This window comes from Mobula birostris, chromosome 4, assembly GCF_030028105.1.
Source record: "Mobula birostris isolate sMobBir1 chromosome 4, sMobBir1.hap1, whole genome shotgun sequence".
Lineage (NCBI taxonomy): Eukaryota > Metazoa > Chordata > Chondrichthyes > Myliobatiformes > Myliobatidae > Mobula > Mobula birostris.
In genome coordinates, this window is record NC_092373.1 from 139,658,142 (window position 1) to 139,730,230 (window position 72,089).

The following is a 72,089-nucleotide window of genomic DNA, read 5'->3' on the forward strand; positions in this document are numbered from 1 at the left end:
GTACAAGTGCTCATTTTGGTTAAATTTTCCATCAACATACAAAGTACTTTGCTTATGAAGAAGAAAGCATTGTGAAAACCCTTTTAAAAGTTACTATTTGATTTTTGGAGGTTCTCCACCCTTATTTACTGGGGCTATTTTGGTTTTCATATCTAACGACAACATTCCAACCCCCTATACTCTTAACTGTCCGTCTGAGAGCCCAGTTCCTAGATAAATATGTTGTTTATTGCTGAGGTGTTTGAAACAGGAAATAGTTCCTTGTAGATTCTTTTAAACTGTTGCATTTATTCTCTCTAATAATCTTTCATCTTCAATACATGAAAAAAATCACCTCATCCTAAAATGCTATTTCAAGTTTAAAACGTTGAAGCGAACCATTATTGCAAAATATAGACAAGAAAATAAATAGAACTTATGTATTCTGTTCTTGTATTTGAAAACTTGCATCAAAAGTAATTGAAGGGTCACAAGGTAGAAACTCACTGGTGTTGGACTCGTTAGATTCATTAGTGCGACTCATACATAAATTGTGCTTATGATTTCAGAAGTTGCAAATTATTTGTGTTGATTAAAGGCATGAGTAAATATCTTAAAGGAGAGGTTGCATTGCAAATCAGAAATCAGAATCAGAATCTGGTTTAATATCTGGCATAGGTCATGAAATACGTCCTTCCATGGTAGTAGTACATTGTAATACATAATAAAAACTATAAATTACAATAAAACAGATATTAAAAATAATTAAATAAGTAGAGCAAAAACAGAGCAAAAACATAAAAAAAAACGTGAGGGAACGTACGTGGGTTCATTGTCCATTCCGAAATCTGATGGTGGTGGGAGAAAGCTGTTTCTGAAATGTTGGGTGTCTGGCTTCAGGCTCCTGTTCCTCCTCCTTGAGGGTAGCAATGAGAAGAAGACATATCCGAGGTGATGGATCTCCTTATGACAGATGCCACTCTTTTGGGGTATTGCCTTTTGAAGATGTCCACGATGGAGCTGCTGAATCTGCAAATTTCTGCAACTTTTTACAGTCCTGTGCAGAGTTCCCCTTGTACCAATGAGTGATGTAACCAGTTGCAAAGAGACTTTGGTGACATAGCCAAGCATCCTCAAATTCCTAATGAAATATAGCCACTGTCATATCTTCTTTGTAATTGCATTAATATGTTGGATCCAGAAGAATTTTCAGAACTTGAAAATGCTGATCCCTCGATGAGGACTGGTAGATGTTCCCGCAACTTCCCCTTCCAGAAATCTGCTATCAATTCCTTGCTCTTATTGACACTGAGTGCAAGGCTGTTGTTTCAACACCACTCAACCAGCTGATGTATTTCACTCCTCTACACCTCCTCATCATGATCTGAATTTTTGCCAACAATAGTTGTGTTATCATCAAATTTTTAGATGGCGTTTGAGCTGTGCTTAGCCACACAGCCATAGGTATCAAGAGAGTAGAGCAGTGGGCTAAGCACGCATCCTTGAGGTGAACCAGTGTTGATTGTCAGCAAGGAGAAGGTGCTATTTCCGAACTACACTGACTGTGGTTTCCCAATGAGAAAATCAAGGATCCAGTTGCAGCTGGAGATAGAGAGGCCCAAGTTTTGGAGATTGTTGATTGATACTGAGGGTATAATGGTGTTGAATGCTGATCTGTATTCAATAAACAACAGCCTGATGTAGATATTGTTATTGTCCAGATGATCCAAGGCCAAGTGGAGAGCCAATGAGATTGCATCCGCTATAGACTTATTGTGGTGATAGGCAATTTGCAGTGGGTCCAGGTCATTGCTTAGGCAAGAATTGATTCTGGCCATGACCAACCTCTCAAAGCAATTCATCGCAGTAGATGTGAATGCAACTAGGCGATAGTCATTGAGTCATCTCATCTAATTCTTTCTTGGGTACTGGTATTATTATCACCCTTTTGAAACAGATGGAAACTTCAGAATGCAGCAGTGAGAGATTGAAGAGCACTCCTGTTAGTTGGTTGGCACAGGTTTTCAGTGCCCTGTAGGTATACTATCAGGGCTTGATGCCTTGCATGGGTTCAATGTTTGAAATACGTTCTGAAGTTGGCCTCCAGGACAGAGATTAAAGGGTGACCAGATGCTGCAGGGATTTGCAAGGTGCAGTTTTGTTCTCCCAGGTGTCCACCTGAGCTATAAAGTACATGGAATGTCTCAGGAGCTCAGAAGTTTATAGGGGTCGCTCTGACCTTCATCTTCACAGAACGCAGTACCAGGCTGGAGCTTTGCTCATAGTGAATATCAGAGCAGAGTGACAGCATTGTTTTAGAATGTCAGTAACTGGATCCTGGATGATAGTGCTGGATTGGTTCCTTAGTCAATTTCTGCAGGATTAACACTCCTGCCTAACACACTTCTCTTCCATTTCCATTGGTCTTTTGTGGCAAGGCAATAGTTGGTTTGAGCGAAGTCTTCCTACTCCTGGCTGTTCTGCCGAACCCGACTGGAACTAAAGTAACCTTAGTTGAGCAAAATTAGAACATTTACACAAAAAATTGTTATTTGGCCATCTTTCATGTGGGTACCTGTGCATTTTGACTTGATTTCTTGTTATATGTATTTAATTCTGACTGCTGAGCAAGAGGTGATGCCAGAAGTCTCAGTGTGGTCAGCTATCTCCAAACAGTGGCATTGCAATCACAGTGGTCTGTAAGTCTGCCATATGCCATCAAGGCAGTCATATGATGGAGGGAGAGGGCTAAAATGATGATTTCTACAGGGGTTTCCTGAGATTGCTCTTCCTACCTTAGCTTTTCAATGCAGCCATGTCTGAGTGCCTGTGCTTCATGAAGTGAGCCTTTTGTAAATATCTCATTATCACAGTCCATATCTTTGATAACAAAGGCTTTTTACTGTCTGCAGCAGATCACACCACTGGCATACAATATATTTCGTAGAATAGAGACGTATCATGAAGGTCCACTGAAGATTTTTAAACCAGAGTGAACACCATTACTATCCATACAGAGAGAATAGAAGGCTAAGCAAATACTTGTTTGCAGTGCAGACAACCACAGAGCTGTGACTGTTCCAGCACTGTCCTGGCATCTCTATCAAATTCAATGGATCATCATAGGCAGCATGCCAGTTGACAGGTCTATGCTTGGTTTCCTGACAGGTGGAATGAACCTTTCATTCTTTGCTAATCCTTTTTATTGCCTTTATTTTTAACCAGGCTCTCGCATTACGTGCAACAAAGGCTGCCCCTTTCAGACATTGGCTCATGGCTTCAGTTCTGAAGCTGAGCCCAGCTGCAGCAGTAGCCCATAACAAGGGAAATATCACAGCCCATAAACACCCACCTCTGCTGACTGAAAGACTGCAATGAGTGAAATCACTTTTGAACAGGTATTTACATCTGTGGCTATCTGATAGTTGCTCCAAGAATGTTGCAGTTGTGAGAGACCAATACAATAGCATATATTGCAGCACGAAAAGGAGGAGGAAAGTGAAAAGGAGGGACAGGTAGAATGGTATTAATCGCTGGTGCTTTTGGGTGACGGAGATCTATGAAAGCAAAGCCATGCCTGAACCATTTCCTGATCCTGAATTGACCAACAATTTCACAGTCCCTTACGATCAATGACAATCCTTCAAATCATATTGCAGATCCTGATCTCCATCACTACTAAAGTAACACTAATGCAAAATTCTGAACAAGAATCAATTTTCTCTGGACATGCATGTATCTAATACCTACTAGTAATAATGGGCCATCGTTGTACGAGCCCTTTGTTTGTGGGCTTTATTAACAAACTAAATATGGCAAGAGGGCTTTTCCCTAACATTACAGAGAGGGCAAAGTTGAGTAAACTACTGAGGGGAACACTGAAGGCCATGATGGATGGATTTGAACAGCAGTAACTCCACAGAAACAGCTGCAGACTGTAGCATTTCAGTGTGAATCTGCAATCTGATTTAGCCAACTGTGTGCCTCTGGTTTGCTATTATCCTGAGAGAGGACAAGCTGTGACTTCTCAGTGATAGCAAAGCCTTTATCTTGGACGTAGAGAATAAGTGACTGTGAAACTCTGGGTCTCCAGTTTTGCATTTCTCTGGCACAAGATTGAGAATAAAATAAATGGCTTTTCAGCAAAGCAAACCCTCTTCTTGAAGATACAGCAATATGTCCATGTCTTTAACATGTTAAGTGAAAGGGAGAGAGCAGCTTTACCTTTTCACAATGATGAGAACGCAAAGAAAGGAGTAGCAATTGAAAATGCTTAGATTTTTAACACAACTCATGTGGAATTATAAAGAGGAAAGGTTACATTGACCATGGAGTACATTGATATAGGTAGGCACAACATTGTGGGCTGAAGGTCACACAAGGAGATGAGTTATGATGAAAGCCTGCAAGACATCTTTTCCATTGTTGCTTCTTGCAGTGATCTTTTCTCTGTGCAAGGGATGTCTTGGAAGTTTTCTTTAATTCCACAGAAGATGTGTAGGCAGGCTGTAATTGACTTGAGAGTGTTTGCTGTCAAGTCAATTACATATTTGGTGGAAACAATAACAGGAATGGATTCTGAATACTCCTGGATAAAAAGTTTTCATGAAAGGTAAGAAAGGAATGAAAGGAGAGGCATAGTAATAATGATAAATTGCAGCACGGGGGAGAGAAGATATCCTGGAATAATCTGGAATAAGATCAGTCAAGTTAGAATTTGGAAGAGGTGTAACCAAACTGGTGTCTGCTGCCAAATAGTGAGAGGAATATTAAGGAGTATATTTATAAAGGAACTGCAGAAATGTGCAGAAGATAAGTCATAATAATGAGGGACTTCAATTGCACAAACATAGATTAAAATAATAATATCAGAGGGAAGATAATTCTGGTGAGTTGAGCAAATCTTTATTGATTAGCACTTCTGGTCTAGCTAGGAAGGTAACGTTGTTGGAAATGGTTCCGCAAAAGAACTATGCTAACCAGTGCAAGTATCAATGATGGGGAGGAACATCAAGGAAATGCTAATCAGAATGTCATAATATAAAGAGTTTGTATGTCCTCCCTGTGGAACATGGGGACTTGTTTTCTGGATGCTCCAGTTTCTTCCCACAGTCCAAAGATGAACAAGTGAGTAGGTTATTTGGTCATTGTAAATTGTCCCGTGATTGGGCTAGGGTTAAATCATGGGCTGCTGGAGGGTGCAATGTACCGGAAGGGCCTATTCCATGCTATATCTCTAAATAAATTAATTAATATGTGAGGGCCATCGTCTGATTACATTTCAGATGGGAAGTTAAACATGCAGTAAGAGAAAGAAAGTGCATGAAATAAGACCAGAAACAAACAAAAATAGGGCACTCAGAAATAATTCCATAAACATGTGAATAATAGAACATAGAACATAGAATAGTACAGCACAGTACAGGCCCTTCGGCCCACAATGTTGTGCCGACCCTCAAACCCTGCCTCCCATATAAGCCCCCACCTTAAATTCCTCCATATCCCTGTCTAGTAGTCTCTTAAACTTCACTAGTGTATCTGCCTCCACCACTGACTCAGGCAGTGCATTCCACACACCAACCACTCTCTGAGTAAAAAACCTTCCTCTAATACCCCCTTGAACTTCCCACCCCTTACCTTAAAGCCATGTCCTCTTGTATTGAGCAGTGGTGCCCTGGGGAAGAGGCGCTGGCTATCCACTCTATCTATTCCTCTTATTATCTTGTACACACCTCTATCATGTCTCCTCTCATCCTCCTTCTCTCTGAAGAGTAAAGCCCTAGCTCCCTTAATCCCTGATCATAATGCATACTTTCTAAACCAGGCAGCATCCTGGTAAATCTCCTCTGTACCCTTTCCAACGCTTCCACATCCTTCCTATAGTGAGGCGACCAGAACCAGACACAGTACTCCAAGCGTGGCCTAACCAAAGTTTTATGGAGCTACATCATTACATCGCGACTCTTAAACTCTATCCCTCGACTTATGAAAGCTAACACCCCATAAGCTTTCTTAACTACCCTATCCACCTGTGAGGCAACTTTCAGGGATCTGTGGACAGGTACCCCGAGATCCCTCTGCTCCTCCACACTACCAAGTATCCTGCCATTTACTTTGTACTCTGCCTTGGAGTTTGTCCTTCCAAAGTGTACCACCTCACACTTCTCCGGGTTGAACTCCATTTGCCACTTCTCAGCCCACTCCTGCATCCTGTCAATGTCTCTCTGCAACCTTTGACAATCCTCTACACTATCTACAACACCACCAACTTGCCAACCCACCCTTCTACCCCCACATGCTGGTCGTTAATAAAAATCATGAAAACTAGAGGTCCCAGAACAGATCATTGTGGGACACCACTAGTCACAATGCTCCAATCTGAATGTACTCCCTCCACTACCGCCTTCTGCCTTCTGCAGGCAAGACAATTCTGAATCCACCTGGCCAAACTTCCCTGGATCCCATGCCTTCTGACTTTCTGAATAAACCTACCCTGTGGAACTTTGTCAAATGCCTTACTAAAATCCATAAGAATCACATCCACTGCACTACCCTCATCTATATGCCTGGTCACCTCCTCAAAGAACTCTATCAGGCTTGTTAGACACGATCTGCCCTTCACAAAGCCATGCAGACTGTCCCTTATCAGACCATGATTCTCTAAATGCCTATAGATCCTATCTCTAAGAATCCTTTCCAGCAGCTTTCCCACCACAGACATAAGGCTCATTGGTCTATAATTATTCGGACTATCCCTACTACCTTTTTTGAACAAGGGGACAACATTCGCCTCCCTCCAGTCCTCTGGTACCATTCCTGTGGACAACAAGGACATAAAGATCCTAGCCAGAGGCTCAACAATCTCTTCTCTCGCCTCGTAGAGCAGCCTGGGGAATATTCCGTCAGGCCCCGGGGACTTATCTGTCCTAATGTATTTTAACAACTCCAACACCTCCTCTCCCTTAATATCAACATGCTCCAGAACATCAACCTCACTCATATTGTCCTCACCATCATCAAGTTCCCTCTCATTGGTGAATACCGAAGAGAAGTATTCATTGAGGACCTCGCTCACTTCCACAGCCTCCAGGCACATCTTCCCACCTTTATCTCTAATCGGTCCTACCTTCACTCCTGTCATCCTTTTTTTCTTCACATAATTGAAGAATGCCTTGGGGTTTTCCTTTACCCTACTCGCCAAGGTCTTCTCATGCCCCGTACTTGCTCTTCTCAGCCCCTTCTTAAGCTCCTTTCTTGCTTTCCTATATTCTTCAATAGACCCATCTGATCCTTGCTTCCTAAACCTCATGTATGCTGCCTTCTTCCACCTGACTAGATTTTCCACCTCACTTGTCACCCATGGTTCCTTCACCCTACCATTCTTTATCCTCCTCACCGGGACAAATTTATCCCTAACATCCCGCAAGAGATCTCTAAACATTGACCACATGTCCGTAGTACATTTCCCTGCAAAAACATCATCCTAATTCGCACCCACAAGTTCTAGCCTTATAGCTTCATAATTTGCCTTTCCCCAATTAAAAATTTTCCTGTCCTCTCTGATTCTATCCTTTTCCATGATAATGCTAAAGGCTAGGGAGCGGTGGTCACTGTCCCCCAGATGCTCACCCACTGAGAGATCTGTGACCTGACCCGGTTCATTATCTAGTACTAGATCTCGTATGGCATTTCCCCTGGTCGGCCTGTCCATATACTGTGACAGGAATCCGTCCTGGACACACTTAACAAATTCTGCCCCATCTAAACCCTTGGAACTAATCAGGTGCCCATATTGACTCAAAAGAGGATCCTGCTACATTACCCACCCTTTCTGTAGTTGTAATAGTATCCCTGACCAGTAATGCCACCCCTCCTCCCCTTTTCCCGTCTTCTCTATCCCTTGTAAAGCACTGAAATCCAGGATTATTGAGAATCCATTCCTGCCCTGGTGCCAGCCAAGTGTCTGTAATGGCCACTACATCATAATTCCAAGCTCTCAGTTCATCATCTTTGTTCCTGATGGTTCTTGCATTGAGGTACACACATTTCAGCCCTTCTACCTTACTGTCCGTAAGCCGTTTATTCTGCTTCTCTTTCCTCAAAGCCTCTCTGTATGTTAGACCTGGCTTTAGTCCATACACTTCTTTCATTGCTCTATTGCTCTGGGTCCCACCCCCCTCGCAAATTAGTTTAAACCCTCCCGAACCATGCTAGCAAACCTACCTGCAAGGATATTGCTCCCCCTTGAGTTCAGGTGCAACCCATCCAATCTGTACAGGTCCCACCTTCCCCGGAAGAGATCCCAATGATCTAAAAATCTAAAACCCTGCTCCCTGCACCAACTCCTCAGCCACGCATTCAACTGCCATCTCCTCCAATTCTTACCATCACTGTCACGTAGCACTGGCAGCAATCCTGAGAACGTCACCCTTGAGGTCCTGCTCTTCAGCCTTCTGCCTAGCTCCCGAAACTCACACTTCAGGACCTCATCCCTCTTCCTGCCTATGTCGTTAGTCCCAACATGTATCACGACTTCTGGTTGCTTTCCCTCTCGTACCAGGATGTCGTGCACCCGGTCAGAGACATCCCGGACCCTGGCACCCAGGAGGCAACAAACCATGCGGGTGTCCTTTTCACATCCACAAAATCTCCTGTCTGCTCCCCTGACTATAGAGTCTCCAATGACGACAGCTCTCCTCTTCTTCGTCCCACCCTTCTGCACCACAGGGTCAGACTCAGTGCCGGAGGCCCTGCCACCGTGGCTCACACCTGGTCGGTCGTCCCTGCCAACAGTATCCAGGACGCTAAACTTATTATTCAGGGAATGGCTACAGGGGTGCTCTGCACTACCCGTCTGCTCACCTTCGCTTTCCCCCGTCTGACTGTCACCCAACAACCTGCTTCCGACAGCCTAGGTGTGACTACCTCCCCATAGCTCTCATCTATGACTGCCTCATTCTCCCTTATGAGTCGAAGGTCATCCAGCTGCTGCTCCAGATTCCTTACACAGTCTTTCAGATCGCCCAGCTGTATGCACTTCTGACAGATGTGACTCTGCGAGAGAGGAGAGTTCCCCCAAGACTGCCACATCTCACGAGAGGCACATCACCGTCTCAGGAGACATTGTAAAAACTAACTGCGAGCTAACTTGTCCTCCGCCTCTTCTTGTCGAAGCCTCTCGAGTCAAAGCCTCAAAGCTCCTCTCCTTCACTGGCCCACTCACTCAAAGGAAATTTAAAAAATACTAATGCTGGAAATCTGAAATTTAAAAAAAGGAAATGCTGGAAGCACTCAGCAAGCCAGGCAGCATCTGGGGTAAGGAAAACCAACATTAACATTTCAGACTTGATAAAGGATCCTGGACCTGAAACCTTAACTTCATTTATTTTTCCACAGATGCTGCCTGTCCTGCTGAGTGCTGTCAGCACTTTCTGCTTTATGGAAGAGTTTGTAAGAAGAGAGGTGGAGGTGGTCAGAGAGAAAGCAGCTGATTTATTTACAGAGGGAGAGGACAAGGCTGACATAGTAGATGAGAACTACATTGGTCTGCACAAGAGCGAAGACATTGCTGAAATCACAGCTCATGAAGCTGACAAAAGATGAACCACAGATTAAAAACAAATAAAAAGGAAAAATAGAGAAGGCCAGCTTCACTGAATAATCTCCTGGTCCAGAGGGAATGATGAGAGAAATAGGGGTAAATATTGTAAAGATCCTGCCCTCATCTTCCAAGCACCTAAAGATTCTGAGTGTAAATGGAAAAATGAAAATATTACACACTTGTTCAAAATCTATGGTGTCAGGATTATCTCAAGAGTACAGAACAGCCACTTTAAAGTTCTAGAAATAATGAAGAGGTGCCTACTTTGAAAACATCCAGATAACTGCGGGTTTATTAGAAAAAGCCAACAAACATTGGTTAAACACAAGGGATTCTGTAGATGCTGGAAATCCAGTGCAACACACAAAATACTGGAGGAACTCAGCAGGTCAGGCAGGATCTATGAAGCAGAATAGGCAACGGCCATTTCAGGGTGAGACGTTTTCAAGACTGGAAAGGAAGAGAGAAGAAGCCAGATAAGAAGGTAGGGGAGGGAAAAGGAGTACCAGCTAGTAGGTGAGAGGTGAAACCAGGTGAAGGGGAAGGGGGTGGGGGATGAAATGAGAAGCTGGGTGGTGATAGCTGGAAGAGATTATGGACTGTAGAAAAGAGAATTTGATAGGACTGGAGAGTTGATAATGGGAAAAGGGGAAGGAGGAAGGGCACCAGCTGGAACTGATGGGCAGGTGAGGAAAAGGGAAGGGATGAGAGGGGAACCAGAATGGGGAATTGAAACACAGTGAAGAGGAGAGGGTTGAAATTACTGGAAGTTGGAGAAATCAATGTTCACGTTGTCAGGTTGGAGGCTATGCAGATAGAATATGAGATGTTGACCTGACAGGAGCCTCATTGAGGTAGTAGAAGAAGCCATGGACAGACATGCTGGCATGGGAATGCAAAGTAGAACTATAATGAGTGGCCATTGGGAAATTCCACCTGTGGTGGTAGATGGAGTGAAGGTGCTGATTGAAGTGGTCCCACAATCTATGTCATGTCTTACCAATGTAGAGTAGGCCACACCAGAGTAGAGCAGATAACACTAACAGACTCACAGGTGAAGTGCTGCCTCATCTGTTTGAGGCCCAAAATTGTGGTGAGGGAAGAGGTAAAGGGGCAGGTGTGGCGTTTGTCTTGCATGCAGGGAAAAGGGCTAGGAGGGAGGTAACTGGGGAGGGGCAAGTGGACAGGGAGGTCACAGAGACAGAGATCCCTCTGGAATATGGAGACTGGCAGGGAAGGACAGTAAAGATGTGCTTAGTGGTAATATCCCATTGAAGATGGCAGAAGTTGCAGAGAATAATGTGCTGGATGCAGAGGCTCATGGGGTGGTAGATAAGGAGAAGGTGAACTGTATCTCTGTTATGGCGGCAGGAAGATGAGGTGAGGGCAGATATCCAGAAAATGGAGGATATGTGGGTGAGGGCAGTATCAATGGTAGAGGAAAGGAAACCTCCATTTTTTTAGGAAGGAGGACATCTCAAATTTTCTGGAATGAAAAGCCTCATTCTAAAAACAGACACAGCAGACATGGAGGAACTGAGAAAAGGGAATAGTATTCTTACAAGTGACAGGGTGGAAAGAGGTGTGAGAATCAGTAGGTTTATAAAAAGATATCTGTAGATCAAGACAGGGAAGAGAGTTGTCACAGATGAACTAAGTAAATTTAAGGGCAGGGTGGAAGTTGGAGGCAAAGCTGATGACATTTATGAACTGAGCAAGGATGCAGAAAGCAGCTCCATCACAGTCATTAATGTAGCACAGAAAAAAGTTGGGGGGCATTACTAGTGTAGGCTTGAAACATGGACTGTTTCATGTAGCTGACGAAAAGGCAAGCATAGCTGGAGCCCATGAGAACGTAGCCCATGGCTACACCTTGGATTTGGAGAAAGTGGCAGGAGCTGAATGAGAAGTTGTTGAGTGTAAGGACCAGTTCCACCAGAACGAGGAAGATGGTGGTGGAGGGGAACTGGTTAAGTCTGTTGTCTTGAAAGAGCTTCAAGGAAATTAAAGAGAGAATTTTACGGCCTTCTTAATGGGGGTAGAAGTGTATAGGGGTTGGGTATCTATAGACAACATATGTTGAAAGGCAAATCTTTGAACTGAATTGACTTTATTTCTTACATCCTTCACATACGTGAGGAGTAAAAAACTTTACATTACGTCTCAGTCTAAATGTGCAATGTGCAATCATGATAATAATAATTTATAATAAATAGAACAGTCAATGTAACATAGAAATGCACTCAAATCAGCGTCAGTTCATCAGTCTGATGGCCTGGTGGAAGAAGCTGTCCCAGAGCCCGTTGGTCCTGGGTTTTATGCTGTGGTACTGTTTCCCGGATGGTAGCAGCTGGAATAGATTGTGGTTGGGGTGACTCAGGTCCCCAGTGATCCTTCGGGCCCCTTTCTCATACCTGTTTTTGTGAATGTCATGAATCATGGGAAGTTCACAACTACTGATGCGTAGGGCTGTCCACACCACTCTCTGCAGGGTCCTACGATTGAGGGAGGTACAGTTCCCATACCAAGTAGTGATGCAGCTAGTCAGGATGCTCCCAGTTGTGCCCCTATAGAAAGTTCATGGAATTTGGGGCCCGACACCAAACTTCCTCAACCTCCTGAGGTGAAAGTGGCGCTGTTGTGTCCTTTTCACCACACAGCTGGTGTGTTCAAACCACATGAGGTCCTCGGTGATGTGGATGCCGAGGAACTTAAAGCTGTTTACCCTCTCAACCCCAGATCCACTGATGTCAATAGGGGTTAGTCAGTCTCCATTCCTTGCCTTGCCTTACATGGTAAGTTCTTTTCCCCTTTCTTCAAATAACAGAATTCATCGATAAAGGAAATTCAGTAATGAAGCTATATATGAACTTCCCAAAGCCCTCTGATATGGTATCATTTAAAAAGGCTCATCATCATGGTTCACAGACACTTTAGAAAAGGTTCTGTGGCAGCATGGATAGAAAATTGGATAAATAACTGTAAGCAGATATTAGAAGTGAAAGATGTTTCTATTGACTGGAGGAAAACGTACAACAGAATTTCCCCGGAGTTAGTAACAGAACCACTTGTTTTTCTAATGTACATTAATGATTTATACTTGGATGCGCAGGAAATTTGCTCAGATTTGTAGATAGACAGTGAACTGTGAGGATGATATTACTAGACATCGAGCATATACAGATTTATTAGTCAAATGGATGGAAATATTGCAGATGCAATTCATTTCTAAGAAACGTGAAATATAAATTTTAGCTAAAAGTATGAGAAAAAAGACAACGTAAATAAGAGGAGACAATTCTAAAAGGAGTACAAGGATGGAGAAATCTGGTAATAAAGGCTCATATTTCTTTGAAGATGGCAGCTCAGATTGACAAATTACAAATTACTTGAAGAATGTATGATATCCATGAGACCGTAAGGCACTGGAGCAGAATTAGGCCATTTGGCCTATGGAGTCTGATCCATCATTCGATCATGACTAATTCAGAGATTCTAAGTACATTTATTATCAAAGAATGTGTAAATTATAGACCTTAAGATTTATTTGCCTGCAGGCAGCCACAAAGCAAGAAACCTGATTAATCTAATTTAAAAAAACAATGACCATAACCACAGTACTGAGAAAGAGAAACACACACACACACATATACACACACACACACACACACACACCATGCAAACAACAGGAGCAACTGATAGCATTCTGAATCAAATTGAGTCCTTAGATCTGCTCCCCAGAGCAGCCAGAGTAGGCCCGAGCCTCGATCTCAGTTCATCATATTAGCTGGGCAAAAACACCACGAAACTCACAGAGACCACAGCAGCCAAAGCAGTTCACTGCCTCTGCGGCATGGAGAAAGGAATGAACATCATGAGAGAGTGCACGAAATCAGCCTGACCCTCACCTCCAGTCCTGACACTCGGGCTTTCCAGTCTCTCTGGATCGACATTTAAATTGTCCAAGTACTGGGTAGTGTCTCACTCTAGAACCTGAATCCTGGCGCAGTGACTCACCTGGACCCCACAGTTCAAGACCTGGCTCAGTGCTTGGATTGATCCATCCTCACACCCGGGTTAGGTGGACAGGCATCGAAAAACTTCCACATCGACTCCTCTCCAAATCATTCACTCCTGCAGTGACTGCAATAGCAACTCTGTCTGCAACCCTGTTTGAACACGTTGTAGTTCAATTTTGCAGTACACCAACATGGCTTGTCCTTTGAATCAGCTTCACCTCTGCTTGCTTCTTCATTGTTTGTGGTGATAGATGACCACGATTTACTTCAGAAAAAGTGTTATTAGTAATGTTTTAGTTGTATTTTTTGCATTCTGAACAACCAGTAAGCTGACATACATCTTCAGTAGCATTAACTTAAATGAGAAGATTTTTTATTATCCCTCATTTTATAAATTCATAATTCATTATCCCTCCCAACCCCATTCTCCTGCCTTCTCCCCATAACCTTTGACACCCTTACAAATCAGAAACCAATTAAACTCTGCTTTAAATATACCCAATAATTTGGCCTCCACAGCCATCATTGACAATGAATTCCACAGATTCACCACCCTGTGGCTAAAGAAATTTCTCCTCATCTCTGTTCTAAAGGGACATCCTTCTATTCTGAGGCTGTCTTTGACAATGCACCTTCCAAAATACTCCCATAAACTGCAGCCATTGCTGTTCTGCCATCATCCCTGCCAGCATCTCCTTCCAAGGAGCTTTGGCCATCTCCTCTCTCATGCCTCTGTAATTCCCTTTACTCAACAGTAATACTGATATGTCTGATTTTAGCTTCTCCTTCTCAAATTGTTGAGTGAATTCTGTCTCATTATGATCACTGCCTCCTAAGGTTTTCATTATCTTAAGCTTTCTAATTAAATTTGGTTCATTACACAATGCTCAATCTGGAATTGCCTTTTTTCCCTAGTTGGTTTAAACCACAAGCTACTCTAAATGCTATATCATAATTATTCTATAAATACTTTCTCTTGGTATCCAGCATCTACCTGATTTTCCTAATCTACCTGCATATTGAAATCACCCCATGACTATCATAACACTACCCTTTTTACATGCCTTTTATATCTTCAGTTTTAATATTTACCCATATCCTCACAACTGTTTGGATGTTTGTATATAATGGCAATCAATATCTTTTTACCCCTGCAGTTTTTTAACTCTACCCTGGAAAGGATTCTGCAACTTCTGAAGCTATGTGACTTCTTTTTTAAGGATTTGATTTCATTTCTAAGATGTTGTACCTCCCTACCCTGGTACTTAGTTTAAAGCTCTATCCTTGAGGCCCTCCATTGGTCAGGAGTCAGCCATGGATAATGTGTCCCAGCTATCTAAGTGATACACAAGCTCGGGCAGCATGATGTGGAGACCAGGCTGTGCCTCATGTAGCAGGCTCCCCTTCTCCACACAGCTGATGAATTCCAATGAATGGCAGACACTAATACAGTTTGGTGTCAAATCAGAACAGTTCTCTCCTTCCCCAGTACTGGTGCCAATTCCCACAAATTCTTACCCATGTCTCCTATATATTTTAGAAAATATAGATCATCAGGGAAAAGGACGAAATGTGATAAGAATTGATTTTCTTGTCACCTCATCAGTTGGGATTTGAAACAGTATGCCAGGGGTAGCCATGTCAATTGTATCACTCAAAAGAGAGTTCAATGAATACCTGAAAGAACTAGTTGAGCGAAAGAGCGGGTGGACTACATTGCTCTCACATGGGACTGATATAGCCTGGACAGGTCAAGTGATTAGCATTCTGTGATTTTATGAAGCTGCCTGCAAGCCTGCTCTATGAAAAAATTGAGATTATTAATGACATCCTTTTTTATGCGTTTGAGGAGTTGGACCCTTTGAGCCATGCTGTCCGAACAACCCCACAACCCCAATTAACTCTAAATTAGTCATAGGACTACTTACAATGACAATTTAACCTACCCAGTATGTCTTTGGAGTGTGGGAGGAAAGCCTAGCACCTGGAAAAAATCCATACGTTCCACAGGGAGGACATACAAAACTCCTTATAGAACGATGATGAAACTGAACTTCAAATTGCAGAATGCCCCGCTACATTACTGTAGCGCTTCTATGGTGAGCATCATTTAGAAGGCAAAATTGATGACCTGTGCAATAACACATCATGCCTTCTTCTGGAATACATAATTGCTGATCACTATTTTTCATACAGTAAGGGACTGACAGTCTTTGCTGCTCATAAATAGCTCAGCATTCAGCTGTGGAGTTTGGAATGCCTCGTGATTGGGGTATAATCCTGTACTTTCAATAAGACTGCAGTTTATTAGATCCATTCTGCTGTTTTCTTTTCCTAGAAAAGGGAACTGAATTCTTGTCCCCTTAATGGGAAGCATCCATGACATCTTGCACACAGCAGTCTGTGAAATCAGGCATTTACACTGACAGAGATGTTCACACTGCTACAAGCTTGGAGCTTTCTCTTTCAATTCCTGTCTTTAGAATAACTTTTCCTCCTTCAATGGCTGTTTGGTTGGTTAGGTTTAGAAAGAGGGCACCATTTCAGAAGCAGTGGTTCTCCTAGCCAGAATCCTCTAATGTGGATCATTTTGCCTCGTTATTAGCTATTCTTTCTTTCTAACCTTCTCCTGCTCTGGTCATGCTGTGGATTGATGGGGTTCCCTCTTCAAGCATTGCTGAAATCCAGCAGCTCATGGATCACAGAACACATCCAGGTTTGTCACATAGGCTCCATCAGCATTTTGCTGGCCCATGAAGTGAAATCTGCTCGCATGCAAAAAGCTTCCCAACCAAACCTGCATGTGACTGATTATCCCTTTAAATATCTTACGGCATATTCATTCCACTTCTTAAGATCTGCTGTAAATCTATATTGAAGGCTAATTATGGTTCTGTGATTCAGATCCCCGGAGAAGCAGCCATTTGAGTAATAGATCTGCTCTGATATAACTTATGTGCACGTTACTTGTTCGAAGCACAGTTGAGCCATATCCAAGGAGGCAATTAATCTAAGGTTGAGAAACTTGCTATGAAGACTATAAAGTTTTGAAACTTGCTATGAAGACTATAAAAATTGCATGCAATTTTATGCTCCCATTTATTTGAGACATTGATAACACATGGCAAGTGATTTAAATTCTACGCTGCAGCCTTTTAAATATTGGAATAACTCGGGAGCTTGAACTCACCCCCCTGCCTGTAGGAAACACAACATTTCAGTGCAGAAATAGAAGAAGCTGCAGAGCACAGTAGACCCTGCCTAGTATATCATGGGCATATTCCTCATCACCATTTATAGTATCCATAGGTGGTGCTGCTGCAAGAAGGCAACATCTATCATCAAGGTTCATCAGCATCCAGGCAAAGCCATCTTTTCACAACTACCTAATGGTGTGCCTGAAATTCCACACCACTAGGTTCGAGAAAAGTTACTTTCGGATTTTAAACCTGCCGGCACAATGCTAATCACAAACAAGACAAGATGCTGGAAATCCAAGCAACATACACAATATGCTGGAGGAAGTTAGCAGGCCAGGCAGCATCTGTAGAAAAAAGTGCAGTCAAGGATTGGGGCCGAAAATCTTCATCAAGACTGGAAAACAAGATGAGGAGTCAGAGTTAGAAGGTGGGGGGAGAGGAGGAAGAAACATAAGGTGAAAGGTGAAACTGGGAGGAGGAGGGGTGAAGCAAAGAGCTGGGAAGCTGATTGGCGAAAGAGATACAGGGCTGGAGAAGGGGGAATCTGATAGAATATAAGGTGTTGCTCTTCCAACTGAGTGTGGCCTCATTGCGACAGTAGAGGAGGCCATGGACTGACATGTTGGAATGGGAATGGGAAGTGGAATTAAAATGGGTGGACATTGGGAGATGCCACATTTTCTGGGTGGACAGAGCATAGGTAGGTGCTCAGTGAAGAGATCTCCCAATCTGTGTTGGGTCTCATCGACATACAGGAGGCCATACCAGGAGCACCAGATACAGTATATGACCCCAAAAGACTTACAGGTGAAGTGTCGCCTTCCCTGAAAGGACTGTTTGGGACTCTGAATGGTAGTGAGGGAGGAGGTGTAGAGGCAGCTGTAGCACTTGTTTCACTTGCAAGGATAAGTACCAGAAGGGAGATCAGTGGGGAGGGACCAATGGACAAGGGAGCTGGGTAGGGAGTGATCACTACAGAAAGCAGAAAGTGGGGGAGAGGGAAAGGTATGCTTGGTGGTGGGATCCCGCGGGAGATGGGTGAAGTTAAGGAGAATTATGTGCTAGTCGCGGAGGCTGGGGGTGGGTGGTAGGTGAGGACAAGAGGAACCCTATCCCTTGTGGGGAGGTGGGAGAAAGAGTGGATGTTAATCACTACAGCTCACCAACAATCTGATCACTTTGAACACCTTGTGCCAAAATAATTTTGTTTATCCTAATAATAGTTGTGTTGGTAGCTCTTTTGTGAAAGCTGTTTATATGATGCTATGTGCCTGTAATGCTGCTGTAGGTAAGCTTTTCATTGCACCTGTGTACTTGTGCTATGACAATAAACTTGACTTTGACTTCGAAGTTGTAGATTATTTCTGGTTAGATGGAATGCACCTGTCACTATATGGACATTGCAGCCTATGAAAGCAAGGCAATTATATGCAACATAATGTCAGGCCTGCACAGGCAGGAACCTCCCATTTTCCACCCAACTAACAGGAGTCACTTGCCTCTCATTTCCAACTCATCACCTGCAGCCTATTTAAACCCAGCTCTCATCCACAATCCTTGTTCACTCATATGAACCAGACAGCTCAACCTGTTGCCTGTGATGCTTGGTACTTGTTCTCTCTTGTTTCATGGCCCCTTATGGCTTATTATTTTGCAGTTTATTACTAAACTTATCCTCACCACAGAATCATAGAAACATAGAAACATAGAAAATAGGTGCAGGAGTAGGCCATTCAGCCCTTCGAGCCTGCACCGCCATTTATTATGATCATGGCTGATCATCCAACTCAGAACACTGCCCCAGCCTTCCCTCTATACCCCCTGACCCCCGTAGCCACAAGGGCCATATCTAACTCCCTCTTAAACATAGCCAATGAACTGGCCTCAACTGTTTCCTGTGGCAGAGAATTCCACAGATTCACCACTCTCTGTGTGAAGAAGTTTTTCCTAATCTCGGTCCTAAAAGGCTTCCCCTCTATCCTCAAACTATGACCCCTCGTTCTGGACTTCCCCAACATCGGGAACAATCTTCCTGCATCTAGCCTGTCCAATCCCTTTAGGATCTTATACGTTTCAATCAGATCCCCCCTCAATCTTCTAAATTCCAACGAGTACAAGCCCAGTTCATCCAGTCTTTCTTCATATGAAAGTCCTGCCATCCCAGGAATCAATCTGGTGAACCTTCTCTGTACTCCCTCTATGGCAAGGATGTCTTTCCTCAGATTAGGGGACCAAGACTGCACACAATACTCCAGGTGTGGTCTCACCAAGGCCTTGTACAACTGCAGTAGTATCTCCCTGCTCCTATACTCAAATCCTCTCGCTATAAATGCCAGCATACCATTCGCCTTTTTCACCGCCTGCTGTACCTGCATGCCCACTTTCAATGTCTGGTGTATAATGACACCCAGGTCACGTTGCACCTCCCCTTTTCCTAATCGGCCACCATTCAGATAATAATCTGTTTTCCTATTTTTGCCACCAAAGTGGATAACTTCACATTTATCCACATTAAATTGCATCTGCCATGAATTTGCCCACTCACCCAACCTATCCAAGTCACCCTGCATCCTCTTAGCATCCTCCTCACAGCTAACACTGCCACCCAGCTTCGTGTCATCCGCAAACTTGGAGATGCTGCATTTAATTCCCTCATCCAAGTCATTAATATATATTGTAAACAACTGGGGTCCCAGCACTGAGCCTTGCGGTACCCCACTAGTCACCGCCTGCCATTCTGAAAGGGTCCCGTTTATTCCCACTCTTTGCTTCCTGTCTGCCAACCAACTCTCCACCCACATCAATACCTTACCCCCAATACCGTGTGCTTTAAGTTTGCACACTAATCTCCTGTGTGGGACCTTGTCAAAAGCCTTCTGAAAATTCAAATATACCACATCCACTGGTTCTCCCCTATCCACTCTACTAGTTACATCCTCAAAAAATTCTATGAGATTCGTCAGACATGATTTTCCTTTCACAAATCCATGCTGACTTTGTCCGATCATTTCACCGCTTTCCAAATGTGCTGTTATCACATCCTTGATAACTGACTCCAGCAGGTTCCCCACCACCGACGTTAGGCTAACAGGTCTATAATTCCCTGGTTTCTCTCTCCCTCCTTTTTTAAAAAGTGGAGTTACATTAGCCACCCTCCAATCCTCAGGAACTAGTCCAGAATCTAACGAGTTTTGAAAAATTATCACTAATGCATCCACTATTTCTTGGGCTACTTCCTTAAGCACCCTGGGATGCAGACCATCTGGCCCTGGGGATTTATCTGCCTTCAATCCCTTCAATTTACCTAACACCACTTCCCTACTAACATGTATTTCGCTCAGTTCCTCCATCTCACTGGACCCTCTGTCCCCTACTATTTCTGGAAGATTATTTATGTCCTCCTTAGTGAAGACAGAACCAAAGTAATTATTCAATTGGTCTGCCATGTCCTTGCTCCCCATAATCAATTCACCTGTTTCTGCCTGCAGGGGACCTACATTTGTCTTTACCAGTCTTTTCCTTTTTACATATCTATAAAAGCTTTTACAGTCCGTTTTTATGTTGCCTGCCAGTTTTCTCTCATAATCTTTTTTCCCCTTCCTAATTAAGCCCTTTGTCCTCCTCTGCTGAACTCTGAATTTCTCCCAGTCCTCAGGTGAGCCACTTTCTCTGGCTAATTTGTATGCTACTTCTTTGGAATTGATACTATCCCTAATTTCTCTTGTCAGCCACGGGTGCACTACCTTCTTTGATTTATTCTTTTGCCAAACTGGGATGAACAATTGTTGCAGTTCATCCATGCAACCTTTAAATGCTTGCCATTGCATATCCACCGTCAATCCTTTAAGTGTCATTTGCCAGTATATCTTAGCTAATTCACGTCTCATACCTTCAAAGTTACCCCCTTTAAGTTCAGAACCTTTGTTTCTGAATTAACTATGTCACTCTCCATCTTAATGAAGAATTCCACCATATTATGGTCACTATTACCCAAGGGGCCTCTCACGACAAGATCGCTAATTAACCCTTCCTCATTGCTCAAAACCCAGTCCAGAATAGCCTGCTCTCTAGTCGGTTCCTCGACATGTTAGTTCAAAAAACCATCCCGCATACATTCCAAGAAATCCTCTTCCTCAGCACCTTTAGCAATTTGGTTCACCCAATCTACATGTAGATTGAAGTCACCCATTATAACTGCTGTTCCTTTATTGCACACATTTCTAATTTCCTGTTTAATACCATCTCCGACCTCACTACTACTGTTAGGTGGCCTGTACACAACTCCCACCAGTGTCTTCTGCCCCTTAGTGTTACGCAGCTCTACCCATATCGATTCCACATCTTCCCGGCTTATGTCCTTCCTTTCTATTGCGTTAATCTCTTCTTTAACCAGCAACGCCACCCCACCTCCCCTTCCTTCATGTCTATCCCTCCTGAATATTGAATATCCCTGAACGTTGAGCTCCCATCCCTGGTCACCCTGGAGCCATGTTTCTGTGATCCCAACTATATCATAATCATTAATAACAATCTGCACTTTCAATTCATCCACCTTATTACGAATGCTCCTTGCATTGACACACAAAGCCTTCAGGCGCTCTTTTACAACTCTCCACTGCTCTGCTTTTGGGTCAATTTGTTGATAGGATGAGTGAATCGATGATTGACCTAGCAGAGTATGCTTCTGTAATGCTTTGTCACCTCTAATCCTTCGACATGGAAGAAGTACCTGCTCTGGGCCAAGCTCTCCCACAATGTACACATCTCCCCTGCTACAGATATTTCACCCTCAAAGTGCTTCATCAATACCAAACCCTATTATTCCCCATGATAAAACCAATGGCAGAAGCCTGGTCTGCCATGGCCCTATTTCACCACTTCCAAAAGTCTTGGAAGTGGACATGGAGGGCCATCCTAGCTGCCAATAGCGTGGAGAGCATTCTGACAGGCCGCATCACTGTCTGGTATGGGGACGGGGCAGGAGGGGGCTACTGCACAGGACCAAAAGAAGCTGAAGAGGGCTGTAAATTTAGGTAGATAGATAGATATACTTTATTAACCCAGAGGGAAATTTGGTTTCGTTACAGCTGCACCAACCAAGAATAGAGCGTAAATATAGCAATACAAAAACCCTCAACAATCAAACACCAAAATGCAGACTATGCCAGATGGAAAATAAGTCCAGGACCAGTCTATTGTCTCAGGGTGTCTGACCCTCCACAGGAGGAGCTGCACGTTCGATGGCCCCAGGCAGGAACGACCTCCCGTGCCGCCAAGTGTTGTATCACAGTGGAATACGGCCGAAGTCCAACAGTAAAACATTCAATATCCAGTCTGCAAACACGTTCCTCGATCGTAATATACCCTGGATTGCACCATCCGTTGTTAGCCAGATCAGTAAGCACCCCAATCCTTCACGCTTACCGCTCTCAGTGCATTTCCGGTCAGGCGGAACGGTATTACCCACCGAACTACTCTTCTCCAAGAGTCTCTGTTGTCTCGACCCGGTCCTCTTTTCTCAGCTTTGTGATCCCCCTCTGCACCCTCTGTGTGTTTTCCTCCGGATTTCAGCGGGGGTGTCTGCCGCTCTGTTCGCTAAGCCGGCCAGAATTTGCTGGTCCGTGGAATACACAATGCGACCTTGCTTCTGTCCCGCGTGTTGGGATGTAACCATTTCCAGTGCTAAAGAAAACCCAAATAAAACTCTCTCTACCAGCGTATTAGAAAGGGTGCAGCTTCGACGTATTACCGTGAGAAAAAAATACAAAAAATAACGTAAATTAAAAGTAAGAAGAAAGTAAAAGAATAGATCGGAACGGCTGTACCAGGCTGCATGCACGACCGGCGCATGCGCACATGCGCACTAGTCGGGTCCATCTTGGGTACGAGCCTACAAAGTACCCAGGACATCTTCAAGGAGTGGTGTCTCAGAAAGGCAGCATCCATTATTAAGGACCTCCAGCACCCAGGGCATGCCCTTTTCTCAGCGTTATCATCAGTCAGGAGATACAGAAGCCTGAAGGCACACACTCAGTGATTCAGGAACAACTTCTTCCCCTCTGCCATCCGATTCCTAAATGAACACTGAACCCTTGGACACTACTCACTTTTTAAATATATATTATTTCAGTTTTTTTGCACTATTTTTAATCTATTCAATATATGTGTACTGTAATTGATTTACTTATTTATTTGTTATTATTATTTTATTTTGTTTTTTTCTTTTATATTATGTATTGCATTGAACTGCTGCTGCTAAGTTAACAAATTTCATGACACATGCCGGTGATAATAAACCTGATTCTGATTCTGCCACCAGACCAACTGGCATCTGCGCCCAGCCAGACTACTCTGGCCTGGTGAATTGGATCTGGCTGCACACCCGAGATCTGCCCCTGTACACAGACTCCTTCAAGCTCTCATCTCGGTTCATTGGTACCTTTAAGATCATGTATTTCAACCACCCAGTCACTTACAGTCTCCAGCTGTCAGCATCCTCAGGATCACAGCTACCTTCCATGCATCCTGTCTCAAGACCACTGTCCATGGACCTCTTAACCCACCAGGCCTGCACCTCCATAACCAATGATAGTGGAAGGTGGTCCGAGGTACAATGTTTACAGGTTGATGGATTCATGTCATTGTGGATAGTGTATGCAGTACCTGGACAAATGGCCTGGTGGAGATATCTTTAGTGCTGTCCGGTTATATCTTGGATTGATCGCTCATCAAGGAGTTCCACCGGACATATCCTGATCATCCTGGGCTGTCAGGGTTAGCCATAGGGGGTCAGGCCTGCATTGGCAGGCACCTCCCAGTTTACACCCATCTAACACGAGTACTTGCTATTCATTTCCAACTCAGCCTATTTAAACCCTGCTCTCATTCATAATTACTTTTCACTCCTATAAACCACCTAGCCTCAATCAGTTGCTCCTAGCCTTAAATTACCATGTTGCCTGTGGTGTTAGTACCTGTTCTCTCTTGCTTTGTGGCCCTCATGGCTTGTTATTTTGCTGTTTATTATTAAACTTATCATTCACCTCTAAATCGACTCCATCTTGACTATTGGGTCAAGATCTCTCTACATTTCCTGACACATAACCAAGAACTAACAATGCAATTTCAGAGCTATAATCAAATACTCTCACATATAATCAAAGTGTATTCTGTCTCAAGTTCCTATTTATGAACTTGATTTTACTCTGCGCCAAGTTTCCTTCTCTGGAGTTGATCTCCCAGTTCTAAAATTTGCTCACACAAAAGCTGCACAGTAAAAATACTAAATGTATTCAGTTATGGGGGTTGGGGGACCTAAATCTATCAGCTAAGTGCTTAATGTTTCCAGATGTGATGTGATCGAACTGTCATCTAGAGTTGCTAACCCTGGAAGACTGGCAAAATGATGCAGACACAACATGCAGTTTGAACTCTATGCATCCTGAAATTTAAGAAGGAGAAAGTCTTGCTGGAATTGCAAGACCACACACAGAGATGTGAGAGTTGAGCTATGATCTATCGAATGGGCTGAAAGAGATCTTCAGGTCAAATCTGATGACTATTTCTGATGTTCTCATGTCACAGAATAAAATTTCAATTTTTGACTTTACACTTAATATGAACAAAGTAGATTATAATTGGATACCTTTTCTATTGGTGAAAAATGGAGAACCTGAAATGCAAGTCTTGAGAATCGATGGGACAAGTTTTTCCAAACTTAAATGGACAACTCCTTGGAAAATAACAATTAAATTATTCATCTGTATATTTCACAGCCATGCCTTAAGCCAGCGTAGGATATTTTATTTTTGCCTCATGTAGACATGATGGAATCGTAAGTTACCAAGACAATTGACAAAGTTCTCAAATGGTACATTCATCATAGAAGTAAAAACCCATGGGTTCCAAGTGTAACCCTCTCACCATGCTCATATACAAGCTTGGCTCACTAGCTATCTCTGCAACGTGACGCAGAAGGCCACCTTTCATAATCAATATACATCTAGAGTCAGTCTGATTTGGAGTTCAACCAAAGAGGAAAGTTGGAATGTTCTGCTTAAGGAACATTGATTAGAGTGAATGCTGTGTAAATACTGCCAATACACAATTAATGGCCATCAAGAAATGACAGATCATACACCAACATAAAATTATAAAGAAAGTATATTATCAATTTTCAAACTTCTTCAAACAGTTAAAAAAAGAAAATAATAAATAAATTGGCTACTTACAGTTAAACCAGTCCAATGTGCACATAAATGTTGGAGCTTATTTCTGGAGTAGTCAGGTGTATGACTTTACTCATGAGCTGAATTCCCATCACCAACCACAGGTAGAACTTCCCTTCTTGGAATCTTTCATCTTGCTAATCACTCCTTGCATTAGGATCTCCTCTTCAGATAAAATCCTCCAGGCATCTCTTCCCTGGTGCTCTTCTCTCTGTACCAGCTATAAGGGCAAAACAGAGGCAAATAAAATTCTAACAAGTATGATGTAGCTTAATTGTTAAAAGCAAACAAGACATGGGAATAAACAATAAATGGTTGGGTATGGAAAAGTGTAGCATTAATCATCCCTATAGGTAAATGTATACATAAATACCATATTTGAAAAAAGCTTATGGATTCCTTGATGAACAAGGTATGGAAGATAGGAGTGAAGAATTATGCTGGAACTGAATAAAATGCAAGTAAAGCTACATCTTGAGTACTGTGTACCATCCTGGTTAACACATGACAGGACGGATATGAAAGCACCGAAGAGGCAGTACAGGAAATTCACGTGAAAGTTTGTGGGGCTACAAAATTACAGTTATTAGAAGAGGTCACCTATGTCAGGGTTGTTTTCTTTGGAACAAGGAGGGGAGATTTACTGAAGTGCTTAAGCTTATGAGAGTGAACAGATGGGACTATTTCATTTACCAGAAAAATCAATGAGTGGAATATATAGATTTAAGGTATCAGTGATATGGTGGGGAAGCATTTTTACCAGACGCTGCTCGAGGAATGGGATATGTGAGGTGCCAGTAGCCTAACTATTTCTTTTGAGGTCGGCATGGATTTGACGGTCAAAAAGGTCTCCTTCAGTGTTATAAATTTGCATAACATCACAATTCTATCTTCAGGTGATTAAGCCAGGTAATTACATCAAAACGAGCCAAGCATACCCCTGTTATTTTAACTGTGATTAAAACACAGTGCCGGTTGATTTTCTATAATCTATTCTGGGGGACCCTATTCACCCACCAGATAGATTTTAACATTCTGTATGTGCATCAATTATCTGCACCTGCTTTTTTTTGCGCTTTTATTTTCTAGCTTTGGGCTCCCGATGAATATCACTGGAAATCAAAAACAGTGAACTTCTGAATCAAATCTTGTTATTAACTACTTATTAATTGGACAGAATGGGAGAATGCACCACAGATAAGGCATCCCTTCAGATTCATCATGCCATTTTTCACCCCTTTTCTGTAGCTTCTGTCGCCTTTTAATTTTTAAATTCCTAGATTCCTTGTGAAAAATTGATATATAAACATTAGAGCAGACAGTTCCAAAAAATCTGGCAATGAAATAGATATCTCAGGCACATAATCACAACCTTTCCCTACAAGTCAGTAGAGAACAACATACAAGGGTGCCTCAGACATGCTGTCATTGCAACCATTTTCAAGATTGCAGATAAATCCAACTGTAATAACCCCTACCATAGAGACATTCCTGCGATAAGAAAGGACATTACAAGTGTCCTTCTGGACCATCTCCCCCTTGTGACCAATGAGCAGCTGCTTGTGTAGTCCTTTCACGTAGAAATGTAACATACGTCATCTTTACCATGCAACAAATACAAGGGAAATGCAAAGAAATGCAAGACATTATGTGGCCTTTATTTCCTTTCTAAAGACTCTGCTTTAGTCTATAGAGAGCAGGTGCAGAGAATTGATTGCCATTCAATGACCACCGCCATTGTACATCAGCTACATGATGGTATACAAGCTCTCTTTTTTACCACCAGTTGACACAGGCTCAATCCTAATGCAGAATGGGGATCAAACAAGGCTGTGTTATCATGCAGCACATCTTAATAGAAAAACACCTGTGTTCAGTTTTGGATTAAACAATAGGATGAAATCCAAACATATCTCAGATCTCATTAATTAACTACACCAATGAAATAATTTTACCATCTTAGAGCATTTTACACATTCCACATACAATATCTGTTCCTAAGATGTCTGTCCTGAAATGCTGTTCCATCTGACAGAGAATAAAAGATGCTTATGTTTTGTGGAAATGCAACATTTCAATTTTTGGAGACATAACAGATTCTGAAACAGTATTTAATGAATCGCTCATTTGTAACCATAAACTAAGCGATGCTCAAAAAGGGTAAATTAACCATTTGGGATCTCAGGCTGCACATCATGGCATGTGGGCTGTGTTAACCCTCCTGGAAGAGCGAATCAGTTTAAATTGTATCAATCTTTTCCTATTTGCTTGGTTTCCTTTTTTTAATTTAATTAGTCTGGAGGTCCAGAAAGGGATATCATATCTTTGCCTTGTGGATGAATACAACTGAAATCTGAATACTTAAACCTGTTTGTATTCTAAGAAACACATACCATAATGGGAAAGTTTATTTAAGCCTCAGTCAGCTGTGATTAATGACAATTATTTGAAGGTTCTCCTGCTTCACCAATTTCCCATTGATCTCTGCCAAAATCATAGTAGCATATTGGGGAATCCCAATGAAATGTCCAGAAAATGGTTTAGCCACTTCTGAAACAACAATTATGTTTAATCTTTTAACAGTAATTCCACTATGTTATATGTCCGGCTAATATATTCAGCCTCTCTAAAATGGTGATTTTTTTTTTGATGTTACATTTCACTGACTTTGACAGCAGTCAGAACTTATTCAACTCCTCCATGGATGGTCCCAAGCCTTCTGCAAAAGGAGGAGGGATGGACATTGGGTTAGCAACCCCATCCCATAAAAAAACCCAAAGCGATAGAAATATCAACAGAATCTCCAAAGACCTCTTACCTGTTAAAGGAAGGATCACCAAGGAAATGGACTACACCTTGGGACAGCTTGAAAGACTGGCCCAGGACAGAGGACTGACGAGCTACTGTCAGCAGCCCATGTCCCAGCCGGTATGATGGCCATAACTACAATAACTACCTATCAAGAACTTATTCACAAATAAGCAATTCATTCTGATCAGGATTGAGTGTTATGCAATTTGACATGAATAAGCTACTACTACTACGTCGACTCAGGCCTAGGGGGCCGGCGTCAGGCACGATGACGGACTGTCCACCTCTCCCTCTCCCTCATCAGTGTGTTCAGTTCATCTACATTAGCCGCGGCGCTGTCTTCTAGGAGTTTGTTGACCATAGTCTTGGGAGGGCTCCCAGGGTTCATCCTCCTATGCTTGGGCTCCCATATGATGACTAGGCTGGGTGGTAGCTTGGGGTGGCGTAGACAGTGCCCCGCTAGTTGCAGTCTTCTCGCCTCAATTTTAGTGGTGAGCATCGGTAGGTTGTTGTAGAGCTCAATGGTCATCATGTGCTGTTGCCAACTCACGTCAAGAGCCTTCCAGAGCATTCGTGTATAGCAACCATCTAGAGACTTCCGCATCGTCTTGGTGAGTGTCCATGTCTCACATCCGTACATGAGAATGGACTCTATGACTGCTATGAAAATCCTCTTTTTAAGCCCTTTTGTCAGGTTCAACTTCCAGATTTTCTTCATGTTGTTCATAGCCCTCCGCGCCAGTGCTTCCATATCTTTATGTCCTTCTCCAAACTCATCATTCTTGACCCGAGGTACTTGCAGTCAAAGACTTTCTTAATGGTATCATTCTGTACAGTCTTGAGAGTACCTTCGTCGCAGTTAAACACCATGTCTATTTAGCGTTTAGGTGAAGTCCAACTTTATTGCCCTCAATTTCCACTTTTGTCCGTAGCTGCTGTGCTTCCTCCATCTGGTCAGAAAGCAGGACTATGTCATCTGCAAAATCGAGATCTGTGAGCGTAGCTGGTCTGATCCTTTTGGTTCATCCTGGTTTTATGGTAAAACCAAGCTTGTCATGATCTTTGGTAGCTTGACGCAGAGCGTAATTAAGGACGATTATAAAGATGTAGGGTGCCAGAGTGTCTCCTTGCAGCACACCAGCTAGGAGCTCGAACACTGCTGTTTCTCCGTCTGGTGATACAACTTTCGCCATCGTTTTGGTATAACTGGACTCTATTGCTCTCAGTAGACGGTCTGGCACTCCGTAAGCTTTCAGGATCTTCAGCATTTTACCTCAGTGAATAGAGTCAAAAGCTTTGCGAAAATGGATGTAAGTAAGCACGGCTGGTAGGTTGTTCTTCTTGACTTCCTCGATGATCCTACAGAGAGCAAGTGTTTGCATTACTGTTGTGCGCTTCTGTCGAAAACCATTCTGATTGAATCTTAGCTTAAGGGCAATGGCGGTGCGAATCCTGTTTAAGATCATCCGATTGTATAACTTTGCTAAGATGCAGGTCAAGCTGATACTGCGGTAGTTACACACATCAAAGTTGCTGGTGAACGCAGCAGGCCAGGCAGCATCTCTAGGAAGAGGTACAGTCGATGTTTCAGGCCGAGACCCTTTGTCAGGACTAACTGAAAGAAGAGCTAGTAAGAGATTTGAAAGTGGGAGGGGGAGGGGGAGATCCAAAATGATAGGAGAAGACAGGAGGGGGAGAGATGGAGCCAAGAGCTGGACAGGTGTTTGGCAAAAGGGATATGAGAGGATAGTGGGGACAGGGGGCCCAGGGAGAAGGAAAAGGGGGAGGGGGGGAGGAAAAACCCAGAGGATGGGCAAGGGGTATAGTCAGGACAGACAGAGAAAAACGAGAATGAGAGAAAGAATGTGTGTATATAAATAACGGATGGGGTACGAGGGGGAGGTGGGGCATTAGCGGAAGTTAGAGAAGTCAATGTTCATGCCATCAGATTGGAGGCTACCTAGACGGAATATAAGGTGTTGTTCCTCCAACCTGAGTGTGGCTTCATCTTTACAGTAGAGGAGGCCGTGGATAGACATGTCAGAATGGGAATGGGATGTGGAATTAAAATGTGTGGCCATGGGAGATCCTGCTTTCTCTGGCGGACAGAGCGTAGGTGTTCAGCAAAACGATCTCCCAGTCTGCGTCGGGTCTCGCCAATATATAGAAGGCCACATCGGGAGCACTGAATGCAGTATATCACCCCAGCCGACTCACAGGTGAAGTGTCACCTCACCTGGAAGTACTGCCTGGGGCCCTGAATGGTGGTAACGGAGGAAGTGTAAGGGCATGTGTAGCACTTGTTCCGCTTACACGGATAAGTGCCAGGAGGGAGATCAGTGGGGAGGGATGGTGGGGACGAATGGACAAGGGAGTCGCATAGGGAGCGATCCCTGCGGAAAGCAGAGAGTGGGGGGGAGGGAAAGATGTGCTTAGTGGTGGGATCCATGTTGGAGGTGGTGGAAGTTACGGAGAATAATATGTTGGACCCGGAGGCTGGTGGGATGGTAGGTGAGGACCAGGGGAACCCTATTCCTAGTGGGGTGGCAGGAGGATGGAGTGAGAGCAGATGTGCGTGAAATGTGAGAGATGCGTTTGAGAGCAGAATTGATGGTGGAGGAAGGGAAGCCCCTTTCTTTAAAAAAGGAGGACATCTCCCTTGTCCTGGAATGAAAAGCCTCATCCTGAGAGCAGGTGCGGCGGAGACAGAGGAATTGTGAGAAGGGGATGGCATTTTTGCAAGAGACAGGGTGAGAAGAGGAATAGTCCAGATCGCTGTGAGAGTCAGTAGGCTTATAGTAGACATCAGTAGATAAGCTGTCTCCAGAGATAGAGACAGAAAGATCTAGAAAGGGGGGGGAGGTGTCGGAAATGGACCAGGTAAACTTGAGGGCAGGGTGAAAGTTGGAGGCAAAGTTAATAAAGTCAACGAGCTCTGCATGCGTGCAGGAAGCAGCACCAATGCAGTCGTCTATGTAGCGAAGGAAAAGTGGTGGACAGATACCAGAATAGGTTCGGAACATAGATTGTTCCACAAAGCCAACAAAAAGGCAGGCATAGCTCGGACCCATGCGGGTGCCCATAGCTACACCTTTAGTTTGGAGGAAGTGGGAGGAGCCAAAGGAGAAATTATTAAGAGTAAGGACTAATTCCACTAGACGGAGAAGAGTGGTAGTTGAGGGGAACTGATTCAGTCTGGAATCCAAAAAGAAGCGTAGAGCTTTGAGACATTCCTGATGGGGGATGGAAGTATATAGGGACTGGACATCCATGGTGAAAATAAAGCAGTGGGGGCCAGGGAACTTAAAATCATCGAAAAGTTTAAGAGCGTGAGAAGTGTTACGAACATAGGTAGGAAGGGATTGAACAAGGGGGGATAAAACCGTGTCAAGGTATGCAGAAACAAGTTCAGTGGGGCAGGAGCAAGCTGAGGCAATAGATCTGCCAGGACAGGCAGGTCTGTTCTCAGGATGAGGCTTTTCATTCCAGGACAAGGGAGATGTCTTCCTTTTTTAAAGAAACGGGCTTCCCTTACTCCACCATCAATTCTGCTCTCAAACGCATCTCCCCAATTTCACGCACATCTGCTCTCACTCCATCCTCCCGCCACCCCACTAGGAATAGGGTTCCCCTGGTCCTCACCTACCACCCCACCAGCCTCCGGGTCCAATATATTATTCTCCGTAACTTCCGCCACCTCCAACGGGATCCCACCACTAAGCACATCTTTCCCTCCCCCCTCTCTCTGCTTTCCGCAGAGATCACTCCCTACGCGACTCCCTTATCCATTCGTCCCCCCCATCCCTCCCCACTGATCTCCCTCCTGGCACTTATCCGTGTAAGCGGTACAAGTGCTACACATGTCCTTACACTTCCTCCGTTACCACCATTCAGGGCCCCAGACAGTCCTTCCAGGTGAGGTGACACTTCCCCTGTGAGTTGGCTGTGGTGATATACTGCGTCTGGTGCTCCCGATGTGGCCTTCTATATATTGGCGAGACCCGACGCAGACTGGGAGATCGTTTTGCTGAACACCTACGCTCTGTCCGCCAGAGAAAGCAGGATCTCCCAGTGGCCACACATTTTAATTCCACATCCCATTCCCATTCTGACATGTCTATCCACGGCCTCCTCTACTGTAAAGATAAAGCCACACTCAGGTTGGAGGAACAACACCTTATATTCTGTCTGGGTAGCCTCCAACCTGATAGCATGAACATTGACTTCTCTAACTTCCGATAATGCCCCTCCTCCCCCTCGTACCCCATCCGTTATTGATATGCACACATTCTTTTTCTCTCTCTCTCTCCTTTTTCTCCCTCTGTCCCTCTGACTATACCCCTTGCCCATCCTCCGGGTTATACCCCCCTCCCCTTTTCCTTCTCCCTGTGCCTCCTGTCCCATGATCCTCTCAAATCCCTTTTGCCAAACACCTGTCCAGCTCTTGGCTCCATCCCTCCCCCTCCTGTCTTCTCCTATCATTTTGGATCTCCCCCTCCCGCTCCCACTTTCAAATCTCTTACTAGCTCTTCCTTCAGTTAGCCCTGACGAAGGGTCTCGGCCCGAAACGTCGACTGTACCTCTTCCTAGAGATGCTGCCTGGCCTGCTGCGTTCACCAGCAACTTTGATGCGTGTTGCTTGAATTTCTAGCATCTGCAGAATTCCTTGTGACCACGGTAGTTATCTGTCTTTGTGAGGGGTCCAGACTTGGGGACTGGGATAATGTTTCAGAGTGACCACCGTTCTGGTTTGTCGCCTTTCATCAGTGCTGTATTACATACGTCCAGCAAGATGTCGTCCAGGTCGCAGTTCTTCAGGAGATCTGGTGGTATCCCATCTGGTCCAGCATTCCTGCCCTGTTTGAGTGCATTTTTGGCCTTCTTCAGTTCCTCAATGGTAAATGGGCCGTCATCGATGTCGACTTGCATTAGTATCGTGGGTATGTCCTCTTCTTCTTCCGTGATCGTTGGAGGGCTTCCCAGCAGGTTCTTGAAGTGGGTAAACCATGTCAGGACACAATCCTCTGCTGTTTTACCACTTATTTGACCTAATGGGGACCTCTTCCGTCTACTGATCTCATAGACTAGGCGCCATGCTTCTCCATGCTGCTTGTCTTCATTAGCAGCTTCTATCTCTCTAATCCTCTCATGGATAAAGGAATGCACATTCTTCAGCTTTTAAGACATGCAACACGCACATGCAATTTTTTTCATAGAAAGCATCTAGTAAAAAATAACAGAATCATAATACTTATTGCTCTGAATAGCTAGCTCATCTTAAAACAGGGAAAATTACTGTCTTTGCCACTTTGTGAGACAGATCGAACATCCTTATCATAACCCATCTGATTTTCATTTCATTGAAATCTAAACAATTTTTACAAGTCTGTGCAAAGTTTCCCTTCAGATTATGCTGCTCAGAAATTTACTGCATGCAGTCCAACTTTGGCTAAATTAACATTTACTTTTAACGTCTACGCAACTTTTTTTTTGTGATTTTCATTTTAATTGTTTCATGCAATGTCCCTGAATGTACTCAGGAAGCTGAAATGCTTACAAAGGGCAAGATGTTAAATTGGGAAAGCCTGAAGCATTGACTGACCTTTGCTTTTCCACAGCTAGAGAAGTAAACTTGTATTCAAAGTATCAATGCTTCCAACATTGCAAACCCCCTCGAAAGCTTTACAGTGATAAGATGTGAAGCTGACAAAGTGTGTCTGTCTGCAGATTGAACACAAAAGGGCTACAGTTCAGCATTTTCTGAGGCTCTAACAAATGCAGTGAAAGCTTCCAATGCTGTTGTTTAGAGCATCGCTTTTCCAAAAAATGGTCATCTCTTGTCCCAATCCAATGTCTTTCATTACATTTTACATTTTATTTCTTGTGTTAAATATAAAATTTTCAAATACATATTTTTCTCAATTTCTGAATGACTGGATTTAGTTTGTTAAAACACATCACAAGGTATAAACATTGTGATAAAAATTGCAAATGGATTGCTCTCTGATACTATTGTTACAGCTGGGAGATATCATTTAACATAATAGGCCCCTCTGCTTTCTTAAGGTTTCTTTTACATCTTGGACTTGTACGGGAGGTTTGAACGTTTGGTTATATGCATGAAAATTGATCAGATTTGACACAATAGATACATACTTCACTTAGATGCCTTCAAAGGAACAGCAGAGTGCTCTCCTATTGAAAATTTGCTTAACAAATGATTTTCCACGTTTTACTAGTGAATGAGCACTTGTCAGAAAATCTAATTTAAATGGATTTTTATTCATTCCAGCATCTTCTTTAACAGTGAAAAAGAAATCCTCCAAATGACACCAACATAGAATTCTCATGCGAATCTCACTGGTCTGAAAGTAATGTTTCTTATTTATTCATAGAGCAGTGAAGTAGCACGAGCCTTGTTTGCATTGAAACTGTGCCATCTAAAGAGCGGACATTCAAAATGCACCCTTTGTCCTCATTGAGATCCATGAGTACCTACAACCTCATACGGGTGCATCCAGTGTTTTGCCACAGATCATTGCCACTCTCAATTTCATAGCTTCCAGAGCACTTCAGGTGCCTCCTCATTCCTGTCACATCTCAGTTTGCTGCTTACTGCTGCATTAAGGAGGATACTCATGACTGAGGGATAGAAGATTTATTTGAACTGTTTTTTTCTCTCTGCAGCTCCTGAGTCAAAGTCAAGTTTATTGTCATATGCACAAGTACATGTATGCACAGGTGCAATGAAAAACTTACTTGCCACAGCATCACAGACACATAGCATCTGATACAAAACATCCACAAGAAAAACATAAACCACATATAAATTATACAAAGTTATGCAAGAAAGAACTCATTTTGAACAAGGGGAAGTCCACTATAGTGCCCTCCTCAAATAGCAAAAATTCAAATTTGTGCTTTAGTATTATTACACGTTACATGGCAGGAGCACCTGGCCTTATGCCTGAAGGGCCTCTGTGGACTTTGTACCAAAAGTATGTCTCCTACAAGAACTGTTCTTCACATGCTTATCAAAGTCCTCTCACCCCATCATAACATCACTCACCTCCCCAACCCTCCACTTCCTCCATCATTACAGAAGCTATTCATTCAATAACAACTCTCCCTAGCAGCTGGAATAGTGTTGTATATATTGTGTTATGTGCCTTTAAGAAATGGCTGAAAAGATTGTGTTGTTATGCTACAACTTGAGGATTATGAGACCATGCAGCATATCAATAGGGAATGTTATTGTGAATGTCATTTTCAAAACAGTATCCTTAGGGAAACCTCTCTGCACTGCTCTGTGGATCCTGAAATGGAAGTTCTTTATTCACAAGCACTAAAGATAGTACACACACATTGTTTTAATTGCAAAAAAAAATGGTCTTGAGAAATACCAAGGCTATAATTTCTGTTAATTTATGGAAATTGATGGGATTACGTGGAACAATGATGTACAGGATTCCAAGACCATGTGCAAAAATCATAATGAGCATTTTGCCCTTCACCATCTGGTTTCTGAACAATCTGTGAATCCATGAACACTGTCTTATTATTTCTTTTTATTGTGATTTGTAGTAATTTTATCTGATTCTGATTCTGATTTTGGAGTGATCTCTGACCTCTACAAGCCCAGTGCCCTAGGCTGACTCCCCAACCATTTTACAGCTGCTTTGTCTTTTGAAACTACAGGGAATTATGGGTAAACACATGAGAAAATCTGTAGATGCTGGATACCCAAGGCAAAACACAAAATGCTGGAGGAACTCAGCAGGTCAGGCAGCATCTATAGAAATGAATAAACAGCTGACATTTCAGGCTGAGACCCTTCTTTAGGAGGGTCCTGAAATAAGGTCTCTGCCCGAAATGTCTACTGTTTATTCATTTCCATAAATGCTGCTGACCTGCTGAGTTCCACCAGCATGTTGTGGAAACTTTGGGTATTTCTGCTTAATTATTTGCATCACAACGCAAATACTTTAACCTCTGATTGTAAAACACAAACACAAGGAAATCTGCAGATGCTGGAATTTCAAGCAACACACATAAAGGTTGCTGGTGAACGCAGCAGGCCAGGCAGCAGCTCTAGGAAGAGGTACAGTCGACGTTTTGGGCTGAGACCCATCGTCAGGACTAACTGAAAGAAGAGCTAGTAAGAGATTTGAAAGTGGGAGAGGGAGGGGGAGATCTGAAATGATAGGAGAAGATAGGAGGGGGAGGGATGGAGCCAAGAGCTGGACAGTTGATTGGCAAAAGGGTTATGAGAGGATCATGGGACAGGTGGCCTAGGGAGAAAGAAAAGGGGGAGGGGGGAAAAATCCAAAGGATGGGCAAGGGGTATAGTGGGAGGGACAGGGGGAGAAAAAGGAGAGAGAGAAAAAGTATGTGTGTATATAAATAAATAACGGATGGGTACGAGGGGAAGGTGGGGCATTAGCAGAAGTTTGAGAAGTCAATGTTCATGCCATCAGGTTGGAGGCTACCCAGATGGAATATAAGGTGTTGTTCCTTCAACCTGAGTGTGCTGCCTGTATAATGTTCCCCAATTCTAAGCACATCTGCCTAGAGCTATTTTGCCTCAAACTTAATCAATGTCCAGTCAATCCAATTTGTTCATCCTGATAAAGGTAGCCTGAAACATGTTACAATTGTGACTTAATTGACAGTGGAGGCATCATAATCACCATTCTCCAAGAAGGCCTATAATTGGGAAGAAGTTGATGGGAGGCCGGTAATATTTATTCCATTAATACTTTACATCAACATTTTATTTAGCACTGTTTAAAATCAAATAGTTAAAGGTTTATTTTAGCTTGTGAAGAAATCTGGATGTTCCTGCTTTGGCTCCAAAGAAATTAAATCTTTTATCAGTGAATCATACATTTTAACATCTGTTTGCAAAATGCAGAAAATTCGCATGCCTTTGGATCATTAGTACATATCTCAAGATTACAGTTTTATATCATCCCTTTGCATAACTTAGTGTCAGAAGATAAATATCTTATCTTTGAAGCATTCATTCTGAAATTGCAAAAATGCCTTTTGAATGTGTTCTTGACAAATTAGTTAGGAGCTTGGTAGCATCACATTCTGCCTTGGAGAAGGAGGAAACAGATGAATTTAATTCTTCAATACAAGATTATGCATGGCTCACACACTGTGGGGGGTTTGTTAATATTACGATTGTGCCAAATTATTACAGTTGGAATAGTGAAGAAATTTCAGTTGGTAAATGTCGCACACTTTCAATAAAACATATGGTCCTGTGCATGATCTCCAGGATAGCATTGGTCTAAATGGAAAAGAAAGAGAAAAGTTTATTGCACTTCCTTGATCAATGAAAGCACTTTCAAACCAAAGAAAAAGGAAGCATTGTTTGACAATTGATTGTTGGATGTGAGCAACTGGATGGGCCACATGGAAACAATTCAGGACCAGTGATAGCATCAATGTTTAGATAGTTATGCCAATTGGCATGGTGAAACCTAGGGTAAAAGGTCTTGAAATGAATGAGAGCTAGCTCCATGGAAGTGAAAACAGATCTGTGCAACAAAATTTGGAGTCAGGGACTGGCTGGCTAATCCATTAAAAAGAAGAAGCCTGGTCTTGATTCATTCCACATATAGTTCAACATGGTGAGAAGGGCTACATACAAAGTAGAGCCACCTTGGTAATATAAGAGAAAAGCAGAAAAATAAAGCAGAAGTGAGCACTTGTCAAAGTCAGTGTGAAAATACATGTGAGAACGAGGCTAAATGTAGTATAGTACTGGAGAAATAAAAGAGGATATTAGAAAGCAAAGGTGGTATATGACAATAAAGAGTATCTAATGACAATTAAGAGTGGCTTAATTAGACAAACAAAGGAGAATTATATAAGGAAGCAGAAGTACAGCAGAGCTAATAAATAGAACATGGAACACAGAACAGTAGAACAATTGACAGGCTATTCATTTCTAAATGTTGTGCCAATCTTGATGCGAATTTATACTAAATGTCCTCCTCCTGTGTATTATCTATATCTCTCTATTCCCTTCATATTGATGTGTCAATCTGAAAGCCTCTTAGTCATAGTCATAGTCATACTTTATTGATCTCGGGGGAAATTGTTTTTTGTTACAGTTGCACCTTAAATAATAGATAGTAATAGAACCATAAATAGTTAAATAGTAATATGTAAATTATGCCAGTAAATTATGAAATAAGTCCAGGACCAGCCTATCGGCTCAGGGTGTCTGACCCTCCAAGGGAGGAGTTGTAAAGTTTGATGGCCACAGGCAGGAATGACTTCCTATGACGCTCAGTGTTGCATCTCGGTGGAATGAGTCTCTGGCTGAATGTGCTCCTGTGCCCACCCAGTACATTATGTAGTGGGTGGGAGACATTGACCAAGATGGCATGCAACTTGGACAGCATCCTCTTTTCAGAAACCACCGTGAGAGAGTCCATTTTCATCCCTACAACATCACTGGCCTTACGAATGAGTTTGTTGATTCTGTTGGTGTCTGCCACCCTCAGACTGCTGCCCCAGCACACAACAGCAAACATGATAGCACTGGCCACCAAAGACTCGTAGAACATCCTCAGCATCGTCCAGCAGATGTTAAAGGACCTCAGTCTCCTCAGGAAAAAGAGACGGCTCTGACCCTTCTTGTAGACAGCCTCAGTGTTCTTTGACCAGTCCAGTTTATTGTCCATTCGTATCCCCAGGTATTTGTAATCCTCCACCATGTCCACACTGATGCCCTGGATGGAAACAAGGGTCACCTGTACCTTGGTTCTCCTCAGGTCTACCACCAGCTCCTTAGTCTTTTCCACATTAAGCTGCAGATAATTCTGCTCACACCATGTGACAAAGTTTCCTATCATAGCCCTGTACTCAACATCATCTCCCTTGCTGATGCATCCAACTATGGCAGAGTCATTGGAAAACTTCTGAAGATGACAAGACTCTGTGCAGTAGTTGAAGTCTGAGGTGTAAATGGTGAAGAGAAAGGGAGACAAGACAGTCCCCTGTGGAGCCCTAGTGCTGCTGATCACTCTGTCTGACACACAGTGTTGCAAGCTTATGTACTGTGATCTGCCAGTCTGATAATCAAGAATTCATGACACCAGGGAAGCATCCACCTGAATCGCTGTCAGTTTCTCCCCCAGCAGAGCAGGGCAGATGGTGTTGAACACACTGGAGAAGTCAAAAAACATGACCCTCACAGTGCTCACTGGCTTGTCCAGGTGGGCGCAGACACGGTTCAGCAGATAGACGATGGCATCCTCAACTCCTAGTCGGGGCTGGTAGGTGAACTGGAGGGGATCTAAGTGTGGCCTGACCATAGGCCGGAGCAGCTCCAGAACAAAATGCCCCACCAAAACCCCACCAAAATGCCATCCACGACTACCCCTGTAAACTATTCTATGCATGTATCACTCTCTGCATAAAAAACTTGCCAGTCACATTACCCTTAAACTTCCCCCCTCTAACTATAAAGGTGTGTCATCTATTTGTGATGGATATTCACTTTCCAAGGCCAAGAGGCATTTTGCTAAACTCAGCTTTCTAGCACAGCAGCATGATCTTTCCAAAGGGTCTGAGTTGTTGGTGATGAAGTTAAACTTTAAACAGATGTCCTTTGCTTAGATTGTTGATGTAAAAGAGAACCAGTCCCCAGTTCTTAATGTAAATTACAAGCAGCAATCAGTTTGAAGTTGGAGGCACAGCTTTGTAAAGTGAAGTGACCAGCAATCTTCTTGTCTGCATTAGCCAAATGTAAGACAATGGGGTTTTATCACTTAGCACATCAAACATGGTTATAAATTGGGATGTCTGTGTACTCAGAGGTTTACCTCTCCTAACATTGAGAGTGCATGTTTTGGATCTCTGTTGCTAGAATATTTTAAGACCATCTGTTATAGTTAATTTGCCCCAGCAAAGTTATCTGGAAAACATCACATGCAAATCATATCATATAATAAAAAATAGTGTAAATATCAGATGCATTGGAAATTGTATGGAATGGCAAGAAGAACAAAAGAAGAAAAGCAATTACAGAAAGAAGAACTAAAATTCATTCCTCAATATTAGGTTTCTGCGACGGACTACTTGTTTGCCAGCATCTTGTTGGTATTCTCTTCTAGTTCATAAAAATTGTACCTGTATTTGGAAATACCTTGTAGGTTATAAATAATTTGTAATTCAGAAATCTTTTTTAAATCAATGAGAGTTAAATGTATGTTAAGAATTATTTGCCTAAATTTAAATGTGTATCATTAAAAATAAAAATAAACTGTGTTTTAAGTACTTTGTTATTTGGAAGTATCTCCTCCTTGGAAGGGAGGGGGATCCACCAATGAAGCAGTGAATATTGGCATCTAAAATTCATGAAAGAGACTTGACAAGGAAGTAAGCTAGTCTTTGAAAAGTAGGTAAATAGAGTCCATCTTCCCTATGTGAGAGTACCCCTAGATATCTGCACCAGATAGGGCTTAAAATCTATTTTTTAAGTTTAGGGCTTTGCAGATAGCCCAATAACTGACCAGCCTTCTCCTTCCCATCTTCCCCCCACCTTCTTTATAGGGCCTCTGCCTCTTCCCTCTACAGTCCTCAGTCCTGACGAAGGGTTCCGGCCCGAAATGTCAACCAATCTTTTCCACGGATGCTGCCCGTCCTGCTGAGTTCCTCCAGCGTGTTGTGAGTGTTGCTTTGACCCCAGCATCTGCACATTATTTTGAGCCTAATATCATCACGTGGTGTTTAACACTTACCCTGGGGTAAAGATTCTGACTGTCTACTGTCTTTATGTCTCTCATAATTTTATAAACCGCTATCAGGTCTTCCTCCAGCCTCCAATACTCTAGGGAGAACAACTCAAGTTTGCCCAACTTTTCATTATAGCCCATACCCTCTAATGTAGGCAGCATCTCGGTATATGTCTTCTGCACCATTTCCACAGCCTCCACATCCTTCTGACAATGGGTGTCCAGACCAGTTCAATACCCCAAGTATGATTTGACAGATGTTCTATACAGCTGCAGCATGACTTCCTTTCTTTTATATTCAAACATCCCTACCAATGAAGGCAAGTATGCTCTGGGTCTTCTTTACGACCTTAACCACTTGTGTAGCCCCTTTCAGTAAACTATGGACTTGGATTCCAATATTCCTCTGTACTTCAATGCTATTAAGGGGCCTGCTGTTAATTGTACTTTCTCCTTTCACTTGACCTCCTAAAATGCACTACCTCATCCTTGCCCAGATTAAACTGCATGAAACACTTTGCATCTACGTTTACCAAAGCTAAAGATGCTTTGAAAGCAGGTGAGGTGCAGATGGAAGGTTTTCTAAGCTGCTGAGAGAAGAGTGGAAAGCAGAAAGGGGTCATCATCTCCTTAACCTTGTAGATATGGAGGTAGAGCCAGAAGACAGGAAAATTGCAAATATTGTGTCCTTTTTCAAAGATAAATTAATTGATACGTACAGAAACTAGATATTGATTGTCTGAGTTTTTTTTTAGAAGAAATGACAAATTGGGATAAAATTAGTAGTCACTTGGCCAAGTCAGGTTTAATAAAGGAAAGCCCTGGCTGTTTTGAAAACATGAAATAATTACTGACCAGCTTGATAGTTTATTGCTGATGAGGTAAAAGGTTTGATGAGTGCAACAGGAAATTTTGAGAGGCCTTGATAATGTGCCACTTAACACTGTATGTTTGTAAGTGAAAAGAAGCCCAGCAAGTAAAAGGGCCAGTGCACTTTACATACAAAATTAGAGTAGGAACAGGAAGTAGTAGAGTAGCTGTGGAGACTAGTTCACAGAGCACCATTGTGAAAAATCACAGATGCTGTACACAGCATCAAGATACTGTTAAGAAATGTTGAGACTTTAAGGTGACAGACTGAATGTTCCAGGTTGTCTGTGACATTATTACATTGCTATAAAATACACATGCTCCAGGATCCTACTGTCCAACTTAATCACAATGTGAACATAGGCATGGATACCAGGAGAATGCCATTTTCATGCTCAAAGGAACACAACAAAATGAAACTTGGAAATGTAGTAAGCAGTGTGAGAAGAACAGTGATAAACCTCAAGGTTACATAGGCTGGTGAAATAGGAAATTACATGAAAATTGATGCTAAGAAATTCAAAGCCCTATGACTTAAGGACAAAAGCCTAAAAGATATAAATTTAAAGTGATGCTGGCACTAAGAGAATGGATATGCTTGTGCACAAGTGAATGAAGAAGGCACATCTAGTTGAGAAATATGTGTAAAACAAAACCCAAGCACTATAACTAGAGCACTAAAACAAGGGTGTTGTGTTGAAATGCATTAACACTGCTTTAGTACAACAGGTATATTGTGTTCTAATCTAGACACCATTCTTTAAATGGTGAGGCATTGACGGGGTGCTGAAATGATTTACTAGAATGGTTTCAGGGAAGAGAGACTTCAGTCAACTGGAAGAATCTAGCATTGTTCTCCTTAAACCAAAGATTTAAAGGAGATTTAATAGAAGCATTCAAAATCATAAACGGCTGAGAAAATAAATAAAAATAAACCTCTTCTTTGGTGGAAGGGTCAAGAACGAGAGGGCAAAGAGTTCGGGTGATTGGCAAAAGGATCAATGGTTACCAGAGGAAAAGCTTCTTCACGAAGTGTTTAGCTAAGATTTGATTCTCCAGTCTGGAAGCATGGTGGAAGCATATTCAGTCATGGCTTTTAAAACAACTCATTCAGTACTTGAAGAGAAAAGAAATACAAGGTAAGATAAAAGACCTTTAGAGTTACAAACTGGCATAGTTGCTTCTTCATAATCACAATAAAGTAAGAAGCCATTCAGCCCATTAAGTCTGGGTCAGTTCTCTCAAAGGACAGCCTGGTTTATCCACTCCCTCCAATTCTTCTCCTTATTTCTACACTTGCTTTATCTCTATACCTTTCAACTTATTATTGGAATTGTTCCCCATCATCCCATGAGAGAGCACATTTAAAGTTAGACATGTTGCCATTTCTAGTTTTTCTGTCAGTTATCTCATATCCACCCTTTCAGATTATCAGCAAAGAGCAACAATATGACCAAGAAATCTTGTGGTGTTGAGAAAGGGGCCTCAAACGGACAGTCACGCCTAGGCAATAAAAGGATTGTTTTGAAGGCCATCACTGAAACATTTCATTGTATGAGACCCAAGTTATCATAGGTGGTTAATGGGCCTTATCCACATAATGTAGTCAGGGCCATTGCAAGCAGAGGAAAAGAGGAAGAATCTGAATCTCTGTCATGGGTCTGATTTGCCGCTCAAGGTGTGTAGAGTGGGATGTTCTTTGCGGAGCAAAGGTCTGTAGTAGGAGAAGGAAGCCCAGTGCATTAGCCAGAGCTGGTGCTGAGGAATGGTATGTCTAGGGTAGGGCTGCGGAAATGAAAGTTTGTGCCAGTAGTCAAAATCAGATGATGAGAGGGCGATAGAGGTTGTGATCAGTTTTAGTGAAATAGAGGGGTGGAGAGCAGAGGTTGGAGAGTGAGTATAATATATGTGAGCAGTAAGTTTTTAAAGTAGACCTGTTTTCAGTGTCAGGCTTTGGAGGCTGCAACCTGTCCTCTTCAACTTATTCAGAAAGCATGCCTGAGATGTGTTGCGAAGGTTTACTTAAGCATGAGAGCCTCTGGGCATTAGCTCATCAGGCACATGTAGGTGAACGGTAGACTCCTCAAACCATCAGTGAGATCTTGATTTCATTTAGCAAAAGCAACATTCTGGAGGAACTCAGCAAGCAACATCTATGGAGGAAAATGAACAGTCAACCTTTTGGGTCGAGACCCTGCATTAGAACAGGCCTGAAGCACTGGCCGTTCACTTTTCTTCATAGATGCTGCCTGACCTGCTTGCTGTTCCTCCAACATTTTGTATGTGTTGCTCCAAATTTCCAGGACCCGTAGTCTCTCTTTGTCTTCACTTAGCTAAAGTTTATCTCAGAAATACAATCACATACCACACGTAAGATTTTATACACACCTTAGAATGTCCAGTTATTAACTCTACCCACTGTCACTTCATGTTAATACATGATTTTTAAAATTTTTTTCCAAACTTATTTTTTGTTGGTTGGGTGTCACCCAGAGGGAGAAAAATGTATTGGCATATCAATATAAATGAAAGATGTTTTAATGGAGAAGAAGCGGCATTAAACATGAACAAAATATCATATCCGCACAGGAAATCAATTACTCCATTAGAACTGCCAGTTCGTCAAAAATATCTCAAGCCACATTGCAAACAAATATTTTGTGAACTTAAGTATGTTTTTAATTAAAATGCAAAAGATAGAATATTAGATAAAGCTGTCGTCTTAAGACAAGCCATATTAAGTTTGCACTGCATTTCCTTTGCAACTACTTCATTTTACATGAAGCAAGTGGATTTAAAGTTTCATAAAAAAGCTAACTGAATTATAGCATGCATTCTGGCAACACAAGTAAGATTCCTGAACTCCACTATAATGAAAAAGAGTTTAACTTATTCAGCTGCCTTGATACCCTGGCCTTAAATTATGTCCATTTTACTGATTTACTTTGTTTTCAACACGCTAGGATGTTTTTGTGAATGTGTCAGCCTTCTGAAGCTGTCAGTTTTTTGCAGTTGTGCAGGCTGTCAGTATTTTACAAAGAATGCTCATGATGGGACCAAATCATAAAATCTCATGAAGTAACAAAGATATGATCTTAATGACAAATTGAAATTGCTTGCTTTGTATATTTGCTTCCTGACTATCTTTGCTCCTTGGATTTAATTTTAATGTCCCACTAACTCTCAGAGAGGGGGCCACGATAAGAATCCTGAAACTAGAAACAGAAAAGCAAGAACTCTCCACTGTTTACATATTATTTTGCCTCAAGCTCTTTACAAAATCGAACTGCAAGTCAGCACAAACTGAAAAGTTAGGAGATTGTCATGTTCCCATGGCAACTCATTTTTCTCTGCAGAAAGCCATTATGGCTTGGAACAGCTGCAATACTTCAAAACCCATGTTGCACAATTCTCTAATTAAGAGACACGTTCAGCTGTTAAAGGGGTTGCTATTGAAATATTTAAAAACAGTAAATTTTCATAAGCCTGGTTAAAAATGATTACATCTAATTGAGAATACGTATTAGCAAAAACTGATGCAAACTCTAATCGAACAATGAAGCAGATATAAAGTACAGTAAGGATAAAACTGGGAGCACTGCTGTTTTTATTCAATAGGTGAGAAAGAAAACAATTAATTCAAGAAATTTTTCTTCATGGCTGGAATAAACTATAGCTTCTACTGTTTCATGTTAAGCGCAGTAATGAACGAATATTGTATCGTATTTCTGATCACTTTGCAATTATGGTTCCTTTTGGAAAACTCCTTGGCTCAGAGATTGAAAAATTATACAGTGTTATTGAAAATTAGGAAACTACCAATAGAATTGTCAAACATGAGACTAATTTACTGGTGATGGCTGGTAGATCCAGGCCTGAACACACTGCTAATTTGTTCCTTCCAGAATTTAAATCAAATCCAACACTGATCATGCCATGTTGAGAAGGTAGTTACTTTTATCTTCTGGGTTCTCTGGGTCTTGACGTTAACCCAATCACAAACAAGAGAAATTCACCATCTGCTGGAAGTCCAAGCAACACACACAAAATGCTGGAGGAACTCAGCAGGCCAGGCAGCATGGATGGAAAAAAGTACAGTCGATGTTTCAGGCTGAAACCCTTCAGCAGGACTGGAGAATAAAAGCTGAGAAGCTGATTTGAAAACAGATCTTCCAGTGGCCACCCATTTTATTTCCATTTCCCATCCCCATATGTCTATCCATGGCCTCCTCACTACATACCACTACCTCACCTTTTTTAATATTATTTCTTTGCACTATTTTTGGGGTTCGATGTCCATTTAAGAATCAGATGGCAGAGGGGAAGAAGCTGTTCCTGAATCACTGAGTGTGTGGCTTCAGGCTTCTGTACTTTCTTCCTGATGGTAATAATAAGAAGAGGGCATGTCCTGGGTGATGGGGTCCTCAATAATCGATGCCACCTTTCTGAGGCACTGCTCCTCGAAAATGTCTTGGATATCTTGAAGACTGTGACCTAAGATAAAGCTGACTAATTTTACAACGTTCTGTAGCTTCTTTCAGTCCTATGCACTAGCCCTCCATCCCAGACAGTCATGCACTCTGTCAGAATCCTCTCCATGGTCCATCTACAGAAGTTTTCAAGTGTTTTAGGTGACAAACACAACCTCTTCAAACTCCTAAAAAAAATATAGCCGCTGTCTTTTCTTCTTTATAGCTGCATCGATACGTTGGTACCAGGTTAGATCCTCAGACATCAACAATTGGGAAACCAATGCCAAGGACAGGAAACTCTGGCAAGCCATCATCCGAGAAGGAACAGCAACTTTCGAAGCCAACAGATGTGCAGAATTAGAAGAAAAGAGAAGAAAATGGAAAGAGAGGCAGCAACAACCAAAGTCCGATCTGCCATCTGGAACTACCTGTCCTGAATGCAGAAGAACTTTCAAAGCCATGATTGGACTCATAAGCCACTTGAGAGCCCATAAGTAGATAAACAGAATGAAGACCATCATCCTCGACCTCGAGGGATAGCCACGATGGATAACAATGATGTCATCCATGTAACAGTGAGCGCGTGCGCAGCCTTGTAGCATCTGCCAAAGTGCAGGGGAGGATGCTATTCCAACAGTAATCCAACTATAATGATAAAGCCCCTTGTGAGTGCTTATGGTGAGAAACACTTTTGACTCTTTTCATCTCCATCTGCAGGTAGGCTTCAGCTAAGTCCCCTTTGCTGAAGTGTTTTTCAGCAGAAAGGTTTGCAAAGATATCCTCTATCCTGGGAAAAGGGTATTGACCTTTAACGCACCATAGACCCTGACAGACCTATTCTTCTTGGCTACTGAGACCACCAGCATTGCCCATGAGCTCCACTCAATCTTGGAAAGAATCCCTTCAGCCTCCATGCGATGTAGCTCACTGGCAAATTTATCATGGATATAAGGAACTGGATGGGCTTTGCAAAACCTGGGTGTGGCATTTTCATTTAATACTATTTTACCCGTAATAGGTTTGAGATTTCCAATGCCATCCTTGAACACTGCTGTGGCATCATCCAGTACCTTTCATAATTCGCTCTCAGTTGACTCTTTTGCAGGGAATCTGACATACAACTGCTGGGTGGGTCTCCAACCATGTTGTTCTTGTCTCAACCAGTCATGTCCCCACAATGTTGGCCCTCCTGCTTTTACCACATGCAAGCCCAATGCGTCTTGTTGGTGGTTGTATCTCACTGTTACAAATGTCATTCCCACAGGAGTTATTTTCTTCATCAGTATAAGATCTTAGTTGGATATCTTCAGGCTTCAATTTGGTATCTTTGAAATGCCATTCAAACTCATTTTGTGGAATGACTGCAACAACCGAGCCAGTGTTCAATTCCATTCCATTTTAATTATTTTGTTGCTCACTTCTGGTATAAGCCAAATTGCAAAAGTCTGTTGTTAGTTTTCATAATATAAATCTCAAGGCTACTCAGTTCTGTGTCACTCTCTTCGTTATCAGATTTTTGATCAATAGCATGCAGATTAATGCTCTTTTTGCAACAGTGATTTGATTTTTCCCTTTTATCTCTTCCCTGTGCAGTGTATGTATTTTTGTCTGCCCAATAGGCTCCTTGTATGTGTCCCAATTTGTTGCATTTTCTGCAAGCTTCATCTTTAAATCTGCATTTGTCTGGTGTATGTGACCTCCTGACACAATAGTAACCCAATTTGTTTGGCCAGACAGATTTCTGCTTAGGCTTTGAAATTTTGTTCATACTCACTTTCCTTCCTGACTGTAACTCAATTGTGTCTCCATCTGCTGTTTCCATTGATACAGCTATTTCAACTACTCAGTTAGAAGCTGTCAGTCAGTCAGTCAGTGGGTGCCTTCCCGAATCTGGAGGTGGCTGCTATGCATCTCCATCTTCTTCGATCTAATTTTCTGCGTTCTCCTTAAACACCACGTTTTAAATGCCTCCAGTCGTCATTACGCTTTCTTGCATAAGGTTCACGATTCGACTCCATACAACAGACTTCTGCAGACGTAGCATTTCCAAATTCCACAACGCAGCCCAAAGTCCAACTTCTTGCCACACAGCACGTCACTCAGGCTCCAGAACGTTGATCTTGCAATCTTAATTCTTCATCTAATTTCTGTATAACATTTCCCATCCTCTGTGACCATCTGTCCCAAGTACACAAACTTCTTGACTTGCTCTATGCCTACGCCGTTAATTTTGATACTGATTTTGGGGACTTCTTTCTTCGTGATACTACCATCATCTTCGTCTTTGCAGCATTTATTTTCATTCCAAATCGTTCTCCTTCAGCATTTATCTTATATACTATTCTGAATAACTCATCCTCAGTCTCGGCTAACAACACTGAATCATACCTCAAGTTGTTCACCGTCACTCCACCAATTTGGGCACCAGCTTCTTCATTCAACACCCTGAAGATTACCTCTGAGTAAATGTTAAATAATAAAGGGGAGATAATGCCGCCCTGGCGAACCCCTTTTTGGATCAAAACTTCCGGTGAATTCCCACCACTTGTTCTTATTACTGCCTTCTGATGCTACTACAGACTCACAATCAGTCGAACATCTTTCCCATCCAGCCCCAGTGAGTTCAGGCAATTGACCAGCTGTTCATGATTGACTCGGTCAAAAGTCTTTTCGTAATCCAGGAAGCACAAGTAAATCTCTTTTTTTTCTAGACGTTGTTCCACAATCATTCGCAAATTGAAAATCCCTTCACAGGTACCCTTACCCGGTATAAATCCACTCTGGCACTCATCAATTTCATCAAGAACTGTCCTTTTTATTCTGCTTAGAAGTATTAATAACAAGATCTTAGAGGTATGACTTATAAGACGTAGTTCTAAAGTCTGAGCATTTTGTGCTCTTACTTTTCTTTGGGATCATGACAAACTCTGACACCACAAAATCTGTTGGCCACTTTCCTGTTGAGTAGATTATATTGCAAAGCCTCGTGATCTCCTCAACCTCTGAGATGCCAAGGCATTTCAACATTTCGGCTGTAATACCATCTAAACCACAAGCTTTACCAGTTTTTAAATTTCCAATGGCTGCTCTTATTTCTGCGACCAAAATTTCTGGACCTTCCATGTTTTTCTCACTCCCTTGATCATTTCTAGCATCGTAGTACAATTCCCTAATGTATTCCATCCATCTACTTTCCACCTTGTCATTCTCGAAGAGTATGTTCCCATCCTTGTCTTGAATAATGACAGTCTTTGATTGTTTCTTGTTCCTGTTGGTCAGCTCTGCGACCTCCCTATGCATATCCCTTGAATGATGCAACATGTCCATGGTCTCTATCATTTCACACTGCTTGATAAATCATTGTTCTCTAGCTTTTGCACATTCTGCTCTTATTTGTGGTTCAATTCCTTGTACTTGGATGTATCCTTCTTGTGCTTCCTTCTCTCTTCCATGAGCTTCAGAATGTGATCCGTCCTCCAGGCTTGTTTAGCTACACGCCTTCTTTTGGGGAGACATTCTTCAGCTGCCATTTGCATACAGTCCTTCAGGTTTGACCACATGTTATCTGGTGTTTGCTCCATGTCTTCTGCTCTCAGTCCTTTAAACCTATTTTGTACCGCTGCAGAAAATCTTTCACTATACTCGCTCTTCTTCAGTAAATCCATATCCAGCCTGGCTTTCTTGGTTGCAGCCTTAATCTTTGTCTTTAGTGGAATCTTCACCCTAACAACCACGGGGTTGTGATCCGAGCCTATATCGGCACCTGGATAAGTCTTGGCCATCCTAATACTTCTCCTGAAGCATTTCCTCACTGCAATATTGTCAATTTGTCTCCTTGCAGTATCCCCAGGCTTCTTCCAAGTGTATAGATTTCGTTTGGGTAATTTGAACCCTGTGTTTGCTACCATCAGCTTATACTGTTCACAAAACTGTATAGATCTTCCCCCGCTTTCATTTCTCTCATCTAAGCCACACTGACCAATGATATCCTTGTATTTCACGTTGCCTACTCTAGCATTCAGTTCTCCCATAACGAAAAGTACATCAGAGCTCTTTGCATTTTTTAAAGCAGATTCTATGTTCTCATAAAACCGTCCCACCTCTTCATCCTCATGCTCACCTGTTGGTGCATACACTTGGACAATCGTAACATCGAAAGGCTTTCCTTTTAATTTTACCATTATGACTCTATCAGGTATAGGCCAAAACCCATCCATTGCATTGTAGGTTTTCTTCTTCATAATAATTCCAATCCCATTGGCATGGTTCTCTCCTCCAGAGTATATCATCGCAAAATCATTCTTGTCAACTTTCCCATCTCTGTCCAACGGACTTCGCTTACTCCCATAATAACCACCTTCATTCGAGATATCTCAAGAATTGCATTATCAAGCTTCCCCGCTTGGTATATTGTTCAAACATTCCATGTCCCTATCCGTAAGATACTTCCCCTAGTTTTCAGTCTGTCATTAGCCAGTGCCACACGTCCTTTTGGATTTGGTGTGCCGCCTTCATTCCCAACAAACCTACAATTCCCAAGGTCGTTATCTTCTTCCTTGTGGCTATGTACAGCAGAATTGCTCGCAAGGGGCCCAGGTTCATCTGCACAACACATGTCTCTTCTAACTAAGTGGTAGCATACGATTCGTAAGAGGGAGATACATGGTGAGGCTTTAATCTCTTCCTCGGAAGATGGCCGTTGGCTCACAAGAAGCTCATCCACCCTTTGTCAGGTCTTGTTTTTGAGCTGTATTTGAATACAGGTTTCCCCCGCCATCCAAAGGTAGAGTGTTCCTATGAAACGATTCATAAGCTGGAATGCCGTAAGGCGAAGAAACAATTACCATTTATTTATATGGGAAAAATTTGTGAGCATTCGCAGACCCAAAAACAACCTACCAAATCATGCCAAATAACACATAAAACCTAAAATAACAGTAACATATAGTAAAAGCAGGAATGATATGATAAATACACAGCCTATATAAAGTAGAAATACTTTTCCACAATCATTGCCTGCACTGTTCTTCGTCGCTAAAATCTCACGCAAGCACTCTTGGCAAAAACATGGCGCAAGCGCTCTCGGCAGAAAATCTCACGCAAATGCTGTTGGCAAAAACACTCTTTCCAGTAACCTTTAAACTATGAAGCTGCCAAATCATACCAAATAACACGTAAAAAAACACAGCCGAGATAAAGTAGAAATAATGTATGTACAGCGTAGCATCACTTACGGGAATCAGGAAGACAGCGAGCACACTGATGATGGTGTGTTAGGCTGAGTTGTCGCAGGTTGGGTGGTGCAGTGGCCCCCACCCTCTGGGCAGCGAACCGATACCGATCTGCGAAGCTTGCAGAGGTACAGCGGTAGCCAGGAGGCACACAGCACATCTTTAAGAAAATAAGCCAAAATAAACAAACTAATTAATTAGGTGCCGCCCGGCACGTAACTATCGGCCCTGATCAGAGGCGATTGCCGATTGCATCACCTCTGATCTGGGCCGACAATTACGTGCCAGGCAGCACCTAATTAATTAGCATGTTTATTTCGGCTTTTTTCTTAAAGATGTGCTGTGTGCCTCCCAGCTACCGCTGCATTCTCCGCGATTCGGTATCTGTCCGTGGCCCGGGGGTTGGGGTGGTAGGACACTGGGGTGTCATCTGTTTCCATCAGGGTAGGCAGGTCATCTTCTCCTATGTCTGCCTGCCTCGATGTCGAAGGTCGAGGTTCGTCGTCTGTTGTGGCTGATGTAGAAGGCTTGATAAACGACAGTATGCTTGACTGCTGAGCCTCACACATTTTTTTATCATACATTTCTTTGTAAGCACTCAAACCATCTTGCAAATATGCCCTAAACCAACGTACCCTTTCAAAATTAAAGTCGTACTTTATCATTGCAGCGAAAATCTCACGCAGTTGCTTCACGTTCAGTTCCTGGACAACTTCACTTTCGATCCGTTCACTACTGCATTCGGTTTCTATTGTTATCCTTTCCTCTTCCAATTGCATCAGGTCTTCATCTATCAGTTCTTGGTCATGGGATGCCAAAACCTCTTCAACATTATCTTTGTCAGCTTCCACAAGCCAAACTCACTTTGTCCTTACTTCGTTCACCACGATCGAAATGCTTAATTATGTCTAGTTTTACGCTAAGTGGAGCACCCTTACGAGCTCTTTTAGGCTCTTCCGATACCTTAGGACTCATCTTGCTAACGGCTGCTCACAGACACGCGTTTAAGCAATGCCGGCGAGAATGCCATTCCGAATCCGGGGGAGAGTGGCTGCCTTTTTTTCACACACTGCCTTTTCTCGTAACAGTGAAAACATCTTCTGTTAGCAAAAACAGGTAACTAATGTAGGTCTTTCGTTACAGTGAGGTTTTGTAAAGCGAATGTTCGAAAAGCGGGGGAGACCTGTACTTTCTTGTAAGATTCCACAAACTAAACAATCTCTCAGTGCATCATTAAACCCACTACTGAACTGACAATGCTCAGACATTCTCTTCAATTCAGCCATATATGTGGAAATGGACTCCCCTTCATTTTGATTGCACTTATGAAACTTGAAGTGTTATGCAATCAACCATAGTTTTGGTTCTAAATGTTACTGTATGACTTTCACAATGTCAGCAAAGCTCATTTTGGCTGGTTTGATTAGAGCAGTCTAATTTCTAAACAATTTGTATGCCTTTAAATCCAAAGCACTCAGCAAAATTAGCACTTGCTTCTCATCGGCTATTTCATTTGCTTTAAAATGCTGCTCAATTTGCTCCGTGTCCAATATCCAGTTATCTGTGGTGTAATCGAATGAGTCAATCTTTCCAATGTCACCAGTCATTTCTGCTCTTTTTTATGATTAGTATCACCAAGTACTCATTGTTTATGAACCCATGAATTCCTCTGTTTCTTTTTTTTTACTTATCTGTGTCTGTCTCCTTTTCTCAAGAGCACTTGCTGCACATTTTTTAACTTGACCGTTTCTCAATGTCCTTTTTTAAAAACTCACATGTCTTGTACATTTTTCTAAACTCGAACATCTCGCTGCCCTCCAACAGATTGTATTTGTCTTGGATTTATTTAAAAAATGTTATCACTACTGTTATGTTTTTTAATTTCAAAACATAAAAATGAATTGAAAGGAAAACAAGGCAGCCAAGAGATGCGAGTCTGAGTTCAATTTTAACTTAAATGAGGGGAACATATCATGTAGGAGCATCATGATGTATGCAATTCATATATTTTTACATATAATCCATAATTATTTATTTAAACAAATAAAGAATGCAATATATTTACAATATCACTCAAATATTACTGAAATAATAAATACACAGAACCCACCATCCATGATTTGCAGCCTGCACTATAATTGCTAAAAATCATCACATCAAGTCTAACCTGCAGTTTACAATTCCATTTGGATTACTGCAAATCATTCTTAAGTATCTCTAATCCAGCTTCCCACTGCTGAGGTTTCATTCCTGTATTCGACGGCCCATTAACATTCTGGGCAGGAAGTGAAAGAAAACATTTATATTGTTATTGCAATGTTATTTTAGCTCACAATGTTTACTTTCGTATTATTCCTTTCCTGCAGACATTGGAACAAGTAATGTAACCAAACAGTCTGTTATTATCACTTAATGTAGAGGATGATGACAGAATGTCACTTAGTTCTCTTTGCACTAAATGACAATGGGTTTCCATAAATATTAACACTCTCATCAAGAAGTAAAAGGAAACATATGTAAGGTTTAGGAAGTTAAAACCAAACAGAGCCCTTGAGGTTTATAAAGATGTGAGAAAGGAACTCAAGAATGAAATTAGGAATGCCAGGAGGGGCAATGAAAAGTCCCTGGCAAGTAGGATTAATGAGAGTCTCAGTCATTCTGTACATACATTAAGAGCAAGAGGATCTAGGGAGTGGGTAACACTGCTCAAGGATAAAGTGGGAACATGTTCTTGGAGGTGGAAGATGTGTTTGAGCTCCTAAATGGGTACTTTGCAGCAGTGTTTATCTAAGGAGAAGGACATGGATTATAGGGAGATCAGTGAGGAGCATGCTAGAGCATTTTGAGATAAAGAAGGAGGTAGAGTTTTATTTCTTAAAAATCATTAAGATGGGTATGTCCCTCGGACCTGATGGGATATAGGCCAAGTTATTGAGAGAGGCAAGAGATGAGAATGCTGGGCCCTTGACCAAACATATGTATATCCTCTCTAACTACTGCTAAAGTCCTGGAGGACTGTTGATCAGCTCATGTTGTTCTATTATTCAAAAAGAGAAACAATAGATCAGTCAATCTTACATTGGTGGTAGGAAAGTTACTGTGGAAGATTCTTAGGGATGGAATTTATGAGAATGTGGAAAACCATGGCCTAATTAGGTACAGTCAGCAAGGCTTTGTGTAGGGTAAATCATGATCTACTAATAGTTTGAGTGTTTTGAGAAGGTGATGAAAGTGATTGATGAAGGTAAATCTGTGGGTTTGATTTAAATGGACAAGATCCCTTATGGCAACCTTATCCAGAAGATAAAGATGCATGGTATCAAGAGTGAATTAGCCATTTGGATCCAGAATTGGCTTTCCCATAGAAGATCGAGAGTAATAGTAGATGGGACTTATTCTAGCTGGACATCTGTGAATAATGGTGTTCTGCAATGATCCATATAGGGATCATAAAACCAGAAGACCATAAGAAATAGGAGCAGAATTAGGCCATCTGGCCCATAGAGTCTGCTCCACCATTCAATCATGGCTGATCCTTTTTTTTTCCTTCTCCTCAATCCCAGTTCCGGCCTTCTCCCTGTAACCTTTGATGCCATATCTTACCAAGAATCTATCAATCTCTGCCTTAAATACACCCAACGACCTAGCTTCCACAGCTGCATGTGGCAACAAGTTCCACAAATTCACCACCCTTTTGGCTAAAGAAATTTCTCTGCATCTCTGTTTTGAAAGGGCACCCCTCTATCCTGAGGCTGTGTCCTCGTGTCCTATGGGAAATATCCTTTCCACATCTACTCTGTCTAGGCCTTTCAACATTCGAAAGTTTTCAGTGAGATCCGCCCTCATCCTTCTGAATTCCAGCAAGTATGGATCTCTGCTATTTGAGATATATAAATGACCTGGATGAAATTGTAGATGGGTGTGTTAGTAAGTTGGCATCCATTATGAAGATCGGTGGTGTTGTGGATAGTGTAGAAGACTGGCAAAGAATACAGTGGGATATAGATCAGTTGAAGATATGTGCAGAGAAATTACAGATGTGAAATGTTGCATTTTGGGAGATGAAATGTAAACAGACAATATATTGTTTTTTTGGCAAAAATTTTCACATTCATGATGTGCAGAGGGATCAAGTCCATAGCTCTCTGAAAGGTGGCCACACAAGTTGATGGGGTGGTAAAGAAGGTGCGTAACATACTTGTCTTTATTAATCAAGAAACTGCATTCATAAGTAAGTAAGATATGTTGCCGTAATATAAATCTCTGGTTCGGCCGCATCTGGAGTATTGCATTCAGCCCATGGTCAGCCCATTATGGGAAGGATGTGGAAACTTCAGAAAGGATGCAGAAGAAGTTTACCAGGGTTCTCCCCAGATTAGAAGGCATGTGCTACAAGGAGAGGTCGGATAAATTTGAGATGTTTTATCTGTAGTGTTGGAGTATGAAGGAAGATCAGATAGAAGTTTGTAATATTATGAGAAACTTATACAGAATGGATAGTAAGTATCTTTTTCCCATTTTTGTAATGTCCAATACCAGAGGGCATGCATCTAAGCTGAGAGGGGGTACATTCAAAGGAGGTGTGCAGGGCAAGATCTTTACACGGAGAGTGGTAGGTGCCTGGAATGAAATGCCTGGGGTGGTGATGGACGCAAGTTCATTAGAGGTACTCAAGAAACCTTTAGATAGGTACATGAATGTGCTGGAAATGCAAAGATATAGACATTGAGCAGGCAGAATGGATTAATTTAGTTGGGCATGAAGAAAGCACAGGAGCCTTAGGACCAACATTACGAGGTTCAGGAGCAGTTATTACCTCTCATCTATCAGACTCTTGAACCAGAGGGGATAACTTCACACTGAAGTGTTCCCACAACCTATGGACTCACTTTCAAGGACTCTTCATCTCACATTCTTGATGTTTATTATTATTATTTCTTATCTCTTTCTTTTTGTATTTGCATGGTTTATTGTTTATTTTTTGCACATTGGTTGTTGTCTAGCCTCTTGAGGGTCATCTTTCGTTAATTCTACTGTGTTTTTGTATTTACTGTGAATGTCCACAAAAAATGGGTTGTATATGGTGACATATTTACTAGGATATTAAATTTATTTTGAACTTTGAAGTTGGAACATTTCATTACTAATTTAATTAGTTCGGCACAATATTGTGAACCAAAGGGTCTGCTGTACTATTTGATGTTCAAATTTTGTTTTTGAGAATGGTTCATCCCTTTCTGCATTTATCTAAATAAGACTCATTCAGACAATTAGTGAACCAGTTATCAGAGGAGAAAATGCTGAAATTATTTAACAGACTAGAGAACATCTATGGAGAGAGAAAGGAATTGATATTTCAGATTGAATCACCTGTTGTTTTCAACAAACCTTTCAGAAAGTAAAATTAAGACCACTTGTTCAAACATTAACAGATGATATGAACAATACTTGAAGTTACACCACCTTCCCTCATCCCAATGCCTCACTCTCAAGACTGAGATGAAATAATTTTGGACGTCATCTACATAAAACTGTAAACTTTAGTGTATATAAGTCTGATCTATACTTTGATCATGAACAACACCAAAGAGAGACAGGCAGGGAGAAAGAGAGAGAGAGAGATAGAACATAGATTTGCTTATCAATGCTACTCTTCCTGATTTCAAAGGAAGGAACGGTTCATGTATTTGCATTATTTACAGATGATTTAACCTTTCCACACGTCCTGTGGCTTCCAGTCTTCTCAAAGGTACTTGTGCCGGTGCTGCTTATCCACTTCTTAATAAGGAAGTTGCCACTTTTTCACTTATTTCTGTAGAAGTTCATGTCATTTCTTTCACATTTTGCACTGTATTCACCTTTCACCCTTTACCCATGACATTTGGTTGCAGTCCTGCCCAATCTCAGTGGGAAAAGCCTGCTTGCCCTGCTTGCATTTATCCTATCTATACCCCTTATAACTTTGTATACCTCTATTAAGACTCCTCTCAATCTTCTACCTTCCAAGGAATAAAATGCCAATCTATTCAATCTTTCCATACAACTCAGGCACTCCAGACCCGGCAACACTCATGTCAATTTTCCTGTACTCTTTCAACCTTATTTACATCTTTCCTGTAGGTAGGTGACCAAAACTGCACATTATACTCCAAATTAGGCATCATCAATATCTTATAAAACTTCAACATAACATCACATCTCCTGTACTCAGTACTTTGATTTATGAAGGCCAATGAGCCAAAAATTTTCTTTATGAGTCTTTCTACCTGTGCTGCCACTTTCAATGAATTATAGATGTGTATTCCTAGATCCCTTTGTCCTACCAGACTTCTCAGTGCCCTACCATTAACTGTGTAAGACCTATCCTATTTGGTCCTACTGAAGTGCAACACTTCACGCTTGTCTATATTAAATTCCATTTGTCATTTTTCCAGCTGGTCCAGATTCCGCTGCAAGCCATGATAGCCTTCCTCGCTAACCACTGCATCCCTAATCTTAGTGACTTCCAGTTAACCACATTAACTTCCAGATCGTTGATAAAGATGACACACAGCAATGAACCCAGCACCAATCTTATGGCACTCCATTAGTCACAGACCGCCAGTCAGAGAGGCAACCATCTACTACAACTCTCTCTTTTCTCCCACAAAGCCAATGTCTAATCCAATTTACCACCTCATCATGAGTACCGAACGACTGGATTTTCTTGACCAACCTCTCATGCGGGATCTGTCGAGCGCTTTACCAGAGTCCATGTAGAAACCATCTACTGAATTGCCTTCATCAGCTTTCCTGGTAACTTCCTCAAAAAACTCGATAAGATTGGTTAGGCATGGCCTACCATGCACAAAGCCAGGCTGACTATCCAGTCCCTTAGAAATCCTTCTAATAACTTTCCCATTACTATGTCAGGCTCACAAGGCTACAATTTCCTGGTTTATTTTTAGAGCCTTCCTTGAACAGTGGAACAACATTGGCTATTCTCTGGTACCTCGCCTGTTGCTAAGGATGATTTAAGCATCTCTGCTGTGGCCTCGGCAATTTCTGTGCTTGCCTCCCACAGAGTCCAAGAGAATGCCCCTGGGGAATTATCTACCCTAATTTGCCTCACGACAGCAAACACCTCCTTCTCTGAAGTTGATGCCACTTTGCCTCACTTCTATAGATTCTGTATCCATCTCCTGAGTAAATGCAGATGCAAAAATGTTTATTTAAGTTCTCCCACATCTCTTTCGGCTCCACACATGGATTACCATTCTGATCTTCAAGAGGACCAACTTTGTCCCTTGCAATCCTTTTGCTCTTAACGTATTTATAGAATTCCTTGGGATTCTCCTTCACCTCGTCTTTTAGGGCAACCTCTTGTCTTCTTTTAGCCACCCTGATTCCTTTCTTAAGTGTTCTCTTGCATTTCTTATACTCCACAAACACCTCAGTTCTTCCTACTGGTCTATACCTGCTATGCACCTCATTTTTTTTTCTTAACTTGGGTCTCAATATCTCTTGAAAACCAAGATTCCCTATAATTCTTATTTTTACCTTTTATTCTGAAAGGCGCAAACAGGCTTTATACTTTTAAAATTTCACTTTTGAAAGCCTCCCACTTACCAAGTCAATTTTTGCCAGAAAGCAGCCTTACCCAATCCACACTTGCCAAATCCTTTCTGATGCCATCAAAATTGGCCTTTCTCCAATTTAGTATCTCAGTCTGTGGACCAGGCCTATCTTTTTACAAAGACCTTTTTGTTAGAGACCTATCTCTGGATGAAAAGAGTTCCCATACATAAACTGCTGTCATCTGCCCTGTCTTATTCCCTAATAGCAGATCAAGTATCGCACACTCTCTCATTGTGACTGCTATGTACCAATCAAGGGAACTTTTCTGAATACATTTGACAAACTCTATCCCATCTAGTCCTTTAACAGTATGGGAGTCCCAGTCAATTTGAGGAAAGCTAAAACCAACTACTATAACAACTTCATGTTTCTTGCAACAGTCTGCGATCACTCTGCAAATTTGTCCCTCTAAATCCCTCAGGACTGTTAGGTGGTCTGTAAAATAGCCCCATTAATGTGATCATATCTTTCTTATTTCTCAGTTCTACCCATAACACCTCTCTAGACAAGTTCTCCAGACTGTCCTGAGTGAGCACAGCTATGACATTTTCCCTGACTACTAACACCACTGCTCCTCATTTAATTCTTCTCATTTTGGAAAGTCTAAAACAATGGAACTCTGCAATATTGAGCTGCAGTCCTGTCCCTCCTGCAACCAAGTCTTATTAACAGCTACAATGTCATAATTCCAGATGCTCATCCATGCCCTGAGCTCATCTACCTTTCCTACAATACTTCTTGCATTGAAGTATATGCAGCTCAGGCTATTAGTCACACCACGCTCAACCTTGTGGATCCTGAATTTGTCTGAGCTCTGAACAAAACTTATGTTCTATCTCTGGCACTTGAGTTCCCATCCCCCTGCAAGTTTAGTTTGAATCCCATCATGCAGTACTAGCAAACCTTCCCACTAGGATATTAGTCCTCCTCCAGTTCAGGTACAAACTGTCTCTTCTGTACAAGTCCCACCATTCCTGTAATAGAGCTCAATGATCCAAAAATTTTATGCTCTGTCTCCTATACCAACTCCTTAGCCACATTTTAAACTATATATTCTTCCTATTTCTGGCCTCAGTAGCACGTGGCATAGCTAACAATCCTGAGATTGCAGCTCTGGAGGTTCTGCCCCTTTAGCTTAGCACTTAATTCCCTCTTCCTGTCTATGTCATTGGTTCCCACATGGACCACAACCTTTAGCTGTTCACCATCCCACTTAAGACTGCTGAGGACTCTATCTGCGATGTCCCGGGCCCTGGCATCCGGGAGACAACATACCACTTGAGAATCATGCTCTCGTTCACAGCATTTCCTTTCATTTCCACTAACTAACAAATCCCCTATCATCACAGATCACCTCTTCTCCCCCTTTCCCTTCTGAGTCAGAGTCAGACTCAGTTCTGGAGACCTGACTGCTGTGATTTTCCTCTGCTATATCGTACCCTCCAACAGTATCCAAAGTGGCACATCTGTCGTTGAGGGGTGGGCACAGGGGTACTCTGCATGGGCTTCTTTTTCCCTTCCAGAATGTCATCCAGTTTCCTGTGTCCTGCACCCTGGAGACCTCTCCATACGTCTTATCTATCACCTCCTTAACCTCCTGCAAAATGCAAAACATTTGCTAATTGTTGTCTCATTATTAAACTTGAGCACATTTATAATGCATAAAATTATTTGATAATTCTAACTGATCTTCAGCAACACCCATTGACATTGGATAATATGCTGATTTAATTTTTGATATCCTTCTATGAGAAATGAATGAAACTGAAAACTGCTCTCCAAGCTCCCATTAGGCCCCAAGTTGAGAAAATGAATGTCTAAGAAGTATGTCCTGGTGTACTACAGGCGCCAACAAATTTTATGTCAACCTGTCTGGAATGTTCGTCATGAGTACTGAGGAGTTATCAGTATCTTCCTCACTAAGTGAATTGCATTGTTCAGAAAGGCCTTGTTTTCCATTTCCAAATCCGTCAAGGATTTTTTGCTCTGCTGTTATGACAGAAAATATGTGTCCACCAATTTCTTTATCTAGCCACGACCAATTATCAGAACTTCAGCTTATTGCTTTCCCGATTACATAGAAAACAGAACAGTACCACATAGGAGCAGGCCATCCAGCCCACAATGGTGTGCCGAACCAGCTAAAAAGTAAATCAAAAACATCCACACACTAATCCTCCCAACCTACATAATGTCCAACTCCAACTTCCTTACATGTATGTGCCTATCCAAACTTTTCTTAAAAACCTCTAATGTATTTGCCTCTTCCACCATACAGACAGCGTATTCCAGGCATCCACCACTCTCTGAGTAAAAAACTGACTACTCTGATCCCCCTTGAACCTACCCCCTCTCACCTTCAAAGCATGCCCTCTGGTATTAGACATTTCAAACCTGGGAAATATTTACTCCCTGTCTACTCTATCTATGACTCTCATAATCTTATCAACCTCTATCAGATCTCCCCTCAGCTTTCGCCACTCCAAGGAAAACAACACAAGTTTATCCAGCCTCTCATCATAGCACAGGTCCGCTAAACCAGGCAGCATCCTGGTAAACCTCTTCTACACCCTCTCCAAAGCCTCGACATCCTTCTTATACTGGGGCGACCAGAACAGTGTGCAATATTCCAGATGTGACCTAACCAGGGTTTTATAAAGATGCAACCATAACCTCTTGACTCTTGAACCCAATGCCTCAACTAATAAAAGCAAGCATTCCATAAGCCTTCTTAATCACCTTATCAACATGTATAGGCATCGTCCAAAGATCTCCCTGCTCAGCAACACTGTTAAGGATCCTGACCTTATTTGTGCACTGTCTCCTTGCATTTGCCTTACCAAGATGCAACACCTCACATTCATCTGGGTTAACATCCACCTTAATACTCATTAGAAAGTCTAACTGCGTACAAGAAAATGTTCCCCCTTCCTTGAGTTGTCCCACCCTCTCCCTAGTTAGCCTCTTGCTCTTGATGTATGTATGAATGCCTTGGGATTCATCTTGATCCTACTTGCCAAGGACTTTTCATGGCCCCTCCCAGCTTTCCTAATTCCCTCCTTTAGTTATTTTCTGGCTTCTTTATACTCCTCATGTGTTTCATTTGATCCCAACTTCCAAAGCTTTATATACATTTCCTCTTTCTTCCTGACTAAATTCGTCTCCTTTCTGGACATCCAAGCTTCTGTTATCTTTCCATCCTCATTCTTCTTTCCAACAGGAACATTCCTTTCCTGCACTCTGTGCAAATGATCTTTAAACACCTTCACATGTCTTCACTTGCCAGAAAAAAGATGTTCCCATTTAACTCTTCTAGTTCCTACCTAATGCCCCACAGTTTTGGAACATTCAATAGGAATTCTTCCGAAGTCTATCTGCTCAAAATATACTATGTCATTACATTTCTGTAAGTTGTTATGTCTACAGCAGCTCACTGTGCCATCCTTACCCACAGACTCCTGATTCTGCTTTGACACTCTAGCCTTTAGCAATTTTCTCTACCTTTAATTCTTCAGTCACACGTATTATTCTGATTAAGGTAAATTCCCGGTAATTCTTCAATAACCATCTCTTAAATAATCCAATTTGCATGCAAGGATCAAAGATGATCTTCTTTGTGCTAAGTAAATATGAAGGAATTTATTTATCAATGATTCGATAAACCAACAAAACGTTCAGCGCTCTCTAAGACTGTGATAGTTGCAATTTCAGAATAGATCCTTCAACAAGCTGGAGACACAAGGGACTGCAGATGCTGGCATCTGGGGCAACAAGAGACTGCAGATGCTGGCATCTGGGGCAACAAGGGACGGCAGATGCTGGCATCTGGGGCAACAAGGGACTGCAGATGCTGGCATCTGGGGCAACAAGAGACTGCAGATGCTGGCATCTGGGGCAACAAGGGACTGCAGATGCTGGCATCTGGAGACACAAGGGACTGCAGACGCTGGCATCTGGGGCAACAAGAGACTGCAGATGCTGGCATCTGGGGCAACAAGGGACGGCAGATGCTGGCATCTAGGGCAACAAGGGACTGCAGATGCTGGCATCTGGGGCAACAAGGGACTGCAGATGCTGGCATCTGGGGCAACAAGGGACTGCAGATGCTGGCATCTGGGGCAACAAGGGACTGCAGATGCTGGCATCTGGGGCAACAAGGGACTGCAGACGTTGGCATTTGGGGACACAAGGGACTGGCATCTGGCATCTGGGGACACAAGGAACTACAGATGCTGGCATCTGGGGACACAAGGGACTGGCATCTGGCATCTGGGGCAATAAGCAAAAAGCTGCAAAAGCTCAGCAGAGCAGGCACCACCTGTGGAGGAAAAGGGATGTTTCAGGCGGAGGCCCTTTCGGGTTCCAATGCAATTGTAGGGTCCTGACCCAAAACTTCCACTCTCCATTTCCCTCTATAGATGCTGCCTGACCCATTGAGTTCCTCAAGTATTATGTTTGTTCCTTCAACAAGTTAATAGAAGTCATCTGATTCCTAATTCTAAATTTGTATTTCACCACAACTTCCAATGTTTAGAACCTGAAAAATCCCATAACTTCAGTACTTCTTCGCTAAGCAAAGCACCTTTTGTTTTCAATGGCATGAAAAGATTCGCTAATGTTCTTTACCTGGTGGAATTTACTGGAAGAATGGCTCTCTTGTGCTCCTTTATAGCAAAGTAGATACATTGTCGCCATCATCACTAGTTTTCACTGTATATGTCTCTAAAAAAAAGCACTGCCATGTCATTCTGTGGGTGAATTGAAAGCTTCATGCACCAGATCATATGGTCCAAGGCTTTGAAGTAACCAGCAGCTATTTAAATCTCTTCCCATTCTTACGCTGGACTATTACTCCTCGTGTCACGATTTTCTTAAGAGTTTTTTATCCAATCGCCTGCTATTTCTCACAGCACAATGTTTGCAAAGAACTAAACTAATCCTGGAACAAGGTCAGTGTTAAAAGAATTGGTTCTAATGCAATCTTCCTGGGGCACTCTTGACGACCAGGCTTGTTTACAGACACAAAGATGTTACTTTGTTTCAGTTAATCTTCTATATTTCTTGCCTGTTAGTCAGTAGATGCATGTGAATGCAATCCTCACCCACACCCAAATATTTCAGAGTACATTGAGAAAAATATCGAGCCACAGAAAGCTGCTAGAATGTTTCTAAGTGGTTTCTCTACACTGTGTGTGTGCACAAGCATTATAAATGCACCTTGTACATTAACAGATGTGCACAGAAGCAAAGTATATTTATTCAGCTGAACAACAAAGTACACATGTAACTAGTGCAGGACCACAAATTGAGTCTATTTGTAAAATGTTTCTACAAAACTTTGCAGACTTAATAGTCACAACCTCTTCTTCACTCTTTACCTTGTCATTGAGGAGTGAGTGGGAAAACTAAAATAACGGAAGGGTTTAACTAATATGGCAGGGGGATGGGAACTGATGGTGCTGAGGATGGGATAGTTGGATTACAAACAGAGGTAGTGTGTACTGAGACTGCTAGCAGGGACAGGCTGTTAGGGCAAAATTGCACTAATCAGATGAGTCGCAATGTAAAAGGGGGACTAAATTGAATAAAGGACTGAAGGTGTTACATTTGGATGCACATAGTATACAGACAAAGGCAGATTAACTAGTAGTACAGTTAAAGATTGGCATGTATGATGTTGTTGGCATTGCTGAATAATGGCTGAATGAAGATTATAGTTGGAAGCTTAATGTCCAAGTATACACATTGTATCAAAAGTTCAGGTAGGTAGGCTGAGGGGGCTGCTGTGGTTCTATTGGTAAAAATATGATGTACAAAGATAAGCTAGCCAGTAATATTAAAGGGGATACCAAAAGTTTCTTCAAATATATAAAAAGAGGTGAGAATAGATATCAGGCCACTGCAATATGATGTTGGAGAGGTAATATTGGGGGACAACGTAATGGTGGACGAACTGATTAAGAACTTTTCATCAGCCTTCATTGTGGAAGACACGAGCAGTATGCCAGAAGTTTGAGACTGTCAACAGGCAGAAGTGTGTGAAGTTGCCGCTACTAGGGAAAATGTTCTTGAGAAGCTGAAAGGTCTGAAGGTAGATAAGTCTCCTGGACCAGATGGTTTACACCCCAGGATTCTAAAAAAAAAGGTGACTAAAGAGATAGTAGAGGTGCTAGGAATGATCTTTTAAGAATCAATAGAGTCTGGCATGGTTCGGGAGACCTGGAAAAATGCAAATGTCACTCCTCCCTTCAAGAGGGGAGAGAGGCAAAAGAAAGGAAATTATTGGCCAATTAGCCTGACCTCAGTGGTTGAGAAGATGTTGGAGTCAATTGTAAAGGATATGGTTTTGGGATACTTGGAGGCACATGATTAAATATGCCATAGTAAGCATGGTTTCTTGAAAGGCAAACCTTTCCTGACAAATCTGTTGGAATTCTTTGAGGAAATAACAAGCAGGATGGAGGAAGGAGAATTGGTAGATATTGCGATTTGGATTTTCAGAAGGCCTTCGACAAGGTGCCACACATGAAGCTACTTGACAAGCTAAGAACCCATTGTACTACAGGAAAGATAATAGATGGGTAGAGCTTTGGCTGATTGACAGGACACAAAGAGTGAAAACAAAGGGAGCCTTTTCCGGTTAACTTCTGGTAATTAGTGGTGTTCCACAAGGGTCTGTGTTGGGACCGATTCTTTTTACATTATATGTCAATGACTTTGATAACGGAATTGATCATTTTGTGACCAGGTTTATGGATGATACAAAGATAGGTGGAGGGGCAGGTAGTTTTGAGGAAGCAGAGAAACTAGAGAAAGACTTAGACAGATTGCCAGAAAGGAGAAAGAGGTGGCAGATTGAATATAATGTCAGGAAGTGTATGGCCATGCACTTCAGTAGAAGAAGTAAAAACTTAGACAATTTTCTAAATGGAGAGAAAATTCAAAAATCTGAGGTGCAAAGGAACTTGGGCATCTTCATGCAGGATTCCCTAAAGGTTAATTTGCAGGTTGAGTCAGTGGTAAGAAAGGCAGATACAATGTTAACATTTATTTCAAGAGGATTGGAATATAAAAGCAAGGCTGTAATATTGAGGCATTATAAAGTGCTGGTGAGGACTCGCTTGGAGTATTGTGAGCAGTTTTGGGCCCATTATCTAAGAAAGGTTGTGCTGACAATGGAGAGGGTTCAAATAAGGTTCACAAAAATTATTCCAGAATTGAAAGGCTTGTCATATGAGGAGCATTTAATGGCTCTGGGCCTCTACTCATTGGAATTCAGAATAATGAGTGGGAACCTCATTGAAACCTATCAAATGTTGAAAGGCCTTGAGAGAGTGGATGTGGTGAGAATGTTTCCTGTGGTGAGAGAATCTGGGACACAGCCTCAGAATAGAGGTACATCCATTTAGAACAGAAATGAGGAGGAATTTCTTTGCCAGAGAGTGGTGAATCTGTGAAATTCCTTGCCGCAGGCGGCGATGAAGCCAAGTCATTGGGTATATTTAAGGCAGAGGTTGATAGATTCTTGAATGGTCAAGGCATGAAGGCAGGAGATTGGGGCTGAAAGGGAAATGGATCAACCATGATGAAATGGTGGAGCAGATTCAATGATCCAATGGCCTAATTCTGCTCCTGTATCTTATGATCTTATAAGTTACATTTCAGGATAAAAGTAGCAGAGAAAGAAAAGCATATCACAGAGAGGTTAAGGTGAGAATGGGGCTATGATGGAAGTTTCAGGCTGAGACTGAGTGGAACAGAATGGTTGTGGAGAGTTTGAGAGAGTGATCAGCTGGTGAGAAACTTGAGATCACCATGAGACAGTCTATAGCTAACTATGACACACACCTTATCATTCCAATTGAGCATTGTGTCATTGGCTCTGGAATGCTCAACAATGGTTACTGCAGGGATATTTCAGTCCAAGTTCCTTTGTAATGCTCTGAAATAAATGTTTCAAGATAATGATATCTGCAGAAATCCTGTCAGATATGCAAGTGTAACTAACACTGGGAAAGACCAGCTATCTCTCCAGAGTGACATGATAGAGCTCAGAAGGAGAAGTCAATGAGATTCACACAAAATAAAAGCAATTATCAATTGTCAAGCACTGTTTGCTAAACACTGTAAAAACAAGGTTAACTGAATGAATTACTTGCCATTAGCAACACAAAAGATGCTGGAGGACCTCAATGGGTCAGGAGCACCTATGAAGGGAAATGGGCAGTCAATGTTTCAGGTTCAGGCTCTTCATCTGGATGGAAAGGTAGAGGGGAGACAACCTGTACAAGAAGGTGAAGTGAAGAGTTGGATCAGGAGCCAGCAAGTGATAGGTGGATCCAGTGAGAAGTGATGATAGCCAGATGGCAGGGGTTGGTGTAGTAAAAGCAGCAGAAGTGGAAGGTGATAGATGAGCAATAAAAGACTGAAGATGATTTCTTGCCATGATGTTCAAATACAGAGTGACCCTTGATGAGTTCCCAGTTCAGACTTATCATCTTTAAACAAATGTCCAAGTGATAGTTAGGCAATATAGAGAAATGGGCAACACTACAAACTGTTAGAGAGACAAGATAGTGCAGATATTTGAATCTGGAGCAACACACAAGATGCTGGAGGAACCCAGCAGATCAGACAATGGCCAATAACCTATGTGTTGACTATCTATTTCTCTCATAGATGCTACCTGACATGTTGAGTTCCACCAACAGCTTGAGTGTTACTACAGAGAATACCTTTGGTTACAGGTGGATTTTACTCACATAAACAAAATGCTGGAGGAACTCAGCAGGTCAGGCAGCATCAATGGAAATAAATAAGCAGTTGACATTTCTGGCCAAGATCCTGCATCCCAAAGAAGAGTCTCAGCCTGAACATCGACTGTTTATTAATTTCCATAGATGCCATCTGACCTACTGAGATCCTCCAGCATTTTGTGTGTGTTTCTCTGGATTTCCAGCATCTGCTGATTCTCTTGTGTTCCTGATTTTCCTTATAATTTCAGGTTTAATGTTGTTTAAAGGACGACCATTGTTACAGGAGCAATGTCAATTGCTCATCCTGTTAAACTTTTTTACTCCCAAAGATCGATTTCAAAATCACAGTTTAAGACTCAGATCCGTGGCTTATTGATGCACCTTCAATTACTCCAAAAGACTGGAAGTAGGGTAAGTACTGAAAGGCTTTTATTCACAGTAAAACGTGACCTCCATGCTGAGTGCCTGCCCCTGGACTGAGAAGGAGGAGCAATGGCAAAATCGCCTTTATTCAGGGCTCTGTGGGAGGAGCCACTGGAGCAGTCAACAGAGGGGCATGTCCAGACAGGTAACCCAGTTACAACATATATATATGGTTTACCACACTTATGTTCTTTTTCAGATTACAGGCTGTGAGTTGCTGAGGGATTCAACATGTGATTTCTACATAGAATGATGTGTATTCAGGAATAACGTGGTACCATGAGTATAAATGATATACTTGCAACTATAATGACAGAGATCACCATGACATATTTAAATTATATCACATGCTTATTACTATTAGTTATACATAAGTGTTGAGGTACTATTGTGGGCCATGAGATGATTCGGACCAATAAAGGATGACCATGTATCACTGGAGAAATTTCAGGGAATAACTGTCAGTGACCAGCATCTCCTGCCAGTTTATGGGTGACCTCCTGAGTCTTGGAATTTCTCAAACAACAGCTGCTGTCACAGAACCACCCACCATGCTCCACTTTACTAGGGTCCCAGCCTCTGTAGAGTAATCAAACTAAAAGTCATGTGATCAGATTTTACATGTTTAAAATTCCAAAACACAGAACAACAATTCATTTTTGGTGAAGTTGTTAGAGCTATAATGGAAAAAGATTAATTGAACAAACGAATGTAACAGTAAAGTAGTAGATATAACAATTATAAGATAGCCAAGACACTGACATAGATTGATGCCAAAATTTTAGTGTACCTTTATGGATACTGTAGATAGTGGGGTGGACATCTGGGACATTTGATAAGGGGGAACTGTCACCAATTATTGAAGGTGCAGGATAATGAACATTCTGTTGACTGGCCAGTGTAAGACAAAGGATAGGGTGTGTGACAACAAACAGGTAAGTGCTTTGTGTGGTGGCAGTGAAGTGCCAGTACTTGCTGGAAGTCATACTGGAGATTGGAGCCTCCATTACGATACTGGAGATTGTTGGGTCTGAGGCCATGGGAATTACCTTGAATGAAACAGACCAGTTTTCCTCTGGTGAGGGACCTACATAGTAACTGATGCATGAAATGTTTGTCAGTCACAAAAGTTGTCATTATTGTCATTACACTTCCACTGTTAGTACAAACCAAGCTGCCTGTGAGCACTGGTGTTGAGCAGCCTGTGTCAAGTGAAAAAACCACTCAATGTTGAATCTGTGTTGCATAGTGACTGTGGGCTTGGCTTGAGGGCGGCAGCATTTGCTCCATGCATACACACATCAGCAGAATCCACTTTTATTCATTGTATGGATGTTGGCTTTTCAGGCTGTGCCAGCATTTAATTGCTCACTTCTAATTCTCCTTAGGAGGTGATGGTGAGCTGCCCTCTTGAACAACTACAGTTCTTGAAGTATGGGCATACCCAAAATGGTATTAGGGAGGAAGTTCCAGGATTTTCACATCAACAGTGAAGAAGCAGCAAAATATTTTGAAGTAAGGATGGTTGGAGCTTGGAGGGCAGCATCCAGATGGTAGTGTTCCCCTGCATCTGCTGCCATTTTCTTTCTAGCTAGTAGAGGTCAGGAGCTTGGAAAGTGGTGAGTCTCAGTGAGTTGCTGCAGTGCCTCTGTTAGATAATGCACACTGGGCATGAGAGATAGAGTGAGTGAATGATCATTCATTGCCTCCTGTTACATCTGATAGAGGCTGTTGACTCCCCTCTCTTAGTTCGTCGAAACAATTCTGCTTCTCTTTCTCAGGAGTGTCGATATTCCACATAAGTTCATACAATAACCAAAGAAAGGCTAACAATCTTCCAATAATCTAAAATTATACAGCTAAGCACAGATATATAGTTAAAATTATCTGTAAATGTTGCTTCCATCTGCAAGACCTCAGTTTGATCTCCTTCTTGGCTGATGAGATGAATTCTGCTTCTATTTATGGTCATAGAAACAAACTTGTTTGGGAAACATTAATTCATTTCTTAGAAAGCTTGATCCACAAGACAGAAACATTCATATTTCAGCTCAAATTGCTGTTAAACTGGCAATATTATTCAGCAAAACATCCATGCTTATGCAAAAGGGAACACACTGTATCTGAGGCTTAGGTTACATTTCATTTTATGGACATAATGGAGAAAATTTTACACAGCATCAAACAACACTAAATTTGTCTAGGTAATGTTTGATGCTGACTATGTAAAATGACACAGCTTTAGGGATCTATTTTTCTTGATACACTTTACTAAGTTTTTTTAGTACTTCGGTAGAACAAATCAAGAGAATAGGGTAAAGAAGAATTCTCCCAAATTTCAGCCATTCACTAATTGAAAACATTACTTGTGCCTTGCTTTGGTTATGCATAGGATCCAATTTTAATACGAGACAGGGAAAAGTGTAACTCCTCTGTTTTTGCGGTGCTAAATACTAGTACCAAGTATATAACTAAATACCAGTGCCAAGAATGAAACTGTGGAAGCTGGAAGCCAGAGAATAGAAGTAATAGTCAAGATGTTCTAGACCTGAACTATCCTCGTGTGTGTGTGTGTGTGTGTGTGTGTGTATACATCCAGTAGTATGTGAGTACACACATGCTAGGTGGTACTGCACTTGTGCCCACCTACACAATAGCAGAGCCTGATGTCCAGACATCTTGGACTCCACTACCACTGTACAAAGACTGCTGTTTGAAGCCAATGTGGTAGCTGAAGTGCAATGGCTACACAGCATTAAAGAAAAAACATTTGTAGGGAATTTCCGCCCCCCAAAATGAAGTTCAGGACTTGGAAGTTCAAGGCTATCATGGACGATCCCATGGGACAACGGATCTGAACATTGTTCTGCTATCGTATGTGTCTTGCAAATTGGGAGCTTGGGAATTCGGATGGTTTGACATCAGCATCACCATATCGAATAGCATGACAGATTGGAGGTGGTCAGTTTAAAGAACAGAAGGGAAGCACTATTCACAGCATGAGATTTACCACAAAGAATGAGAACTAGCAGAATATAGAAGAGCTGCCTAAGATACTGAAGGAATGTACCGGCTGAGAAACTACCCACTGGTCTGCCCTATCAGTCTCCTCCTGCCCCATCTGTGAAAGAGTCTGTGGTTGCTAAATATATTGAAGACAAAGGGAAAGGCATCTTATTAAGAAGGCCAAGAAAACAGCATATTGGTAAATATTTAATGCAGTTGTGCCTTGCAAACTGGTATAGCTGTCGCCATTGTTCAAAGGAACAGGTTGACAACACCCTGAGGTTAAAGCATTGAGGATGGTGAAAATCTACACTGTTATTCCTTGTTGTTTGTGTAAGAACTTTGCAAAGTCAGCTCCTATCACATTCTGTATTATAACACTGGACAACAAATTTTTTCAGAAGTGTTGCTTCCTCAGTGTTTTTGTTTATGATAGACTGCTTGAAGGTGAACACAAATATAATTTCACACTACTTGTATCATGTAGGAATTTGGAGAAACAACAAATTAACTTTTATTGAATATAATGTGTTTAATTGCATAATGGTGCTGATGCTTTGCAATAGTTCAACTAAGTTAAAAATATTTTGTTAATGGTTTTCATTTGTACTCAGTGTCTGAGGCTTCTCGCTTAAGCGTCCAACAACAATTTAACAGCATTGATGGATTCCAGATGCCCTGGTATCTTTTCTCCAAGACCGTAATGTCCTGGTGAAACCTTTCACCATGCTCGTCACTAACAGCATCAAGATTTGCAGGGAAGAAGTCTAAATGGGAATGCAGAAAATGAATCTTTAGTGATATGTTGCATTTCATGGTTTTATATATTCGAAGCATGCTTTCAACCAGTGGCATGTAGTTTAGTGCTCTGTAGGCACTGAGAAAAATTTCAATAACTTCCTTGAATACCTTCCAAGTGATTTTCTCTGGTCCCACTAGAAATTCTTCAAATTGCCTGTATTTGATGACCTGTTTGATTTGTGGACCAACAAAATTGCTTTCCTTAATCTTGACATCAATTATTCTGGGAAGTATCTGTCTCAAATATCAAAATCCTTCATAGAAATTTTTGGACCTGATGATAGCAAATTCCATCCTTACAGTCCTAAACCCAATAA